We start from the raw sequence: 72089 nt of genomic DNA, 5'->3' as shown, positions 1-72089 counted from the left end.
AAATTGCAGACTTTCTGGAAGGAAAAAAACCCTGTTTGCCAACAGATCTTTAGTTCCACTTTATAGAACAGCTGCCTGTATTTCAGCATGGAATAAGAGAGTGATGTTTTGGTTTTTTTAACAGAAAGGGAAACATGACAAAATGAAGGCAGCTGTTACTTTCCACAACGTGCCAACATTTTTCTTTTTTTATGCCTTTGTGAAGTAATGTATTTGCATTCATAAGCATGGAGAGGTTTTGCATTCCAGAATCTGTTTAGCTCTGGGATAACTTGACACATTCAAATAATACTTTCATTGACTGTCCTTTCAGAGTGACAACCTATGATCAGTGATTTAGGGAGGATTGACCAAATATAAAAGTGGGACCAGCAAAAGAAATGTATAACAGAAATGTAGAAAGAAAGAAAGAAGGAAAGAAAGAAAGAAAGAAAGAAGAAGGAAAGAAAGAAAGAAAGAAAGAAGGAAAGCTTTCTAGTTTTCCTGTAAGATAAGAACCTCTAGGACAGATTTTTTTTCAATTTTGTGAAAATCTTCCGGGGACTTGCAGCATTTTAATTTTAGCTATTTATAAATATATAAATTGATTATGGGGAGTGGGCAAGCAGAAAGATATAATTAATATTGAAAGCATCTTTAGCCCCCCCTCCAAATCCAATGTATTAGCAATTCCATTTTCTGTTTTCTTTGTCAGAAATAAAACTTATTTCTGATCGCACACATCATCTGCTACCTGATCCTTTTAACTGGAGATGCCAGAGGATTGAATCTGGAACTTTCTGCATGCATACCATGAACCATGGTCCCCCTCCTGGTTTTCCTTGCAAGACTTTTGTGCTGCAATTGTGATCTCATTGTGTCATATTAGCGTCATCTGAGGAATGATATTTTCCCGTCAGGAATTAATCTGGCATTCCTCGAAGGCCATCCGAGCAATGTGAGCTTGACTTATTATCAGTGATATTCTTTGTTGGGCCATGTGAAACATGTCCAGATTTGGCAGCAATTCATAACAAACACAGAAGAAAGTATGCCAGTGTTTAAAGCAGTTGCCTGAAGTGTGAGAACTATGTCTGACAGATGGTGGGAGCTATCTCCTATCCGAAGCCGCCTTAATTTGGGAATGTTGAAAAAACAGCTTTATCCTCTTAGGCCTTGCACCCCCTTGACCCTAAAGAGCAAAAAAAGAAGATGCAACAGAATTCAGGAAAAGAAAAGAGAAAGATGATGGACTTCCTGTTTTCCACAAAAGGAAGCACAAACCCAAAAAACTAAAAATATCAGTGACCTAAAATTAACTTTTGGACTTGCAATGTTATCAAATTCTATAAGAGGAAATAAGGATATAAGAAGCAGGCCTTTAAGCTATAAACAAGCTATCAAGAGGGGAAAAAATGAAAGTTTGTGAAAAGACAATGTATCCCCCATAAAATATAAAAGTATTTTGCAAAACTGTGCAAAATAGGAAAATTAGTCCACTCATATTTTCACAGCATTGTGGTATAATTAAATCACATCAAGGAAAGTAAGCTACAAATTGGCTACCAGAAAAACATATCTGTCACACCTCTCCGTTTCCCCCTTTACAGCCAGGGTGGTTCTCCAGATGTTGCTCATCTACAGCTCCTATCATCCCTGGTTATTGGTCATGCTGGCTGAGGCTCATGGGAGCTGGAGTCCAAGAACATCTGGAGGACCACCCCTGCTTTACAGGATGGCTCTCTCTTATGTATTTAGACATTTCATGAGGACATTGAACCCTGACTGTTCCTTTGTGGAAATGTTTGTTCATGTGACATTACTCATATAACCAACACAGCTTCTTTGAGATTTGGAAATTATTTATTGATTTTATTATTATTTGTTGAATTCATATACCACCCTATACCCGGAGGTCTTAGTGCAATTCACAGAATAAAATCAAATATAAAACCACAAAATATATAATCAAACTAAAAGCAACAACCCAATAACCTCCCCCCCCAAGAGACACCACATTTTAAAAGGGCATAGGATGTCAATCAAATCAACTAAAGGCCTGGTTAAAAAGGAACATTTTTGCCTGGCGCCGAAAAGTATAATGAAGTTGCCAGGCGAACTTCCCTGGGGAGAGCATTCCACAGACAGGGAGCCACTGCAGAGAAGGCCCATTTTTGTATTGCCACCCTATGGACCTCTCGAGGGAGAGGCACAGGAAGAAGGGCCTCAGAAGATGATTTCTGGGTTCATAGGGAAAGAGGCGGTCCTTGAGGTATTGCGTTCCTGAGCCATTTAAGGCTTTATAGGTCAAAACCAGCACTTTGAATTGGGCATGGGAGCTAATTGGTAGCCAGTGCAGTTGGACCAGGATTGATGTAATATGCTCCAGTGAGCAACCTGGCTGCTGAATTGTGCACTAGCTGAAGTTTCTGAACCATCTTTAGAGGCAATATGTATAACACATTGCAGTAATCTAACTTTGAGGTTACCAGAGCATAGACAACAGTGGTTAAGCTATCCCTGTCCAGATAGGGGCATAGCTGGGCCCTGAGTTGAAGCTGATGGAAGGCACTCGGGGCCACTAAGGCCACCTGAGCCTCGAGCCACAGCAAAGAATCCAGGAGTACCCCCAAGCTACGAACCTTCTCCTTCAGAGGAAGTGTAACCCCATCAAGAGCAGGTGATCTCCCACCCATCCGGTCTAGGGAACCACCCACTAACAGTACCTCAGTCTTATCTGGATTGAGTTTTAGTTTGTTGGCTCTCATCCAGTCCATTACTGAGGCCAGCACTTCCACTGCCTCACCTGAAGATGTAAAGGAGAAATAGAGCTGAGTGTCATCAGCATACTGCTGACAATGTACTCCAAACCTCCCGATAACCCCACCCAGTAATTTCATGTAGATGTTAAACAATGTGGGGAATAGGATTTAGCCCTGCAGAACTCCACATTGAAGGTTCCACAGGGCTGAAAAGCATTCCCCAAGTGACACCCTGTGGGAACGACCATCCAAGTAGGACTTCAACCACCACAAAGCGGTGCCACCTACCCCGAGTTCGGACAGTCACCATAGCTGTCAACGTTTCCCTTTTCTTGTGAGGAATCCTATTCAGAATAAGGGAATTTCCCTTTAAAAAAGGGAAACGTTGACAGCTATGACAGTTGCTCCAGAAGGAAAACTATGGTTGATTGTATCGAAAGCCACTGAAATTATTGCTTAAGTTCAGGAATATTTGACCCATGTAGCATACTCCACAGAGCCAGCATATTTACTGACGAGGAAAGTTCATGTGAGCCAAAGTGCTGATGCATTTTAAGTGCCAGAAAAGAGCAAAGAAGGAAGTTTAAAGCCCCTTAAAATCAGAGCTTTCTGCTTTGTTTTATTTTGAGCATGAATACTGGGGTTTCCAAATGGATCGTTTATTCACACAAAATTGGGTTATAATCTTGCACGTTCCAGTGTATGGGTCACTAACTCATTCCCTGCAGGTTTCAATTTGCCCACCAGGACCTCCTAGGTTTCCCGTGAAAGACAAAGCAGGAAGAACACCTGGTCTCTCATGCATTGTGGATTTTTGAGCCTGCCTTCAGCTTTAATGTGACTTTATTTTATATAGAGATAGATGAATCATGCCAATTTTGTCGTTTCTCGGTTCCTAATTTTCCCAATCTTAAATTCAGCTTGTCTCATTTCTTCATCAAATTGCAATTTTGTGTTGTGCACAAAGCTAGCCCTACTCAGAGTAAATCTACTGGAGATAATAAGCATCAATCATGTAGGTTCATTAATTTATTTCATTTATTTTGCTGATGTGTTCAGCATAGGCCATCCCATTACTATTAGCTAGCTTCATATCCAGTGTTGCTTAGGAATTCTAAGAAGCTTTATATATGCTGTAAGCCACCCAGAATGGCTGGGGGAACCCAGCCAGATGGGCGGGATATAAAATAATAATAAAATTATTATTATTATTAAGACTTGGCATGTGGTACAGTAGTATCAATGATCTAATCAAAAACTGTTTCAAGATTGAAAACCTGAAACATTGCCCTTTATTGTCTCAGTCTGTGCCACCAAATTTATTTATAAAGTTTTACACTGCTTCCAAGAAATGTCCGCATTTGGGCCTTTGCAAGTCCTCAAAGGACAGAATTCCACAGCTGTGTGGCAGCCATTTCAGATGTCTCTCTATTATTTTTCCCTTTTTCTATGAGTGTTGCAGAAACAGCCTGGTACAAGCAGGCTAATTCTTTATGAGCAAAAGACATTTGATTAGAAAGTTCTAGAGCATATTCTGAAATCTATGCCATTTTTTATTACAGTGGTACCTCGAGTTACAAACACCTCAGGTTACAAATGCTTCAGGTTACAAACTCCGCTAACCTGGAAGAGTTACCTCGAGTTGAGAACTTTGCCCCAGGATGAGATCAGAAATCATGTGCCGGCGGCGCAGCAGCAGCAAGAGGCCCCATTAGCGAAAGCACGCCTCTAGGTAAGAACAGTTTCAGGTTAAGAACGGACCTCCGGAACGAATTAAGTTCGTAACTAGAGGTACCACTGTACTCACTTGTCGCATTATTTCCTAAGGGTTTGGGAAGGAGGGTAAGAGGCAATATCTTGGCTAGCATTTATGCCTTCTGTAGGCTGGGCATTGTTGCAAGAAATCATAGGCTGTATTGTATCTTCTGGGAAAGGAGGAACCGTGGCTTATTGATAATCCGTTCATATTTTATAAAGGCAGATTCTTGGATGATTTCTCTCTTCCCCGACCACTTTTCTTTTGTCCTCTTGGCTGCAGATTATAGCATTTTGAATTGGTTCTGCTTCCTAACCTATTCTTTTTAATTTGACTGCCATAGCGTTTAAATGTTTTTTTAAAGAAATAAATAGGTTCCAAGCAAGAATGTTTGATCTGTTCATGGAGTCAGGACTAGCCCAAGACAGTTTGCTGCCTGGGACAAGGGAGGATCACTTTTCTGCCCCCACAATTCCATGTATTGAAGCTGATCGTATGTAGCATGCTTTTGATCCAGTGTGGTGTAGTGGTTAAGAGCGGTGGACTTGTAATCTGGTGAACTGGGTTTGATTCCCCGCTCCTCCACATGCAGCTGCTGGGTGACCTTGGGCCAGTCACACTTCTCTGAAGTCTCTCAGCCTCACTCACCTCACAGAGTGTTTGTTGTGGGGGAGGAAGAGAAAGGAGAATGTTAGCCGCTTTGAGACTCCTTAGGGTAGTGATAAAGTGGGATATCAAATCCAAACTCTTCTTCTTCTACTAGTGCATTCTTGCCCAACCTGGTGCCCTCCACGTATTTGGAGAACCATTCATCCCATCCCCCTTAACCGTTGGCCATACTGACTGAACCTGATGGGAGATGTAGTCCCAAAGAACAGGTTGAAGAAGGCTGAATCAGTTGAACCTAGAATATGGGAATATAACCACTGATGTATCCATGCCACGTGGACTGCTAATATGAATATGTACCAGTATTAATAGTGTCCGCCATTATGATTTGCACAACTGTATTACAAATGGAAATAAATAAAAACACATTGGCCCAAATCCCAAGAAAGGCATACTAATTTAGTTCCACTGAAATCAATACAACATAATTGGTACTATTATTTAACTTTCCCTAGATTTGGGCCAGCATCAACAACAGTTAGAATCAATATGTACAGTATATAAAACTGACAAAACTGAAATCAAAATGCACAATAATGGTTGTGTATGTGTTTGCAGCAAACAGGAGAAACAGCTTTCCCCTGCCCTAAACAATTATTTGTTTCTTCAGCCCGTTTCCATGGAAAATGAACTTGGTTCCCCACCAAACATTGTTTCCTTCCTGCACTTTATAAAAGAAATTCTTTTTTTGGCTAATGAATAGAAACCTTGTAATGTTCATGAGATTGGGGAAAATAGGAAATTAAGTCACGTCTCTCCTCATACTCAAAGGCCACCGAAGGGTGTGTAGTTTAATGTTTGTGTATGTTAGACATTGCCAAAGAAATATATCATCTGTTCTCTTAGTAAAGTGGAGCTTAAGAAAGTAGGCGTGATTGGAGAGGGAAGGTTTGGCCACCTTGCAGGTTGGAAGAATCCCAAAGGTATGCAGGAAAAAAACCTTCACTGAAATAGTTCTGCCTGCTAAACAAGCCTATGGAAGGTTTGAGCATGCATACTAGACATGTGTGTGGGAATTTAACACTGCAGTAATTAATTTTAGGCCTTATTAGCCACCACACCAAACTGGCCACCCAACCCAGAATGCTTTGTTCTGAGGAAGGATCCCATTGGCCCTTTCTATAGCAAGCCAGTGAGGGAGGAGGGCATTTTGGGGCAATGGGGTAGCAGCCAGGCTGGTCAAGTCAGGAGGGGCAAGTGGTGGGACTGGGGATGCCAACTGGCACAGATCCCAACTTGTGCCACCTGAGGCAATTGCCTCTGTTCCTTAAGAGCAGGGCTGTTCCTGAATCTGAAACCCTTCCTTCTTCTGCAAAAGCCTTGGCTACTCACACAACGGGTATGGGAAGCTTTAGCACAGGAACTAAATGTGGTTGCCAGCTCTGAAGAAAGGGAGAAAGGGGTCTTGCTCATTGCACTTTCGTTGCTGCTGAATGTTCTGAATGTGAACCCATGATCTACCATCTCTGCATAGTAGAAGTCACGCTCTGAACCAAACAGGTACAGTGGTACCTCAGGTTACATATGCTTCAGGTTACATACGCTTCAGGTTACAGACTCCACTAACCCAGAAATAGTGCTTCAGGTTAAGAATTTTGCTTCAGGATGAGAACAGAAATTGTGCTCTGGCAGCACGGCAGCAGCAGGAGGCCCCATTAGCTAAAGTGGTGCTTCAGGTTAAGAAAAGTTTCAGGTTAAGTACGGACCTCCGGAATGAATTAAGTACTTAACCTGAGGTACCACTGTATCTGAAAATAAATAATGTTCCTTTAGAAGTTGCACTGGCAGGATGAAAGGAAGGGTGTTAATAAGTTTTCATAGTAGTGTGGCAATGTTAAAAATGGACTTTTTTCCAGCCAAGATTCAGAAATGAGTTTATCTGATGAATCCCCAACTTGACAGCAAGGCAGTACTTCCCATTTTTACATTAATATCCCATTATGCACAGCACGAATTTCCTGTACATGTTGTACAGTACTCCCCCCCCCCAATTAGCTATTTCTGTTCTCATGAGGCTACTGTTGGTTCCTTCCCAAGATTTAACAGCAAAGGAACAAACAACTCAGTGAGAAATGAACCTAACTAATTTCAGTCAGAGAGCAATTAGTCCTAGTTGTTCTCTGGAGTGAGGACAGAAAGCTGGAACGTGGAATAGGAAGGTTTGCAAGGAGACTGCATGATGCCCATCATGGGTGTTTTAGCTACTAACAAAGGAAGAGTACATTGCATGACTTCTGTAGCTCAGGGCAGCAAGCATATCAATAATAAGCGATATAATGTTACATGTAATATAATATCTACTGCATTTTTGTACATCATTTTCATCAGGTGGAGCTGTATTAAAATGTGGACTGATATCAATTCCCCCCCCCCCCATCTGTTACCCAACACGCATATGGCGTCATAATACCTATTTTACCATGTTGTTCTACTTAGAAAGCACTATAGTCGATGTGGAATATTAAATTAGCCGTTACTTGAGTTTGCTTGCCTTCTCAAGAGTAAAAGGGAAACCTTTCTACTGCAGATGGTACTTGCAGATCTCCTAATGGGAAGATGAAAGAAACATCTGTTGTGTTGGTTTGATCTGCAGTTACTGGTTTTCTTCTTCATTTCAGAAAGTGCCTCTCAAATATTGTTTCATTTTTTGCCAGGTTAACATTTGTCTGTACAAGCGCTAAATTCTTTGATCTATTTTTATTGGGCATACAGGAAAGCATTACCAATCCTACTGGATTAAGTGGCATGTTTCTTCCTGTATAATTTATAGGCCTCAGTATATCAGATAGATGCAGAGGCTACTGAAATATTTTTTAAAAGGATATGAAACTCTAAGCAAGCTCTGACTTTTGTAAAGTCATGATTCTGAAGTTTGCCTTTGAAAGGATAGTGACTGTGCATGTAGCTCCTTATTTTTGCAGCTACTCTTATACGGCATTGTAAAGCTGGTATATTTTAGAATATTCTGAATTCAAAAATTCTGTAGAAATTTTTGTTTTCTGCTGGCTTTACACTGCAAGGTTCCAAGAACAGCTTCATAAAACCTAATGAACTTTATTTATCAATGATGATGTATTTTAATGTAATATTTTGAAAGCTCCATCTACCCATTCTATTAAATAAGCCTTAAATATTTAAATTAATATTGAATTTGTATAATCCTCTTTTAAAGCCATCTAAGTTGCTGGCTATTGCTGCCTCTTGTGGGAGTGAGTCCCATAGTTTAAAAAAGTGCTGCATGAAGAAGTACTTTCTTTTTCTGTCCTGACATTCAGCTTCATTGCATTTTCATGAGAGGTGGAGCGAAGCTTTACTCCATGTCACATATAACTTTGTAAACTTCTATCATGTCACCTCATCGTTGCTTTTTCTCTAAGTTAAAAGGTTCCAAACAAGGCTAGTTACCTCATTTTCCAGTCTTGTCATGATTCATCTTCCGTCAGCTCATTAGCCTTTGCCATGGAACAGACGCTAGATAAGACAATGGGAATGGACATATAAAAACATAAAATAACAGTTGCTCAGATGTTTACAATAAAGCATAACAGAAGTTATGAGTCAATAGCTCCAAGTGTCCAGTCTCATATCACCCTTTGCTCAAGATGCACATCATTTTCTTCCCTCTGTGTATCATGTTTTGCACTGTGTCTACGGTGAGCTTTTTCTTCTTTTAAGAAGCTCATTTCAGCTGATAATACTACCCCAAATTCACATGTTCAGTTTCTTGATGCATTTAGATTCATATTACCTGGAACTGATTTCATTCCACATTTTATGTGAGTCCTATTTTCATTGGTCATGTGTCTTGACATGCTGAATATGTTCAGTGAATGGGATATTGGATGCTTTCCAGAAATTTTGTAAGTAACTGATGACTGAAATGTTGGAGAGCAGAAAACTGTCCTTGGGTCAAAAGGGCAGCTGATGAACAGTACAAAGCAAATCAGAAAACAATGCTGTGGTTGTAGCTTCACCTCTGATTTGCCCCCGTTTAATGGGGAAATGCCTTTAAATGTCTGCAGAAATTCTGTAATTATTTTGTTATTCCTCCTTTCTCTCCACCATGTATGTAAGGGTTTCTGTGGCTCACAATTCCATGCACAGAGCTTTCTTTATAAAAGTGTGGACTATTTTCATACAGAGGTCACATTCCTTATACCATGAGATTTGGGAAGGCTTTTTTCTTTATAACATTCCATATAAAGAATGCGTATTCCACTGCAATGCCTCACATCTAATTTCACTTTATGTAGCTAGACACATCTGTTACACATAACAAGGATTCATAAATCTCAAAACAGACAGAGACAAATGATTGGGGCCAGAACTCACAGGAGATATGTATATTTGTGGGAATCTTTTGGGGGAGAAAAATGTGTATTTCTCATAAATGGGTACTTTAGGTCACTGCATGTGCGTTGACCCATGTTCCTGGGGGAATAGAATCAAAAGAGATTTGTTTGAAAATCCATTTACTTATTAGAAAAACAAGGGATAGTTTTCCTAGAGAAGCCGTGATGATAATTCACTGAGATCTGCTGCATCACAGCTTGGAACCATACTTCTCATCTAGACACTGCTAGCAGGATAGTTCACATAAAAGAAATATATAGAACAACATTTTACAGATTGTGGTATCACTCAGAAACCTGAAGCAGTGACACCACATATAAGAGGTGTATCAGTAAGGGGGGCGGTGGTGGAAATCAAATGTGTTGTCTGCTTTCTGCTTATATACTATATGTGACCAATTTTCTGATAGTTTTCTTTTCATTTAGTATGGATTTTATTTTAGCTAACCTGTTCAATGAAGACTTAATGTACTTTCATTTGTATAATAATGCTAAGAATCTGCTTCGTCAACCAGCCTTTAAACGAAGGGCTCATCCAGACTTCTGCTTGTCCTGTTTCTTTGCCCCAGGAAAACCTGCTCTTTACTGCTGAGTCAGAGCAAATGTCAATTGAGTTTTCCATGGATTGACATTTGCTCCAATTGAGTGCCAAAGAGCAGGTTTTCCTGGGGAAAGTGATAGGGCAAACGAAAAACTGCCCAGGCCCGTGCCTAGAATGGGACAAGCAGAAAACCGCTCAGACCACAGGACATGCAGAAGTGTGCACAAACCCAAAGACTCTAAGCCTATGAATACATACTTGGGAATAAGTACCGCTGAAATTAATTTTTGTAAACATGCATAGGCTGCATGGCTGTAAAATGTAGAATAAATAAGTGATTCTTGTTGTTCCATGCCAGTTAAATAAAGATGAAATGAATGCATGATGAAAGAGGAAATAAATGCATGGAACAACTTAAATCAAGGCTATCCAGAACTCAGTCTACCATACCTTCTCCTTCTGTTTGTTGATGAATCCACAAACCATCTATCACATCTAAGGGCAGTAAATGTGTAATAGTGTTAGGAGCTTTCATGTCCACACTTCTGCTTGCCCTGCTACTTCCCCCTGATGAAGTCTTCTGCTTAGCACTGCATTGACCAAACACCGATTAGGTTTTCCATGAACTGACATTTGCTCTGATTCAGTGGTAAAGAGTGGGTTTTCTTGGGGAAAGCAGCAGCAAGTCAAATAGAGACTTGGATTTGTGCCTAGAAAGAATGGACAAGTGGAAAATGTCTCAGGTCCATGATTTCTAGCCACGGGGTCAAGGGGGAAGTGTGGACAAGCCCTCCATTTATGTAAGTGAAGAGCCTAGAGCTTGCTGATAAGAAGATTGGCGGTTTGAATCCCCACGATTCATTGCTCGGTCCCTGCTCCTGCCAACCTAGCAGTTGAAAGCACGTCAAAGTGCAAGTAGATAAATAAGTACCGCTCCGGCGGAAAGGTAAACAGTGTTTCCGTGCGCTGCTCAGGTTCGCCAGAAGCGGCTTAGTCATGCTGGCCACATGACCTGGAAGCTGTACGCCAGTTCCCTCCACCAGTAAAGCGAGATGAGCACCACAACCCCAGAGTCAGTCATGACTGGACCTAATGGTCAGGGGTCCCTTTACTTTTACCTATCCCAACTTTAACAGTTATGATTAAGAAGCATCAGAAATGATTCCACCACCCAATCCACATTCTCGACAAGCGTGTAGAAGGGAGATCAGGAAAAAGGGTGGGACAAGAATCTGAGGAGAATGCGGAAGGTATGTTCCTCATCAAGGCTGTCAAGCAATATCACAAAGTGCAAAAGTTGTAGATTTGTGATACCAGAAAATCCCAGAAGAACAAATTTTGTGATAGAAGTTTGGTTTAGCATTTCTGTTTCCAAAAAAGAATAAGGAATACAACGTGCAGAGAGGGGAATCAAAGAAGAAAATAATTTGTGCAGATTTTGAGCCACATGCATGCGCAATGTGTGAGAAGCGAATGATTTCCCAGCTGCCCCTCTCCCCATATCTCTTTCTTTGTCAAGGTCTGAGTGTAAGGGTTACAGTGGGACAACAATAAAATGCCAGGAAACTGGGAAACGGATGTGGTCAATATAAATCAATTTTCCATTGCCACTCCATATTTACAATCAGGCCATTTCAATGCTTGCTTAGAGCACTGAGGCCCTGGGGGGCTATTGCTGTCAGTAGCCATAGACAATATATTGGGCAAGGTGGACAAACAATGTGAGTCAGAATAAGGCAGCTTCCTATGTCTAAACCAGATGAAACCTTCTCCAGCATCTGTGCATCTGTAACAGGCACCTAACTGGATAGTGTCCACAGCGCCATGAATTAAAAATGAAATTTTGATTTCTCCAGGCCCCTTCAGCAATGCACAACAGTTTGGGGCATATTAAACAGGATATTTATTGGTGTTTAAGCACCATAATGGATGATTGCACCTCTGCGTATGTGCTCATTTAGCTCTTATTAAGGAGGAATCTCCCAATGAGGCTGGAGTGTTAACAAACCTAGTCCCCTCTCTGCAGCCTCAACATGATTTGCTTGTGTAACAAAAATCCTGATGCAGGGAAAGGCAAGACAAATGGAGCTGCAAAAGGAACTTTGTGCAACTCCTATAAAAGTTTAGCTTGTAAGTTTCCAAACAGATGCTGCATAATAAAGGACCATTTGTAAAAAGATTGTTTTTTTTAATTCTTCCCTGATTGCATTATGGATATACCTTTGCAGAGAGAGCAGGCTGCTGAGAAGTTATAGGCCCCATGAGTCACTTAGAAAAACAGTAACTTAAAAACAAACAAAGAAACACCTGTGCTTTTTGGGTGGCATCTTTCTGACCTCCCCTGTTCTACTTCTATTTGCAGTAACACCTGGAATCTGTCTTCAGTGTTTTTCTAGAACAATAGCACTCTTCCATTTATTTCTGGTTGTCCTGGTCATCAGGCTGAGAGCTGTTTTCATTCCCCATCCCATTACTGAAACAGATACTTTCAAGCTTGGGACAGGCAAACCCCTGGGCTAGACTCCCCCCCCCACTATTCTGCATTTTTGTCTGATCATAACTCTTGCAACATTTTTAGTTAGTCGGGAGGGATGGTCCCCACTGCCCCTGTTCCTTCCACCTCTTATGCAAAGATCATTTTGTCCTTTTTTTGCAGTTCTGAGAAAGATCTAAAGTTCTGACCTAAAACATTGTCATGGACTGGCTGGGTGCGGAGGAGTGGTGGGAACCCCAAAGGGAATCCCCAGGAGAAGAAGGTTCAAAGCCAGGGGAGTGGCGGTGCAACAGCAATGAGTGGTCAGAGGGAGAAGAAGCAACAGACTGGGAGAATGAGGTATTAGAAGCTGAAGAGGTAACAGGGTTTAGTGAGCAGGAAGAGGTTGTGGCAGAGTGCAGTTCAGACTTCGAGGCTGAAGCGGAGGCTGGAGAGGAGGTTAGCCAAGAGGCAGAGTTGAGATAGGCTCCAGGAAGTCTCCCCCTCCTTCTGCAACCAGCTTCCCTACTCCTGGTCTCCTAGAAATGAAAAAAGCAGAGCAGAGAATGACTGTGTGCATACGCAGTTTGCGACTGCTTGGGAAGGACCCTGGAGAGGAACCTTAGAGAGTGGTGGGAAGGCGGGGACCTTCAGTCCTCACAACTGCCATATTGGAGCAAGACCTACTGGGAAGAGTTGCTGGGATCACTAGGCCTGCGGTGTTTTGGTTTCTTTGAATAAAGAGTTGACTGCACTGGCACCGTCCAGCTCTTGACAAACACATGTTACGCACGTTGAAAAAGCAATGGATAATTAGCTGAAGAAAACCCCCCACATTGGTTGCTAGCCTTGATGGCTAAGTTCTGTCTCCACTGTCGGTGGCTGGATGCCTCTGAATACCAGATGCAGAGAATCAAAGGTAGGTGAGTACTGTTGTGCTCACTGCTTGCAGGTTTCCTATGGGGATCTAGTTGGACACTGTGAAAATGGGATTTAGCTTGACTCTTTATATGCTGTTGAGCCTGACTGCTGCCATTCCTGCCAAGTAGCCTCCAGCCTGGATTAGTGCAATGCACTGTATGTGGGGCTGCCCTTGAGGCTGGTCAGGAAGCTGCAGCTAGTGCAAAGTTCAGTGGCTTGACTGCTTACTGGGACAGGATAACACCATCATGTTTTGCTGCTATAACTTCAAGGTGCTGGTTCCAGTTTATAAAGCCCTACACAGTTTGTGACCAGAATACCTGAAAGATCATCTCACTCCTTATATAGCCAATTGATTATATACCCAGCTGACCCTGAAAAAGGCGTGTACAAGTTGTGCATGCACTGGTTCTGTTCAGACCTTCAAATATACTCTGAAAACCAGCAATTTGGTAAAGTAAGACAGAAAAAAATGAATGTCAGTCAATATAATCTGGAGCTGATATTTATTTCCTGCACTGTATGATCATTGGTTTAATTTAATTTGTATGTTTTCATTTTCTGAAGTGAACACTTTTCTGTGCTCGGTTCTTAATGTGGAGAATTCTTGAAACTGAATCAGAAATAAACCGGATCCTGCAATTATTAAGAGGAAGACCCAAGTGGGTAACATGCTTGCTGTGGATTTTTCCAATGTTAAACAGGAAACGTCACTCTGCAGGTCTTATGCAGGAAAGGGAAAAAAGTGCAATGCCCATGCAGGCTGCTTTCCAACTCTCTATTTCCAAATAAAAATAGACACAGTCTGTAATGCTTAGAAAGATTACCAGGCTACGAGGCTAAAAAGTTGCTGATGTATGAAAGCTAAGGAAAAGAAAATAGCACTTATCTTCACAATCACATTCCTTCAAAGGAAATATTACGGCTATCATGATGCCTCATACTAGTGTGTTGCCCAAAATAGCTCTGGCAATAAGAAGCTGCATCAGTGTCACTTTTTCCCTTGAGCTTTTTGAATGCATTGTTTGCCACATAAAGCAAAGGAACTTAGAATGTAAACTCTGACAAATACAGTGTTGCTAGCTATTCATTCAGACCCATCCTTTTAAACGCCTGGTAGGAGTTTTTAAGTTTTGACTGTTTCTTATCAGAACTGGAATGCAGGTGAGTATGGGAGGAAATGAGAGAGAAGGCAAAGTGAAGCTTTGGCAGGGAGTTTGGCAGACAGGGTGCTGCTATACAAAGGCCCCGTTCCCTGTTGCATGTCGAGGCCCCGTGACCACCCTGTTCCCTGAGGGGATAAATAACTAGACAGTGCACAATAGGTTGGTGTTATGGGTTTAAATAAGGCCACAGCTTTATTGGTTACAGATGTGTAGGTTTTGGCCATAAGCAATGAGGAAAGCAATGCCAAATATCACTCTAGCCCACCTGCTGGCAGTGTCACTAAGGGAGAAGCCAATTGACAGGGAATGCCCTATGACCTACGTCAAATTGAGGCGTCCCCCAAATGGTTCCCGTTGGAAGAGTGGAATGGCCCTAGCCCCCGTCTGGGCGTTGGACAGGAGCCACTCCTTCTGGATCTTTTTAACAGGATACCCTTATGTGTGGAGGAGCTGGCGGAGGCTACAACCTCCCCTCCATTCAAGATCTAAGCTTACCTAATGCCTACCCACCAAGATGAGGCCGAATGGCCTGGCAGGTCACCTATTATCTTGGCCCTGGGTGCGTGGCCAAGTGCCCCCATTGGGCAGTTGATCCTGCGCTCAGAGGAATACCCACAAAGCCCTGCCGCTCAAAGAAATACCTACAAAGCCCTGCCACCATCGGTCAATTGGGCTGCAGGGAACGATCCAGCCTGCCAGACATTGGTTCACGAGTGTGGTCCCACGGCCCACCAGCAAAGCTACGTGCCCCAGAAGGGTAAATGGATGTACCACCACCTGGCTGCAGTAGATGGGCAGATTCTGTATGAAAAACAGCCATTATTATTATTAATTTATTACGTATTCAATTTATATATTGCCCTTTATCCGAAGATCCCAGGACAGTGTACAACATCAAAAACAATTTACATAGAATAATAAAAACAATAACAAAGCAATCATAGAAAAATAAAATCATAATAACACTCCCCCCACTGTAAAAGACCATCGATTGTTTAATGGCTGAAGGCCTGGGGAAAGAGGAATGTTTCCTCCTAGGACCTATAGGCATGTAATGATGGCCCCAGGCGAGCCTCTCTGGGGAAGGCATTCCAAAAATGGGGAGCCACTACAGAAATTGATAACAAAAATTTGTACATTAGTGAAAACCTGCATGAAAAAAATGTGTTCATTGGGAGAAATTTGTACTAAAATGCTGAAGAATTTTCATCTGGGTTATATTTATTTATTTTTTATATTTTAAAAAATTGCAAATTGTTGCATATATGTGGAGGCTTCAATTTAAGATTGAAACTGAGAAACTAAGAGAACAAAAATTTACAGATTCTTCCATCGGTAGCTGCGACCCAAGAGAGGGCCTTTTATGATGTGCTGCCCCTCTCATTGAATGGTCTCCTCTAGGAGGATTTGCCTAGTTTCTGGGGATATGACTGTTGGATCTTTCTATCATGAGGCTTTTTTTTTTTTTTTACTTGTCTCTGCTTTTAAATCAGCTCAGTTTATTATCATTTTATCTGTTTGTTTGTTTCTTGGCTGCCCTTATAGGATTCATACTTAAGGTGGGGTATAAATTTTTCAATCAAAAACTAAATAACTGGGCCTCTGTTTTTCCCGCATGCCCACATAGATTTCATGAACTGCAAGCTCAAAGAATAAACAGACCTACCATTTGATACAGTCTACCATTTCAGACACAAGGGATAGCTTGTTTGAAAGGACTCCAGCTTCAAAATCTCCCTGTGTATGCAAAACTAGCATGACAAGAGAGAAAAAAGACTTAATTGTCAGAAGCATGGCTAAGGAAGAAAGGAGCTTGCAACTGAAGGATGGAAGCTGTTAGGGTTGCCATTTATTTTTTCTGGAAGGGTTCCTGTGTCTTTAACAGAGATATAACAACCAGTGCTTGCCCTGCTTCTGCTAAATGCAAAACCTTCAGAAAAAAATATCAGCTATTCCCCAGTTTGCATGTAATGTTGAACAACAGTTATAAATAAACTATGGTTTAATATCAGTGAAAAGTGTGCCGGTGCACATTGCTTTAAAGCTGGCTTTCTCCCTGCTCATCCCATTACCCCATGAGGAAGAAACAAACCACAAGTAGTAGCTCACATATAAAGCTAAGCCAGTTTGTTTCCTCAAGTCTGGCTGAGGGAAGTATGGGAAGAGCAAACCAAACACTTTATAGCAGCATGCACTATCACACTACTCATTTGAATTAAACCACATAATATTTTTAACAATGGTTTAATGTTACATGCCTAGAAAAGAGGAGACAGGAGATATGGGAGCCATCTTCAAATATCTAAAGGACTGTCCCATGGAAAATGGAGCAAGCTTGTTTTCTCCTGCTCTACTTCAAGTTACAAGAAAGGAGATTCAAACTAAACACCAGGAAGAACTTTCTGATGATAGTTCTTGGGAGATTGTGGACTCTCCTTCCTTGGAGGTTTGTAAGCAGAGGCTGGATGGCCATCTGTCATAGATGCTTTAGTTGAGATTCCTGCATTTCAGGCAGATGACCCTCATAGTCCTTTCCAACTCTACAATCTGATTATTTAAACCTGTCAGGAAGAAGATGCTGCTGAGATTCTCCTGCTACCAATGAGCAAAATATTATGAATCAAAGGAAGCACAAAAAGGCCTTCATTCAATCTGGCTGTCTCATGCATCTGAGACAAGTTTCTAGAGATGGGTCATGAGTGTTTTCTCAGCTGACAGAAATTGTGAGCAAATGGGAAGGAAGACTACCAATTCTGCTTCTTTATTTATTTGTACTGATCAGCTTTGCCTGCCTGTGTGTCATCATAGCACCTTGGAAATTATCTCAAGAAATTATCTCAAGAAAGCTTCAGCTGTCTGAACCTCCCATACACGTAAGTTATCTACAGAAGTTATGCTCCATGTTCTCTCAGCATCAGAGGTATGGCAGTGGTAGGACAGGGCATTTTCATTAGCAGCAAGGGATGGATTCTTTGAAAATCATGAGGCCAAGCTTATCCACACAGATTTTTAAGATTTCCATCTTGGTTCTTAATCTTAGCAAGAAATGAGTTATGCTAAAAATACGATTCTCCCGTATGATATACATTATTATTATTATTATTATTATTATTATTATTATTATTATTATTATTATTATTATTATTATTATCTGATAATACCATATGCATATACACTCCAGGTTTCCTAAAATAGCCAGCGCATAAGCAGCTGCATACAGTACTGTATTTAACTTCATTAATTTTGCTGAAGAAATATTAATAAGTTGAAAGAGGGCTTTAACATTAAAAATGTACATGGTTTCTTATTCATAACATTTTAGGGTTAATATCGAGGATAGGAAAACACTAGTAGACAAAAACTACAAAAACTTAGCCACTATAGGTGTGGTATTTCAATCTCCATTATGTACTTACTGTTGCCACATCCCCTGTTCTAGTTTTCTGCTGGAGCTTGTCAACATTTTTTTTTTGACGGAACATCTGGGTCCACTCTTTGCCATGAATGGCTTCCTGTGTGCAAATTTCTGCTATGGGACACTGGGATTTATTTATCCAGAAACACATCTTTGAAGCCCCATTTTGTCCTCACACTGAAGTAGACTTTCCAGATGTCCAGGTCTAAAGCAGACAGTTTGTGCTGGGTCTGTCTCACTTTTCTTCACTAACAACCATTGGACGATTCCTCACTTCAAATCTGTCTTCTTTTTAGGCTTCTTTTTAGAATTAGGCAATCTAACTGCACACTAATACAGGACAAAATGGACTGGAAGAACATCTATGGTTTTATTTTTTTTAAAGTATGTTTTATTTATTGAAATATTATATCCCCCTTTGATCCTAAATGGCACCCCAAGACAGCTAATAAGACTCCTTGAGTCCCTGTCAGGGAAAAAGGTGGGGTAGAAATAAATCTATAATAATACTAATACTAACAGCACCTTGAACTTGGTCCAGTAGTGATGACTGTTTAATGAGTATTCATTCTAATTATTTTTCTGGGGAGGATAGATGCTGCTGCAATGCAAGTGCTGACCCATTTTTCAGTGCATTTCCATCTCACTTTTCTTATTGCAAAAAGTCCAATCTCAGGAAAGTAAGTTTGTTGGCAAGAGCTCCAAATCAGCTTTCACTGTGCAACCTGAATTTGCTAGTCTGTGACTGAATACATCCTGAAAACAGCTACAGTCTGGAAGCACCCTAAGGTGTTTGGGGGCAGAGATTGAGCATTAAAAAGCTGGCAGAGTTTCTCCTGGACATTTTGTGCTGAAACTGCAAAGCCATTTATACACACTACATGAATTTCTCTGCTCTTTCAGTCGCCTCCATCTGCCATGAAGAGAGGTTGCGCAGGAGCCTGCAGTGAGTGCAGATGGCAAGGAGGGATGGCTGCATGGGAGGTTAAACTCTTCCTCCTCCTTAGAACCAATCCTGGCTACTGTGTAAATCAGGGGTGGAAGACCTGGGGCTCTCTAGCTATTGTGGGGCTCCAGCTCCCATCACTCTGACCCACCAGGGGGTGACAAAACGGCATACTGCAGGGGACGGAACTTACCATGGGGCCTGGCCTGCAGCCATGCACCTCAACTGGGAGTGACGCGGTGGCTTGGGGCCCCACGCTGCCCCAAATGGCGGCATGGGGCTTGTGTCCGCCAGGTGGACCCCATGGGCAGCTCACCGTGGCAGCCCCCTGGGCAGATTGCTGCAGTGCCCCCATGGGTGGATCGCCCTGCCCCCGCCACTCCTGGTACTGGAGCAGCTCGCTACGCCCCTGTGACCCACTGGCGATATTGTCTGGGGCTGTTGCGAGCCAGAATCCAATCTGGAAGGCCACAAGTTCTCTTTCCTATGTGTAAATTTTTCTGCACTCACAAGGTTAGTTTCTGGTGTCAGGAGAGATAAAGCAGCCTCTGTTAGTCTCTGCTTAACCGGACCTAGTCTTCATGATTACCAGGAACAATGTGCCAATTCCAACTTTCAGGAAAACTACTGTTTATCCACCCCCCCTCCCGTGCATGTTTACTCAGAACTAAATATTGTTACAAAAGTCTGGGTGCCTGCCCCTCTTTCAGCAGAGTGGTGGCAAAAGCCCGTGGGGTCCCAGGCACCCACACTTTGTGTCCCTTTGGAGAATGGAAGAGACTGCAGAGACTGTTGTGGCTTTTACAACTTCAGTCTGCATGGAGGGAGTCTGGATTTTACAGCATAGTCCTTTCCAGAGGTGCTGGTGCCCACAGCAGCACAGGCAACCTTCTGCCAGTCTGCCCAAGATGGATCTCAGCTCTTCTTCCAGCAATCCTCCCCCCCCCACAGCAGTTACCTTGACAACCTTCCAAATCTCCAGTCTCTGTTCACACCTGGGGCAAGATGGAAGGAGTTCACTTATATTGTAAATGTTCCTCTATTGTTCTTTTGATAGCCGTAGCTCAGCCAGGTTGTTTTGCATAAGCTAGACCAAGAATTCCTCTGCAACTTGCATTCTTCCTTCATATCACAAATAACCCAGATCCTAGCATTTATTAATTTATAAGGTTTAGGGGGGTTATAAATCTATAACACCAGTCAGTAGGGCTTACTCCCAGGTAAGTGTAAAGAGGAATGCAGCCTTAGCATGGTTTGTGGTGGCATGCCAAGAATCTAATTCAGTCCATGATGGTGGAGTCAACTGATTGGCTTTGCATCTGCTGGGACTGCATAATGCACTGAAGTGGTCAGAAGATCTTTCCAGCTGCGTTATTCCTCTACTTGTGGAGTCTGGTGGCTTCTTATATAACGATTCTCAAGCCGGTTTTGTAACTGTCTTTGCCCTAAAAAAAAGAAGAAGAAAAAGCTCTGTGAAGTAAATTAAAAACATTACTGTTCCCCTTAAAAATTACTGGGTCTGGGATCTAGAAGCCTGACCAACTTTCATGACTGGTCATCTCTACTGTTGCACACATGAAAACAAGTCCTTTGATAAATGAACCCAGCATGTTCAAACTGTGTAAGAAATGAAGCAATGAAAGGAGTGCAGAACAGACGTTCTAAATTATTACCTACATTTAAAAGATACAAATCTTTAGGGAAGCATCTGGCTTTTCCACTCTTGGTTCACTTCTGCTTCATTGCTACACAGGAGGATGACAGCTTGAAATAAAAGTTCCGCTTTAGTAAAAATATAAACATTATTTTTATGGGGAAGATTACATGCAGAGATGCTTGGGTATATGCTTTGTGATGACTGGGGAAAATGTATTGGGTGGGGTTATGCATAAAATACATTGCATTATAAAATTAGGTTGCTATATAGTGCTTAACAGAAGTCCTGGTTTTTCACATCATGTGAATAATGGATCTTTTGCAGTGCATCACTTACAATGTGATTTAATAGGGTCTAGTTACTTCTGTGCCATAAATGTCAGTGTACCAGTCTCGCTTCCAGTACAGTCCAACACATGTTTACTTGGAAATAATTCTCTAGTAAGCATGTTTATGATTGTAGTCTGAAGCCCTTTACTGTAACCGTGGCTGTACGATATTAGTGCATGTTGTTTAATAATTATTACAGGAAATAAAGTAACACTCATTTTCCTCAACATGATTGGCAAATCTTTAATTTGCAGCTCCCTAAGTGCAGAATTGGAAAAGTATCGGCTCTGCTTGGCAGGAAATCTACAACAGCTGAGCTGTGGTAGTCCCATAGAGACACCACAGCTGAAAGAAATTTTAATTTAGGCCATATATCTCGGTCTACCTTCTATGAAGTTTGCTGCCATCTAGTGTTGCAAATATTGGTTAGTTGCTTCTACCAATTGCACAGACGGGTGCTGTGGATTAAACCACAGAGCCTAGGACTTGCCGATCAGAAGGTCGGTGGTTTGAATCCCCATGACGAGGTGAGCTCCCGTTGCTCAGTCCCTGCTCCTGCCAACCTAGCAGTTCGAAAGCACGTCAAAGTGCAAGTAGATAAATAGGGACCGCTCCGGCGGGAAGGTAAACGGCATTTCCGTGTGCTGCTCTGGTTCACCAGAAGCGGCTTAGTCATGCTAGCCACATGACCCGGAAAAACTGTCTGCGGACAAACACCGGCTCCCTTGGCCTATAGAGCGAGATGAGCGTGCAACCCCAGAATCGGTCACGACTGGACCTAATGCTCAGGGGTCCCTTTACCTTTTATGTAATTGTACCTACATACCTACGTACCTATGCATCTTAGTATAAAAGCAAATATGGAAGATGCTGTCAGTGGTGAAAGAGAGACTCATTAAAAAACAGACCTAGAGCACCTTTACCATACGGCTTTTTGAAGTGGAGGAAGAGTTTGTTTTTCCAGTTGGCTTAATTGCAGGATGGTGTGAGGCTTCTTTCAAAGCTGCTGCTGTTCTATGAACTAAGGAGGAGACATTTTTGGTGCAGGCACCCCAATAATGGAATCTCCTTTCCAGCAAGGCTTGCCTGCTGGTGTGCATGCTAATGCCTTTCTTTTCATTAAAGACTTTCTGATTTTTATTTTCCCAGACCATTTAAAACCATGTTTAGTCCTGGATAATAAAGATTTCTAGTGGGGGCTTATACAATGTTCCTAGAATTATTTTGTGCTGCATGGGCTGGTTTTTAGGTGGATATTGTATCGATTTCAGGTTTTAACCTCATTTTGATATTAACCTCCCCTGGCAGCTGCAAGACATACATGCATGCAAGAGATGACACTTTCCTCTTCGAAGCACCTCAATGCTGGGAAAAGTGGCAACATCTGAAACATTTCTACGACTCATACAGTTATTTAAAATGCAGAAACAAAGATGGCAACAACCCCATCAACATGCTGTTTTAAGTTGTTAGCTGCCTTCTTGATCCCTTGGAATGGGGGTGAACTAAAAAGTATCTCTCTCTCTCTCTCTCTCTCTCTCTCTCTCTCTCACACACACACACACACACACAGCAGACTAGGAATGTAGAAGGAATGATGTTTTAGATTAGAACATAGCTGTGCACAGATCCAGCTTGCAGTTCTATCATGTGACGCAGCATCTCTAGAGATACTCCTGCCAGTGGTAGAGACTGGGATATGAAAGCTAGGAGCTAAACAGCCCCTTAAACCTAGGTTATGGGCACAATAACGGAATGTCTAGGCACACATTTTTTTTTTTTAATAGCAAGAATACAAAGCTGAAAATGAATGAACTGCAGCTAAAATATTATGTTCATTTTCCCCGTGGTCTAGTCTTTTCCCTGCCCACCCCCCTAATATTCTTCAGAGGGTCTCTTCTCCAGTCTTCAGAGAGTAGCTGGAAGTGGGGAGGCAGAAAAAGGCCCTCCTTTCCTTCCACTCTGCAGGTTTAACCTGAAATCTCAGGTGCAGTAGTGTGCCCAGAACTCAGAAACTGCCTGCACTAATGAAATTTCTTGTCGCAAAATGTGCCTAGAACAATGGGAGTTTTGAACACTACCTCCTGCACCTTTAATAGTCCTGTAGCATAAGAAGTTTAGCATAGGTTCTGGTGCATTCTGAGTAACAGAGCAGTCCGATGGAGTTAGGGGGGCAGAGTGAAGTGGCAGGTGATTCTCCTACTTTCAAAGCCCAACAGGCTCATGCTAGATGGGTTAAGAACTGGGGTTGTTTTCCTCATCTTTTTTATTTCCTTAGTGTTGGTTTTGGGTCAAGGGGAGATCTAGGTTGCTGTACCTGAAGAGCTTTGGATCCAGCAGATCCTAGGCCACCTATGCCCTTGTCCTGCAGCAGCACTAATATTTGGGGAGCTACTACCAACAGGAGATTTATGCCTGTGGATCTGTTTGCAGTTGGACTGGTCCAGAGGTGCCTTCACTCTAGTGGAATGTCTCTCTGCTGGCAGAGGGGCATTTCTGCTCCCATCCTAATCCCCTTTACCAAGCAGGTCTGTGCATCTGTATTGTTTCGGAAGTCGTCTTCTTCTTTTGACCCATTTAAAAATGGAACAGATTTGAAAATGTAGTGACTAACACTGCCCTATTTTGCAGGTGCTGAATAATGCCCTGCTTCCCTGGATGAAAGCAGCTGTGTGGAAGAAAAATAGGCATTTTTTAAAAAAAAATTCAGACACTATGCTGCCCGAACTTCAGATGCAATGCTGGCAAAGTTAAGTATTTTTAAAGTCCAATTGATTTCAGTGGGCACCTGAGGAGCCTTGAGTGGAAATGGAGACTAGCTTGAAGAGCACTGAATATGGAACGATAAAGCCATCATCACCCATGGTGTTCTCAGCACACTTCTTTCTCTGTACACGAATGATATCAACCCAGGCTATTGAAGTACCCCATTTCCTGTTCTGCATCTTATTAAAAGGACTTTCCCCTTTACTTTCTGTTCCTGCATCATGATGAGCCTGAAGCATTCAAAGAACATCTGAGTGGGGAGTTAGATCACAACTGCTAGCTACACTTCCTGCATGCTGGCATGCATTCCTGCATGACAATGAGGACCCTGAGCAACCCATCCATTGGCTGTATGCTTGGCAGAAGTGTGATGATACATGTATACAGATGTACATGCTGAGACCTCCTTTGGGATTGATCAGGGTTGCTGCAGAGGCAGATTTAAGGGAGCATGACCAGTTCAGCTGCACAGAGCATGGAACCTTGGGGGATGACACAGGAGACCTCACAACTATGCTTTGGAACAGGGGTCAGCAAACTTTTTCATGCAGAGGACCGGTCCACTGTCCCTTAGATCTTGTGGGGGGCCAGACTATATTTCGGGGGTGGGGGGAGGAATGAACAAATTCCTATGCCCCACAAATAACCCAGAGATGCATTTTAAATAAAAGGACACATTCTACTCATGTAAAAGCATGCTGATTCCTGGACCATCCGCAGGCCGGATTTAGAAGGCGATTGGGCTGCATCCAGCCCCCGGGCCTTAGTTTGCCTACCCATGCTTTAGAATGACAGGGGGCACAGAATTTGGACGTCACACAGGGTGCTGCTGAAATTTGAGACCCCAAGGTCTGCCACTGGTTGCTGATTGCACAGAGGAGCTCTGTGCAGGGTCTCTTCACATTTCTGCTAAATGTGTAATTGGCAGTGGTGTGACTGATGGGTGCATTGATATTTGATAATGTGGCACATCCATGTCGACCTTGTTCTTCCCACATTCATTTGGGAATGTATGACAAGGGCCATGTAATGTGAGCATCTGGATTAGAGAAGAAAATAGGGAATGGTGGTTTTGACAGCAGCACAGAAGTCAGAGTGGGACTTGTAGATAGGGTGCTTCCAGATGGATGTTTATTGTGCAATTGGTGCTGCTCAGGAAAGCAAGTGTTTTGCAGTGTTCACACATCTATTTGGAACATCTAAATTACCGGTGCTCCCCCCCCCGAAAAATAGGTTCCAGCACTCACCATAAATTTGTTACAGTAAGTGCCACACTTTTTAACAACCACAAAATGGTGCCAGTACTGCATACCCTTGAGTACCTCTTGAAAAAAGCACTGTTAATTACCTGTATGCAACACTAAGCCCTTATCTAGAACCACCCATATATAGCTTTTTTATGCAGCGTAGTTCCTTTTCTCACTGTTATGTCCCATATTTCACGCTGGCCTAGTTTGGCAACTCCACATGTTCTGGTTTCTGAAGCTGTTTTCACCCTGGAGCTCTTTTGAGGCACTGCATTCCCACAATTAGCTCGAAGTGGAATTAAAATGGTGGTCCTATACAATCACTTAATGGAGCATAATGGTCAAACTGCACCAGTAATATTTGGTTGTAAGTGCCATTCACCAAAGATTCTTGGCAATGCTAATTAAGTTTTTCTTTCTTGTAGGTTAAGACTTTTCATTGATAAGTCACAATCCTAGCAATGTCTACTCAGAAGTAATTCCCAGTGAACTGAATGAAGTGTCTAGTAATGATTGCTCCTTGGGTAGACTTTTAATTGCCTGATGTCAATTCTGTTGAGATAATGTGGAAAAGTTTCATCAAACTGATAGTGGCCTTGTTTCAAAGAGGTCTGTAACACATTTTCTCATGCCCCGTCCTTGATTTCTTTGTTGCAAGGAAACCAGAAGATTTGGCACTCTGCAATCCAGATGAAAAGGTTTTGCTGGAAGCACAGCAAATTGTTGTGAAGGTCTTTGCGTTTCCATGCCGTATTTCTTCGCAGTGCAAAATGGTGTCTTTTCTCTCAATGTTCATGGATAATGGAAGCCACAGCCCGTAGCTGCAACCACTAGAGGGCGATGCAGCACTGAAGAATGACAGCGTCGAGAAAACATCCCAGAAAATAGCAAATATTTGGCATAATAAAGATTGGGGGGGGGGGATGCGCCCCATTAACAAACAAGGGCAATTCATCACCATTCATTTTAAGCAATGTTTCAGCTTCCATTTTAAAGCTTTTACGTAGCTTGAGTAGGTGTGAGTAACTATGAAAGCATTCTGGCTTCTTTTCAAATTGGAATTCATACAATTTCTTTTTGTCAAGCGTTTTCATTTTATTTGAACGCTTTTCCTTCTATGCAGAAAACCCAAAAAACAAACCCACACAGAAACAGGCTTGGGGGAGGATATTATTGAAGTAAACACCTGCTAAGTTCCACCCACCTTACCACTGAGAGCTGAGAATGGGAGGCTGCAGCTTAGATTTATAGTCACAGCATGTTTCTCTGTCTCTGTGTCCATGACGAGGGACCCAATTTATACCTATCTTTCTTTAGCCTGTGCAATGTTTTGATTTTTTTTTTAAAGCACAATCAGATTCCATTGTATTTCTGCCTCCCCCCGTATCTTCTCTCCTAAGGCTTTCTTCCTTTATGAGAAAATCTATAACACACCTTTAAAATCTTACCTAGTCTTGGGACATCGCTCAGTCTAAATAATGAAGTTAGCAGGTCAAACTGAAAACACTATCAGGCTTACACACTTCTTTGCACAAAGCAGATGTCCAAATGACACCCCCTGCTCTTGGGTCCCCCCCCTTTAAATGAAACCTAAAGATGGAGAATGAAGACAGGAAAATGGCCACCCTGTGAAATTTACTGTTCAAAACAAATGCTTCTGGACCTTGGCATAGGGAGGGTGATTTCTAGGCCTAGTTACACCAAAGAATTAACCCTTGAATTAAATGGTGTTGACGAAAAGGAGTTTTACACAGTGTAATATGTATTCTTGTGACCTTGCTTTTCTATGCCTATAACAAATAATGGAGCACGTTACAGCTTTTCCTTGTCTTCTTCCTCTTCAGTCTCAGCAGGTTTTTTTTATTGTTTTCTCTCTTCTGAACTGAGTTCGAGACTTCCATCATTCCTTATGCAACATGACCGGTGCTTTGCTCTTTTCCTTCCTGTTGGTTCATAATACTCTGTTTAAAAGCAAGAGTGAGCCTAGACTCTGAGATGAGTGAATGGGTGACTGAATGTCATTCTCCCGATCAAACAATCATGGCTGCATCTTCTATGCCACATAGAGTAGATCTTGCACCACCTTTTGCAGGGTTAACTTATGCCTTGTACTTACCGTATTTTTCGCTCTATAACACGCACCCGACCATAACATGCACGTAGTTTTTAGAGGAGGAAAATCTGTAGGCATGCCACCCGTAGGCATTCCCTCCATAACACGCACAGACATTTCCCCTTACTTTCTAGGAGGAAAAAAGTGAGTGTTATGGTGCAAAAAATACGGTAGTTTGGTTCTGCCATTTTAGTTTTCTGTCCCAAGTTCCTACCCCTGTGCTCAGTGCCAGATTTACATACAAGCTAAACAAGCTATAGCTTAGGGCCCCACTCTCTTGGGCCCCCCAAAAAAATTTAAAGGGAAAAAAAACCTGGATGTACATTTCCAAAATACAAGATAGAAAACAAATACAATAAAACCTACATACAGCAACAGTGTTTTGTGTTGTGTAGGCTCCTATGATATAAGTAATGCCCCCCCCCCCAGCTAGCCTGCTTTCTAAAATACCACATATTACCTTCAGTAGCTTAGGGCCTCATCCAACCTAAATCCGGCCCTGCCTGTGCTTCAAGGCAACCCCAGAGCCCTCCTTATACCACAAGCCCCAACCCAGAATTTGTGTTGAACCGTCCACTCTCCTCGTTATTCCTTGGCTTCTCAGCTCCCTCTCTTTTCCTTCTTAGTCTGAGTGATTTCAAAGCCTGAAGATGCTCTTGTCACATGGCAAGGAGCTGCCATTGCTATGGCTTTCCTGTCATAGTTCTCACTTCAAATTAGCATCTCCCTCCAATATGAGCCACTTATCCATGATGTGTGTTCTCACAAGAGGACCAGCTCTTTAGAGATGGCTGATGGCCACGTTGCTTTGTAAAGCATAAAACAACACAGTCCTGCATGAAGGGACAGCTACCAGGGGGACTGAATCGCCTATTATTCCAGAGAAGCAGGAGCACTTCCACTTTTGTCAAGAGGAAATGCTCAAGGGCACTGGAATGTAGCCTGCAGATTAGAACAATCCACATAACTACATGGGATCATCTGGCAATCTGAGTTCGCAAATATGCTCCTGCAGGTAATATGGATCACTGCATATTGCATAGTCTCTGTGTTCTGCCTGCAATGATCTCATGCATAAATCGGCACTGCTGACAGAGGGATCATGGGCTTAGCAGGCCTGTGCAATTCATTTCATTGGCAAAGTAATGATGGCCGAGGAAGAAACTGTGACCCACACAATTTCAGGTGCACTTCAGCCACAGGCTTAGAAAAGCAGGTAAGGCGTTCCTGTGCAGATACTGCCTAAGATGCCCCTCTTGGCTCTTGGCTTGTTATATTTGGCATGCTGTGCTTTTGCCTAGTATAAAGGTTTGTTTAATAAAGGATAACAAAATATAATGTGGTTACTGGTGGCAAAGATCCATGCTCCACTTCTCTGGCCTGGAATTAGCAGCTACCTACTAATATGCACTGTGACTGGCAATAATCCAGGAGAGGAAACAAAATAAATTGAACCAGTGTGCATGGAATGTGCTCAGACTTGTTAAATAACTCATCCAAATGAAATGTGATGTTTTGCCAGGGAATCAGATACAAGTATGGAGATTCGATGTGTGTGTGTGTGTGTGTGTGTGTAACACAGAGAGAGAAATGCGAATATAAGAACCAAACATACCATTTATTTACTGGTGGTCCAACCAAGGTGTATGATTTGTGCAAGGGCTTCTGTTTGCCCTATGGAGCTTCCTATCATTTTTGCTTCCATGTGCTTCCCCAGTCTTTTCCCTGTGAAAGAATCAGGGCAAGGAGAAAACCACTTGGACCTCTGCCTAGAAAGCATGTGTCAAGTGGAAAACTGCTCTGACCTGTGATTTCTAGGTATGGGGCAAATGGAAGTGTGGAAGAACCCTTAGTTCTGAAGGAAGGCAAGGAAAACCAACATTATTTTTCATAGTCAATAAAGGGGACTCTAAAAAGCTCAGCAAATAGTTCTTTGTATGAAGTAGATACCTATTGTTTGCAAATGAAAACCAGATCCTGATTTATTGTAACTCAGGGTGATACTTCAATAGGAAAGTTCAGTTTGAGAACAATAACCAAAGCTATTGTCCCTTTTAAAAGCTATACATACATTTAAGGACTTTCAAAAAATTTATAAGGATGCAATGCAGCCAACTGATGCAACTAGTTTCACAAGCTGCCCTGTCCTGTTTACATCAGTGGAACCCAGAAGGGGTATACACACACACATGACTGGGTTACCTCCATATGATTAGCATAATAAATATAATAACATTTTCTCTTCTCCTGATACTACTGCATAATATCAGCACACTTCCGGGATGCTTCTGCATACATAACATTTGGGAGACATCTCTATACTCTTCATTATATTATCTATATGGCAACAGGAAAACATATAGAGGCATTCTGGGTGATTACTCACAGTTACATGGTAGGAGCAACGCAGCTGTAGATGCAAACTATATTATGCAAAATAATCCATACATGAGAAGAACTCTATAAACTAGAGCTTTGCACTGGATTCAGTTGAGAACTGAATTCCAAGCCAAATCAGGGTCATTTGGTGGGATCCAGGTGTCCTTCAAGTTGTGTTGACACAACCTCAGATGGATTGAGTGGCCCAGTGCCATCCTGGGTTGCCAGCAATTAGGAGAAACTGGGAAAGAGCGTGGCTGTGTTATGTACTGAAGTTCTCACCCTGGGCCAGCAGGGGGATACTGTAGATAGTTTTCACTCAGGTCCACATATGCAAATAAAGGATTGAAAGTGACGTTCAGTGATTGGATAGTTACAGAAAGTGTTACAGTTGTGTTGTAGTAGAGCTCTATATAAGCAGGCTGGCTGAACCCTTCAGTTCAGTTCAGTTCTGGCCTGTGAATAAACAAGAGCTGTTTGAAGAATCGCTGTGTTGTCTGATATGTTCACCCACAACTTAACAGGCTGCATCTTCATGGGAGAAGGTGGGAGGTGACTTTCCCAGCAAGGCCTCTCCTCCTCTCTGCCCCTTGAATCAACACCAGGCAGTACAGTATTAGATTCTCCAGTGTAACAGGTGTTAAGCAGGGTGATCCGATCATGAGCAGTGCCAGTCACTTCTCCCTTGAAAGCGGCTTCTTTTGTGTACAAGGAAGCAGCTCATGAAGGAGCAGCAAGGTGCAGGATCTGATCCCCTGGCTTAAAACCCCCTCCTGTCCATATTTTCAAACCTAATTTTAACTGTATGCTAAACTCAGCTTAAAAAACACCCAACTCTTAAAAAACCCTTAGCCCCTCCCCTGAAATGCTGCAGGGATGAATCCAGCTGGGTCAGGGGCTTGCTGGGTGGCACAGGGCACATCAGCCCAATCCTTGGGCCACGTCTTGGGGCCACAGGGCAGATCACGGGGTCCATGAACAGCCCTTATATAAATGCTCTAATTATGGCAAAAGTTTCAGAAAGAAAACACATTTGATAATGCATCAGAGAACCCGCCCAGGAGAGAAGACATATAACTAACCAGGCCTTGGGAAAAGCTTCAGTCATAGTTCACTGCTTACAGAACATAAAAGCGTAGACACAAGAGAGAAACTGTATAATTTTGTAGTGTGTGTGAAAGGCATCCGTTGTCATACTGAAGTTCTCTGACCACAAAAAATCCACATAGGAATGAAAGCGTAAGAATGTAGGGTAGACTGGGGAATGAAAGCTCTGTGAAGGATTGTGTAGGGGAAATTCCCTTAGTATAAGGATTCAAGTTGTCATTTCTTTTTGGTGCTACAGAAAGCCATTTCTGAGTATTTTAATATACAAGGGCAAAAAGCATTAGAAGTAAAGGAGTTGCTCTACCACTGAGCTATGCCGCTTCTCTAAAAATTCTGGTAGCTGGCCTTTGTTGGCCTGTATGAAGTCCGCCTCACAAATGATGATTCAAGCTGTAATTGTTCACAACCTGCTTTGTTTTCTTCTGCTCCTTTCCCCTGCTCCTCCCCCAAACAGCCACTCCACGTCCATCCTGTAAGGATTCAAGAAAAGGCACCCTATTGGTCTCTTGGGTTTACACATGACTGTGCCATGGAAGCAGCCTTTAGTGCTCTGTTTGCCCCCTTCTAACTTTATAAAACAAGCAGAACCACGTGAGAGAGCAAATTTAGACATGGGGAGAAATGTGATGCTAAACTTAGCTCATTACTGAAACAATATGCAAACTGAAACACAGCCACTCTTATCTAATTTTTGCAGTTCAGTGCAGTTCTCCAGACAAGTAATGTGTACAGAAATGTACATACTAAAGCCTAAATATGAATGCTTATATTAGTGAGATGAACACACAAATATGCCTTATCTTAGGGGAAATGGCATTCTGAAAATGTATATATTAGGCACAATTGCATATAAAAATGTGTGTAGCAGGAGGAATGTGTACGCCAATTCTGATGAATTTTCATGAGGACTTTTAGAAAACAAAATCGCAAACTGATTTTGAAAGGCATGGTTGGAAAAAATGAGAAACTGGGAGGAACCAGAATTGACCTATTTATCCTATCCATCTTGATTTGCTTGCAGAAAGCTTAAGGTTAGGTTAATGAGCATTTGTTTTGATTTGTTTGTAGGTTGGTTATAGGGCAATGAGCATTTATTCTGATTTGCTTATGGGGTTTTATTTATATGTCTTTATGTTAGCTATATTTTAGTGTATATCCCTATCAAAGCTGTTTTTTAAAATGGGTTTATTGTTCTAGGGTGACAGAATATAAATCCACTTCAACTGTGCAAACCTTTACGGTATACGCTCGAATCCTTCCTGCAAAACAGCAATAGTCTATAAGCAACCCATATGACATTGTGCCTCATTAGCCGTTTGACACATCCATCTGGAAATTACCGTATTTTTTGCACCATAACACTCACTTTTTTCCTCCTAGAAAGTAAGGGGAAATGTCTGTGCGTGTTATGGAGCGAATGCCTGCAGGTGGCGGGGAGGGGGATCTGCTGCAGTCGTGAGCAGAGGATCCATGGTTCCCCTTCCTTCCCTCCTCCGTGGCTCGCTTTGAAACAGCAAAGCGGGAGAGGAGCCGCTTACGCAGGTGTAAGCGACTCCTGTCTGGTTGGCTGCTTTAAACTGTGCTCTCTGTCCCTCTCTCCTCCCCGCTCAGCTCGCTAAATAGCAGCAAAACTTTTCAGCTCTCTAAGCCGGGGAGGAGGGAGAGAAGCAGAGCCTGCTTGTTTTAAAGGAGCAAAGCGGGAGAGGAGAGGAGCCTTCTCCCCTTATACCCCTCTTCTGCATTATTAGCAGCATCCTTCTCCACCCACCCCACGCATGCTCCTTGTCCCTTGAGTGCTTTTCCTTCCCTCCCCACTTAAAACGTGGTTACAAAGCACGGATCCACATGGATCCTCAGGATTTTTGCATTTGGCTACCCCAAACTCACTGTCAGATCACATGTCTGTGGCCACAGCATGAACCACAAAAATCATACATCCACTGTTTTGTTTAGAATATTTTTTTTCTTGTTTTCCTCCTCTAAAAACTACGTGCGTGTTATGGTCAGGTGCGTGTTATAGAGCGAAAAATACGGTATATATGGGTTGCATGTTGGTAACCATTTTACATGTAGATATGTGGTCTTCAACAATAAGAATGATAGCTTTCCAATGCCTTGATCTCGGCTTTCTCTTATTCAATTGGACACAGCGATAGTTCTCTTGGGGATACATGCTGTACTAGTGCTAAACAAGAAAGGCATATTCCGAAGCAAAGGGGAATCCAAGAGGCATCCTGAAAGCTCTGGGACTGAAGTGCTTTGAAGACCTGCCTGCTTGTGAGCTGCGCTGGCTTATATAACTCATTCAAAACTTTTGGGAAAGCTGCCCTAGAACACACAATGGATGCCCGTTTCAACCCTTCCTGTTGAGAAGGTATGCATAAATGTGCACAGGGTAGCTTAAAGAGAATGTTATTGCTTCAAATAATAGAAAGGGGTGATTTGATTATGCATCAGTGTTACTCGGCAGGGTGGATGTATTATTCACTTGCTGTTGCTAGGTTACCAGCCTTATTTACAGATAGAAGTTTCCAGAGAAGGGAAATTTGAGAAGCTTCAAGGACAGAAGGCAAGCGGGAGGGAAGAGGCACCAGCAAATCAAAGCTTGTTAGCCTAGAGTGAATGTTAAACACCTTTCTACAAAGAGGCCTAGAATAAAAAAGAGAAGAGTGGGTGAGATAATATGAAAAAGCGTGTCAGTAAACTGTCCTTCTTGACCAGCAGTTCTGATTTCAAAGGATGCTGTTGGCTAAGGAAGATAGAGAGGAAATTAAGTGTGGGTGTCCATTTATAGAATCATCGAATTATAGAGTTGGAAGGGACCCTGAGGGATCATCTAGGCCAATTCCCTGCAATGCAGGAATCTCAACTAGATCATACATGACAGATGGCCATCCAACCTCTGCTTAAAAACCTCCAAGGAAAGAGAGTCAACCACCTCTCGTGGGAGTCTGTTCCACTGTCAAGCAGCTTTTATTGACAGAAAGTTCTTCCTGATGTTTAGTCAGAATCTTCTTTCTTGCAACTTGAATGCATTGGTTTGGGTCCTAGCCTCTGGAGTAGGAGAAAGAAGAAGCACACAGGTTTAAATTAGATTATGTAGGCACATGAGAAGAAGCAAAGACCACAGAGTAGCTTTAAAAAGAGCATGTACAGCCAGATGCTATGGCAAAAGGGCTCAGGTGGGCTAGTGACCTTGGAAATACATTGTTGTCTGGGAGGCAGTTGATGTAGACCTCTTGTACACATGAGGAATAGGATACATGCAGTATGTGGAGAAGCTGCATCACGTGACGTGCTACAGCCATTGACGTGCAGAAAATGAAACTAAATTGTGCTATAGTGGTTGAAGTGGGGTGGGAAATAATTTGGGACCTGAAACACATCAGAAAAGGCTAGCAGTTCTGGCCTCCAAACATAATCAGTGTCAATGAACAAGTGTCTCTTGGTACAAACAGAATCGCATAATTTGCACCAGTTTTTGTTCAGGAAAAGAGTATAAAACAAATCCCTCAGTACATTTGCTTTATTATTTTTTTAGCTGTTTCAAAAGCAGCTTAGAAGCCAATCAGTGACTCATCACTTGTAGGTGGTAGCTTTATGAGTAGCTAAATGCAGCCAGCAATTGTTCTCAAACTGGATTTCTATCTGAAATCTAGATTCCTATTTGGTATAGCAATGCCAAAGCATTTTCTTATAGCAGTAGCATGAACACTACATAAGTTGAGCCCCGAAGGTAAAGTTAGTTAAATTTCTGATATAATTTAAGCTGATGGCATCAAATTGTAATAGGTGTTTCTTCCAATTCAGACACACATCAGAAAGAAGGCAAATGTAATTTCGATTATTTTCTGATTCTGTGAAAAGGAATGTTAAATATAACAATAAAATGTTGCAGTGATGAGTGGTCCCGTTCAGGATTCCAGTTGGCCAGCCATATGGTTTTTCAGGACACTCCATTCCATTGTCCCTTCCCCTGGGTTCTGAGGCCACAGAGTGATTAGCGCCTTGGGATAAATGATCATGTACACAAGTCTTTAAGCGATCATGAAGTTGAGGGTGGGCATGGCTTAGACATAGGTCACATGCTTTGCCTGTGAGAGATCCTAGAGTCAATGACTAGCATCACTGCTTAAAGTACAGCGGCAGCAGGATCTGAAGAAAAGCCATTGCTAGTTAGTGTTGACTTTCATAGGCTAGTTCGGGTGTAACCAATGTGACACCTTCCAGTTGGACTACAACTCTCTTCAACTCCAGCCTGTAGGGCTAATAATCAGGTATGATGTCTGTTGTAGTCTAAAACTACTGGAGAGTATCACGGGCACTGTCCAAATATACAATGGTTCTAAGTTGATGCAAGGCAGCCCCTTATATTCAATAACATCTCTGGCAAAATAATATTGTTGGATGTATGTAGCCATCTTTGATAATTAATGATTATTGAGCAGAGGTCTTAGTGCTCGCACTCACTCACTCACTCATGAAGTAAAAAAAAGAAAATTTAATGACAGACTCAATTGAAATTCTTTTGTTCCGTTTCTATTTTTATAAAAGCTACAAGAGATTAGGTTAGAATTTCCTTGTATAACAGTGATTGCCATGGTAACTAAACAAATTTAAAGCCTTAGGTGCTCCCCACTCTCAAGTCTTTCCTTTATATTGAATATAAGGATCTCAGGTTTTGTCCTCCTGCCCCCCAAGTCAATACACTGATGTGTATTGTTATACAGAACCCTATGAAGAAACCTGTTGAGTTCTCAACACCGCGTGGAGCCTGTTTTTAGTAATTAAGGCACAATACACAACACACTTACCAAAGCCAAGTTTTTGCTATTAACTTCTATTTGCTATATTCTATTCTATTTGCAGTAATTTGCTCACACCTTCCATTTTTTTTAACATTTCCTGGGAGTTCAAGAATAACTTGTGAGAAGGTAAGTGAGACAACTACATCTTTTATCTCGGTCTTCTTATTCCTCCTGTAATTTTTCAGAATTAAAGTCCAGTACTAGGCACACTTACTTTGCCGTGGGACCTGTTTTTAACACGGTAGTCTTGGAACTGATACAGCTAGGTAATGAACCTCATCATTCAGCATCAAAGGGAGCTCCTGCTACATCCTGATATGGAGCCACTGTAGATACAGGATTTCTATTCAAGGTAAAATCGGGAGCTCAGCACCACCATTCAGCACCATTCCTAGAAGCTCTCACTAAACATTTACCCCTATGAATATTTTGCAAAACCCACAGACTTGACTACCTGCTGATCAAACTCTCCGTGGTCAACTCACCTTTTGAGACATATCAACAACACAGGGTTGTAGCCAACTGAATTCTCTGAATTCTCCCATTGCAATTAATAGAACTAAGTTAGTGATGTGCATTAATTTTAATGGATCTGCTCTGAGTATGATTAACATTGGATGTAATCCATAATTATCAGAGGAGCCTTGCTGGATCTGAACAAAGGTTTTTATTCATTAAAGGTTTTAAAGCAGAGGTTGGATGGCCATCAGTCATGCATACTTTAGTTGAGATTCCTGTAACCTCACTTTTTGCAGTGAGGGCATCACCAGAAGGCCCTCAAAACTGGATCTCAGTGTCCAGCACTGGTGGAGCCAATTCAGTGCTCCTGCTGGTGTGTTTCCACCACCTCTAACCTCTCAGGCATCTTGTAGCACCTCTCTTCCTCATGGTAAGCAACTGCAACCCACCTGCTAAGAACCTAACATAGTGGCTCTGCCCTTCACAGCCCGCCACTTCTGCATTTCAGTGACACCTCAAATTCTTTTTGCCCCTTGCACTGTGGGTGTCACACTGAAGTTGCAATTATGCTGGTGCACTAATGGTGCCCAGGAATGACATAAATCCACTCTGCTGGTATATCTTTGGACTCAGTAGCACTGGGGACTTATTTTATCTTTGTCCAGGGTGCTTAAGTCAAAAGTTGGATTGTACTGTTATTTTTTAAAAAAATATTAGTAACAATGGTTTGGGTACTTGCAAGGTAACCTGTTTTTATGTCAAGATATATTAGTTTCCCCCCCTTTGGTTATATTTCAGTGTGAATTTTTGAGTCAGATACTGTTATATTATAAAAAGCTTTTCCTATCTCTTCCACTGTTAAATGTTTTATACTGTAATGTATTATAACACAACACTTAATAAATTTTGACTTGGCACCCCACAGGGCAGACACTATTTCAGCCTGACTTCAGCACTTCATGATTCTTTCTGCAGAGATTGGGGATTTGTATTCCCCTCAAATTCTGCAGAGATCCCCAGTCTTTTATATACCGTATTTTTCGCCCTATAGGATGCACCGTCCCATAAGGCACACCTAGTTTTTTGGGGGGGAAATAAAGGGGAAAAAAATTATCCCCCCCCCAGGCACGGGGCTGGGGCGGGGGAAGCCCGAGCTTGAAGGGGAAAAAGTGCGTCCTATGGGGCGAAAAATACGGTATACAGATGCACTCATTCTGGATACTTTTGAACTGCATGGACCTTGGATTAGACCACAGCCTCCTAAGATTGATTCCTGAATTAGCTTGTTGCTCCTTAGATTCTCAAGGCTGATTTTCTATCATATCCATTCATCAAACCCATAGGAAATAATGTATCCTGGAGATGAATTTCAGAGATTTGCTTCAAGAGGCAACTCCCTCATATCTACCAGCTGATAAGTATTTTATGCATGTGTCAGGAAATGGTCCGAATGGGAGAATTGGGAAGTGTATCCTCAGTCAGATCAGTTTCTCTCCAAAGCGGAGGAGAGGGGGAAGATTCGCACCCCTTCTCCCCAGCAGTTTCAGTAGGAGAGAGAGAGGAGAATGCTGCACAGCCTCCATAGGAGTTACCTAGCTACAAGATAGTGGAAGAAGAGGGGGAAAGGAGGGAACAGTCTCCCTAGAGAGCCTGGGCAACCCCTCTCCCCTTGGGCTCATAGGTCTCTCCGTATTAGAGAACAGAGAATGCAGAGGGGTTGAAATTCCCATTGGTGCCCAGGATGTTGCTGGGGATGGAGGGGGAACTCTCTTTGTGGAGAGATATGGATTCTTGCCTTGCTGAATAACTGAATAAAAAGGACTATAAAAGACAAACTGCTTGTGATTCTTGACTATGAAGTTACCAGAGGAGGAGAGGCCTCTCCACGCCTGACAGTATGCTGATTTGGTAGATGGCATGGCGTCAGCAATGAAGCGACCTAGGGGTAAATCAAATAGGCAAGATCAGTTACACAAAAATATTATCTGGCCTCTGCAGAAAGACATTAATCATGCTAGAGGTTTTCCAGTTCTGCCCCATGGGTGCCTGTGATACTCAGGTGAAAACCTTTGATTCCAACCTGGAAGTAACCCAGTTCCACCATATTATCGCTTTTTACCACACTTTAATCTTAAAATAATACTTGAAGCAGCTTACAATACGGCTTAAAATACACAACAAAAATACAAACACTAAAATTGCATATTAAATATGATAATATCCAGAACAATAATAATATATTCCACCTGCCCTTCTGGCTATCCCCAGTCTCTGAGATTCTGACTTAGATCCTGCCTAAGTCCATTCCAGAATGCTGTCCTCCCTATGGTATCCACTCAAAGGTCTGCAGCCCTAAGCAGCAGCCCTTCGTAACTGTAGTCTACCCTGGCCACTCTGGACACTGCCTGGCCCAACTGTTAATCTGAATCCCTCCACCAGCACCTTCTCCACCTCTCTATATCAGACATTTGGAATCAGTGTGGTAGTTCAACATCATTTCTGAAGTGCGAAACTCCTTTGTTGAGTGTGGGCTCAACAACATGCCAGAATGGCATATCTTCCAACATGACATGGCCCAAATCTGGGATTCCATTTTTTGGGTCCACACTCTCATGTGAGTCATGTGACTCGTATGAGATCATACCCCCCCCCCAAAGTGCTATTTCCAGGAATAGTGGCCCAAAACATGTTTTGGGACACCATGCCTGAAAAAAAGTATAAGGTTGTGGAGGCCATTTTGGCCATTGTCCTCTTGTGAGAAAAAAGGGATGTCCCATGTTTATTGGGGCAGTTGATGGGTATGTAAATGGGTTGGCGACATCACAGCAAGGCCAGACTGTTTCCATTTACAGACAGATGATGCGAGTAAATCGCTACTGGATCTCATCCACAGTTGCCTGCAGCAAAATGTTTGCCCATGGACTGTTCACTTCTCTCATAAAAAAATAAGAAGTACTGTCCACTCTTGAATGTCTTTTCTTCTAGTTTTTTTTTAATAAAGTTATTCAGTGTGCTAGTTTGAAGCAACAATTAGATGCAAGTAGGCTACTTTTCCGTTACAGAAGTAGGGCAGCTTGAGGTGCTTGTGGTACCAAGTCACAAGAAAAAAGGGTGTTTAGATCGCGTGCAAAATATTTTATGGTTTATGTAAATCTGCTGTGTGCAATGGTCTGAACAAAAATTCTGTAAGAGATGCCTTTCTGGACACTTTATAATTTAAAAATCGATGACAAGATACACTGAAAGGATGAGAAGATTATATATATTTATTTACAGCTGGTATCTGTTTGTTTGTATTGGGATTTATTTATTTATTTCAACATAGCATTCTTTAGTCAGTTTTTATTTAACTCAGCTAAGAAGGAGCCATGCATCCACTTTCAACTTAAATAATAGTGACGTGCTACTCTGTATCTCCTTTTGCTCAAACATTAGCTTCACACCCACATTGATTCAGAGCCAGATATTGGGTGGGGTGGTTGATCCTCAAGTCAGCTTGGGGCAGACTGGCCTGATCCGGAGGTGGGACAGTTTGTGCCAAGCCCAATCCTTCACTATCCTACTCCTCAGGCTCTTCAGATGTGTGTAGTGCTATTTCCTGTCTTTCTCCCATTCCTTTATTAACCTTGGATAAGATCAGGTTTGAGCAGCACAAAGGAGTGAGGATGGAGGGATGGGGAGTACCCATTTTACCATTTCATCTCTACAAGAGTAGATCCTGACATACAGCAGTTAACAGCATGAGCATGGTTAGACTCAAGGGTCCTCATGTATTCTTTGTCAAATGGAAGCTTAGTGCTGAGTAGAGGAGGTCCACAAGATATAGGGCAAGTTCATAAGGGGGGGGGGTGCAGTTTCCAAGACTTGACAACAAACATGTCAGATTATTAATCTTTTCAGAGTTTTATGGGGTGATTGCTCACTTATGACAATCTATTAGCCTATTTGCCATTTTGCATGGCAAAATTTAACACACTTTAACATCCATCCCTCTTGCTAAATATGGAGTTGTGCTGCACTTATTGTGTGGTGTGTGGGTCAATTACACAAACTAGCTCATTGTGTGGTGGATTCTGGTCTGGTGAAATTATACACATGCCTCATACAATAAGGTGAGCTCAACTCCATATTTTAAAAGTGGGATCAAAAGGTCTGACATATTTTAAATAACCGCTGACCTTCTGATCAGCAAGCCCAAGAGGCTCAGTGGTTTAGAGACAGCACCACCCCTTTCCCTTGCCCAGACACTTAATACTCTATGGGAACTGCTCCAATCCATTGGTGGTTTCCTTGTAGTCCACACTGAAGAATAGGAATCTATACAAATTTCAGAGTCCAAAGTTCAATGGAAATGTTGCACAAAATTCTCTCTCTCTTTTTTCGAAGTTCTGCTTCTTGTTTTTTGTTTAAAGTTGTGCAACTGGTCTTTCATTGGGGAGCCTAAAACAGGATTCTTGGAAATGTGCAAGTACTATTTATAAAGGTGGTGCCTATCACAGATTCATTCTGGGTTGGACTGGATCAGAAAGCAAGACAATTCCAGTTCTACATAATGGTATTCTACAATAATCTGGAAATTGAATTAAATTAGAGGTTCCAGGCAGCACTAAATAAAAAAGAGTTGCATCATCCAACAATGGCTTGTGACAATAATTCTTCAATAACATGAATTCACAGTGAAGTCTTTTTCAGTAATGGTTTTCTGCACTCATAATTAAATGTTTTATTGCTTCCAGGTCAACATATTAAGGAGCAATTCATTAATAATCCCCTAGCCACACTAAACTGGAAACAATGCAATGTACAGAGCATGTGAAGAGAAAGCTTTTCATTTAAGGCACTGCGGCCCTTAAAAGCCTCAGTAACAGTTTATCCATTCATATTGAATAGACTGGCACTGTTAATGCAAATATTAGGTCCCTCCTCCCTTTTTAAAGACCTTTATCATTTTTACATGGAAGTAGAACACAAAACAGTGGAATGCAATGACTGGATTTGGCAATGGTGTGATTTGAGGTCTCTTTTAAAAAGTTAATGAATGATGGTCAATTCAGAGAAAGGGGCATATGTGGAAGCAACCCTAGAATTAAATTAGATGAGATATTTTTATTAAAAACAGGGCACTTAGTCACTGTACAAGCTCTTTGAAGTCTACTGGCAGGTAGAATAAAAGCTAGCAGTTTAGGACACCTTGACCTCGTTTATGCTGACGCTTTCAGAAATTGCATTAAGAGGCTGCCAAATGCTTTAAGATGGTACTCTGGGACAGCTTTAGGCATGCACTTACAATGGAAAGAGTGTACAGTTTTTCATTCACATGGTTCTTTCTTTTTAAGTTTTCAATTTAGCCCTGTCCCTAAACAGAAGAAAATAAACCCTAATTTTGGTATATTTTCATATTTTTGTATTCTTTCAAACTTAAAGCAATAAACAGCACCAATAAAGAGCAGCAGAAGCAACAGCAGCAGCAGCAACAACAACAACAACATTCATGGATGGTTTATTATCAACTTTTTACATAAAATGTCACCACAATTTTTAATTTTCTTTCACAAAAAGAGCAACAGCTGCACAGTGAGTACTCTCAGCACATCTACAGGTATGCATATTACTCATATGCAGGACAATATGTTTGTTGTCTATCACAGCCAATGAGAGAAAGTTTTGGGATGAACAAAATAAGGTAATATATATATATTTGTTCATACAAGGATGTGGTATGTTGTCAGCAAAGTCCTTGACATTGTGCTTTTAAATATCATACCCAAGAGAAGAACTGTTTTGCCACTTTATTCCCATAAGAGACACCACGAACTTGTTAAAAGAGAGAACTATTTGATTTAGTAATTCTGTAGAGATTCAATTTATGGAGTCACTAATTTCTTCCTCTGTTGCTAATTGTTTCCTGATATTTTCTAAGTTCCCTTATTGTTCCTATCTAATCATTATTCCTTTATTGATCCCCCCCAATATTTTTAGTTTCCTCTCTCCCCCATGATAAATACATATTGCCTGCCAAACTGTTTGCTGAACCAATTCTGTCCTTCACCTTTCTGCTAATATCTTGATCCTAAGTATGATATACCCAAAGGTAGCTGTGCTTGCCCCAATGAAATCAGTGGTACAATGAAAGGGCAATATTAGGTTGACTGCAGCAATGGAACAAAGCTATAAGAAACTGAGTTGGATTTTGTGCTTGATGGTCACACTGGGTGACATTCAACTAGGTTTTACTCAGAGTAGACCCACTGAAATGAATAAACATGACTTAGTTAGAATCATTAATTCCAATGGCTCCACTCTGAGCAATACTGAGTTGACAATCACCCACTGTGTCTATAAGTAGAACGCTTGTCAAATTCATTATTCACTTCAACTTATCATATAAAATGTGTACAATACATATAGTATTTACTTACTTGGCCTTCCTTGACTAATACTGTTTTCAATGGTTTATCAGCTTCTGCTTATGAGTGTGATACAGGAAACCTCTAACCCTTAACTTAAAGTGTTTTCCTATTTTATTTCTGACTAGGGATGGATAAATATGTCCCTTTTGTTTTATCTAAATTCCTATTTTTTCCAGTTTTATTAATTTCCCACATTTCCGTTTGCATCATAGTTTTATAAAGTCATCATTTTAGTGCACATTTATCAAATATACATGCATTTGTATGTCATTTCCCCATAATTCCTTTTTTGAATGCTCTTTTCATTAATATATGCATTTGTACCTGTAATATACACATTTTTGTAAACAGGTTTAGTAAAGGTAAAGGTAAAGGGACCCTGACCATTAGGTCCAGTTGCAGATGACTCTGGGGTTGTGGCGCTCATCTCGCTTTAGTGGCCAAGGGAGCCGGCGTACAGCTTCCGGGTCATGTGGCCACCATGACTAAGCTGTTTCTGGCGAACCAGAGCAGCGCATGGAAACGCCATTTACCTTCCCGCCCGAGTGGTACCTATTTATCTACTTGCACTTTGACGTGCTTTCGAACTGCTAGGTGGGCAGGAGCTGGGACCGAGCAATGGGAGCTCACCCCGTCGCGGGGATTCGAACCGCGACCTTCTGATCAGCAAGCCCTAGGCTCAGTGGTTTAACACTACCTGCGTCCCCTACACAAGTTTGGTACACAAACAAAATACCTGTGCTTCTGTTTGCATAGTTTTTGAGGAGCTACAGATGACGAAGGTTCACATTAACATACAAACTAAACTCACTGCCCCACTTTTTGTTTTTGACCTTTTCAAAACCATACATAAACATCAATCCTTAGTATTGTAATATCACTGGGACCTGATTATATTTAGATGAAAGGATATTTCTTTCCAAAATGTCTTTGTGGCAGATGGTGCTTTCCCATCTGTGGTATTTGAACCCTAGTTCCTGTATTCCATGAACCACCTACTGCCATCTGCTCCTTCCACCAAGTACCATTATTAATTTGCTCCATTGTCTTTCCAGAGAAAGCCAGTAGAAGGCAATTTGCTTCTTCCAAATTTACTAGGGATCTCCCACTTCAGAGCTGCTTGATCTCCACTTTTACTCGGGCCTCTTCCAAATCATCAACCAATTTTGGCATTTTGTCTATTAGCATGGAGTCTGTTACATTGTCCCCCAAGACAAACAGATGCCAACCTTCATACAGATTACAGGTGACAATATGTTGGTCATATCTAACAGTTCAGCTGCACTGGCACAAGGGACTTCTCTGCTTGCAACAGAATTTCCTCTCCCTCTCCTCTGCTTTCCTCTCCAGTCCCCTCAAAATTAGTTCAAGACTCTTGCTGCCACAACTGGACACAACTCAGTACTCATAAGTTGTCTCTATTGAAATGACCTTATATAAACTCTTGTATCTTTAATTCGTTACTTTATATGAATACAATTAAATTCCAGAAATGGGAGGGGGGTGTTTGGGGGAGAGGAGGGGATAGCTCTTGATTTAAAGGTTGACCTAGCAATGGCTTCCCCTGTCTTTCAATACAGTTCCTCCATGGTTTCCCATCCTGTACTTCATTGGCATATCACTCTAGATAAAGACAGGGTACCATTTTGGCTGGTGAAAGCCAGATCAACTGATGTTTGTTTGTTTGTTTGCTTCCTAGATAGCTGTAATGCTTTATTCTGTTCTAAGCCTTCAGGATGTGCATTTTATTATCTATTGAATTTATATCCCACCCTTCCTCCCATTGGAGGAAGGAGTTCCCAGGATTTGAACATATGACAAATAATTATATATTTTTACTTCTCTCATTCAAGCAGTAAACCTGAATTCATAGTTCAGCTAGTAATTCAGAAGGCCCCTGACCTTTGATTAATGAAAATTCCCTTGTATTCAAAAAGGGTTGTTTTATACACTTATCTACTAAATTAAGTATAACCTACATAAAAAGTGACCTTGCAAGTTACTTCACAGCTATTTTTATGCATTGCTGCAATATATTTGCATACTACAGCAGGGCTAGTAAGTAATCTTCTCCTAATGTAAATTAGAAGTTGGCTAGGCTTATCAAACAAGACACAGCAAATTAACAAAAATCATTTTGCCACAGCACATAATTACCTCCAGGGAGCCTGTCTGAAGTTCTAAAATCAAGGCAGAGAACACAATGGAGTTTTACAGCAGATTTGGAATAGACTTTTCTGAATGCCTTGATGCCAACTTAGTAGAATTATTTAGTAAATTAAAAGAATATGTGGTAGATGTTTCATATTCATTTCAGACAATGGCCTGATTCAGCTAATATTCTTCCTTACTTTGTCCCTATTTATGATTTAGGAGGTTTATCATGCTTTCCTGCCTGGCCTATTTAGCACATCTGTTCCATCTCCACCCCCACATGTTGGAATGTCTGCACATGGGCATAATGTTTGAAGAGCATTCAGTGTATCTAAGCACCAAACAATATGATTGATTCCTAATTTTTATATATATATAAAATCTTCAAGAGCGGACATTTGAACCGTATATCTCAATTAGAGCTAGACTGGTGACTGTGAGTGGCCGCCGAGACCATATAACACCAGTCTTGAAAGACCTTCATTGGCTCCCAGTACATTTCTGAGCACAATTCCAAGTGTTGGTGCTGACCTTAAAAACCCTAAATGGCCTCGGCTCAGTATACCTGAAGGAGTGGCTCCACCCCCATCGTTCAGGGCTGAGCGCCTTCTGACTGTTCCCGTAACTGTGAGAAGTGAGGTTACAGAGAACCAGGCAGAGGGCCTTCTCGGCAGTGGCGCCCACCCTGTGGAATGCCGTCCCATCAGATGTCAAGGAAATAAACAACTACCTGACTTTTAGAAGACATCTGAAGGCAGCCCTGTTTAGAGAAGTTTTTAATGTTTGATGTTTTATCATGTTTTTAATATTCTGCTGGGAGCTGCCCAGAGTGGCTGGGGAAATTAATAATAGTAATAATAATAATAATAATAATAATAATAATAATAATAATTTTGCCTTGCTTGGGCTTTGCCTTAAACTAGCCTGTTTAACATTGTTAGAACAATATTAGATTGTTCATTCTAAAACATCACAGGACATACTTGAAATTTTAATCGTATTTTCATCAAACTGTTGCTGGCTGCTCTGCGGCACCCTCTGGTTTCACATTTTAATAATGCGTTAAGAACATTGTAAGCAATGCAATCATTTGTTCCTCTGTGTAACCGCAACCGTTCCTTAACTCTTTCCTAGAGTTAAAAACACAAGTGTAGATCCACCCTTAGTGTCTTGTTTTCAACAATAGCGAGATCACAGATGCCTCTAAAGATACTGTAACCGTGCTAAACTTTATCCCTCTTCAGAAATGACACCCACACATTCAAATGCATAAACAGGACGTGGGGCTGCACCCGTTACCCTGACTTCTGGTACCCATGCCTCCATCTGTAGCAGGGATGGCTTTGTATATACAGCTGGCTGCAGAAAGACTTCCATGCCACCCTGGACCCCAGTAATGCAGGGGTCTCCTGCTTGGTAACTACAACTGCACATGCAATCTTCACATGTATGTGCTCAGGCTTCCTTGCTACAGCTGTGTATGTGTGGATGCCAGGCAGTAGGGCTAGCTGGTTTGGCCCCGTTCCTCGCTCAAAGAGTTGATTTAATGTGTGGGCATCATTTCTGAAGTGGGCTAGAATTTCCATCTCAGGCACTCCAAGTCTGCTGTATACATATTATAGATCTGTATAGCACCATCAATGTGCACAGCAGTTTAGCATATGGGGGGGGGGGATGTCCTCTTAAGAATCTTGTAATCATCAATAGCAAGGGTGAAGAAAAGGTGGCATCATATACAAGTTCTGGAAGAGCATTTTGACAACCATTTATTTAAGTGTCATCTGCATTAATCATCATCCTCCTCATTATATGTCCACACTGAGTGGCATTACTGTTATCAGCTCAAATTAGAAATTCTTCAGCTGGTTATTTGGGACTGAAAATAAGCAGCTAAATTTTCCCTTTTACAGAAAACCTGTGTTTCCCAGTGCTGGCACAGGCTGAAAGAAGGCTGGCTGGACTTCACTCACCAGTCAGTTACATCCACACTTTCCAAAGAGTTGAAAGCCAGAGAGTTTCAGTGTGGGAGACAGTTTAGTACTGAAACTGATGATGAGAACCATTGGGAGAGTCAAATGAACACTGAAAAATTAATACTTCTTTCTCTCCCACACAAACAGAAAGGCTATTCATTTACATGGGGACCAGATTATGTTTGTGAAGAGAGTTTTCTGATTACGGATCTGACTTGAGCTTAATACCATCTGACTAACACATCACTGATATGTAAATGTAAAAAAAATTGAAACTGTGCTTTTGCCTTCACAAAGCTTATTGTGAATATTCAAAACTTGTTACATCATTCCTAGATGTTTTCTTCAATGGCTTAATCCCAGCCAGTCATAAAATATGGTTTATTGTGAATACCCAGCCCAGGTTTTAATATTATCATGATCTGGAATAATAAAAAGGTGTGCATTTCTGACCATATATGGAGGGCTACCAGAGTGAGTCCACATGTCTGCATGAGAGGGAAAGGTGCTATTTGAAAAAGAGTGGCTTCCATTGAAACTAGAAGCATTGCATTTCCTTTCCTTTTTTAAAAAAATTGTACTTCTCTAAAAATGTTTCCATTTCTCCATTGCTATGTTGAATGGATCATTACATTTATGAATTCTCACATGAGAATCCAAGATTAGCAGGTATTTTATGCATCTTGGCTATGAGTCCTGGAAGACCTGCTCCCTGCCTTGCTAGCCTTTCCCCGGCTGGCTGACTGACTCCAGCTACAAAAGCTGAGGCTGCTGAACAGACTCTTGGGTGGGGGCATAGTTTAGGGTTTGATAGATAGATAGATTTTATAATTTATTTAGAAATGGCTTGATTTGCTTGTGTGCTTTTTGATGTGTTTTATTTATAGTTTATGACTACTTTTGTCATGTTTGTGACTATGTAAATATTTTTATGTTGTAAGCTGCCTTGAGGATAGTTGTAACTGTGGAAAACTGACATACAAATCAAATTATGATGGTGATGACGATTCTGGGATTCCTGGAGGCCTTGTTGCCTGAACAGCAGTAGCTCATGCTGTAGAGCGTGTTGTGGTGTCTTTGTGCCTTGCAGATCATGTTTTGTGTGTCTGGTGGAGTCTGGTGACGACATAGATGTGGAAAAGCACCTTCCATGTCGGGCTACTAAGGAGTGGGGGTGGGTGGAATGTGGTTGGCACAGTGATTAGTGACTGCTGGGAGTCAAGAGTTGGCATGGCTGCTGGGGAAATGGCTGTCAAGAATGATCCATTTAATTGTGTGTGTGTGCTGCTAGTATTATCTCCTCAGCTTCTGTGTATAGGAGCATATAGGATCCCAATTAAGCCTGCTGCTAGTGCCTTGACTACAGAACCCAATAATGCAGTGCATTCCTGAATAAAAATGTGTACATGGCTATATCCAAGACCTAAATAGAAACTAAATTATGCAGAAGTATGCATGGAAATGGGTGAACTTTAATTCAGCCGGAGGGTTTTCTGTGGTGATGTATTGCTTGGACCAAGAATCTGGAGGCAATGATGAAATCCTCAAGTGTATTTTGCATCTCCTTACATCACCCTGATGTACTAGGGCCATGGGAAGACAAGCTCACACCTTCGTATTTTTGAAATATTTGAAGCTTGTACTGATTCTTTTAAGGGGGCCACTGGGGCTTCTTTCCTTACTCATATAAATAGAATGACAATATAAACCCCAACACTGGATATAATTTGAAAGTGCAGAGTTTAAGTATGCATTATAAGTCTGCTTGTTAAAATCCAGGCTTTGCCAGGCAAGTGAATAAATCAGTGCTAATAAAAGGAGAAAAGGTCTTGCAGCTTCTATAACAAGCTGATACAGTCACCTTTCCCACTCCAAGGAGGAAAACAGCAGGTTCCTTTTCTTTCAGCCTCAGGCAGAAGAATGGAAGGGCTCGTCTGGTAACTCCTGAGGGAAAGAGAAATGTTAAATAAGTTCCTCCCACACTGTTTTCAGAAGAATGCATGGCTTCTGACTCCTGACCCATCTATCGCCCTGATATCCAGCCCTGAGAGGAAAAGAAAGGTGCCATATTTGACTAGCTTGGCAAAACAGGGAAGGAAATGGTGAAATATAACCGTTGATCAAATTCTATCTTGTCTCAGGCCTATTTTCATATTCCCGTAGGATACTGTCAAGTCATGCTGCCAATGCAGAACTGTTCTCTACAGAGCATTTGTGAGTACTTTGTCTGGGCTGGTTTAAAATAGCTTGAACGACAGTTTCAGCAGTTGCAAAGCATATTCTTGGGATTTTTTCTTTCTCTTCAGTATTTTGCCTACCCTTTCTCTACCCCCAGCTCAGGTTTAACTGATTCCTTTTGGATTTATTCAGTGCTTTTTTTTCTTAAAAAAAATGTTTAGGGGTACTCTCATTTCGATTCAAGAAAATTACCATTTTACAGTTCAAATCAGGAAAAATACAGTAAATGGACAAAATGGACAAAAGATTCACAAAATGTTTAGGGGTATGCATCCCCCTGCGTCCTCCCAGAAAAAAGCACTGGATTTATTTATTTGATTCCATTTATGAATTGCACCCCATAAAAATATCACGAAGCAATTTTCATATGCCTATGTTAAACCTTAAATGCTTAAAGGTTGCAGTTGCCACAATGTGTCCTTTTGGACACAGTTGGACCTGCTTCTGAGTGGAAAATGCAAATGATTGTGCCGTTAAAAGCTGCAACATCCACAATAAAGATTATACAAAAGAAACATTGTACAGAATAGACCACAGCAGAGAGAAATTTGCCCTTCAGACACAAGGCATTTGGCCTCACCAAAATAAATGTAACTTAAAATCAGGTACTGTACTGTACTTTAAGATTAGAACAAGCTCCAAGTAGTTTTATGCAGTAACCAAGTGGCCCCACTTGGATCTCCCCCATCTGGGGTTGGGATTTCTCCAAGATGTCATTTCTGACTATTAAAGAGCTAACATCATCTTCATCAGAAGGAATTTCCAGGAAAGAGGCTACTTCACAGGTGTGCCTCCTGCTTTTTGGGGAGGCTTATTGGAAGACCTTAAAGGGGGGGACGGGGACAAAATGAATACTTTAGGAAAATTACACCAACAACTGCAGAGCAGCCAAGCTGGGAAGGAGTAGGGTATGTGTGGCCCAAGGAGTTGGGGTACAAATGCTCTTGTGCCCCTGCCCCCATGTACAGTGGTACCTCGGGTTAAGAACTTAATCTGTTCTGGTGGTCTGTTCTTAACCTGAAACTGTCTTAACCTGAGGTACCACTTTAACAAATTGGGCCTCCTGCTGCCACCACGCAATTCCTGTTCTCATCCTGAAGCAAAGTTCTTAACCTGAGGTATTATTTCTGGGTTAGTGGAGTCTGTAACCTGAAGTGTCTGTAACCTGAAGCGTCTGTAACCCGAGGTACCACTGTATTTGGACAAGAGACTACAGAGAGCATTACAGTCCAAAGTATGCAGCCGTAAATCAGATGAGCAGGGGTTTGGGGGTACAGAAGTTCATTACTAGGAAATCAGTGCTCTGAAGATGTGGTAAACCCACATCTTCAGTGGGGGTTGAAAGAACTATGTGGGGTTGAATTCAGTGGGGTTGAAAGAACTATGTGATTGGCCATTTCACACATATCTTGAATAGTGTAGGATTACTATGTTTGATCAGAAAATTGAGTCTGGGTCTGTAGATGCCACTCTGTTCTCACCTCTCCTGCACCCAGGCCCCACCATCCTCAATCCACTAGAATTTTGTGACATTTGCTCATATTTTTTCTCAGTCTTCTTGTAATCTATTCCTGCCCAGGAGGAAAGATTAATTGAAACAAATCCTGATATGGGCTCTTCTCAAAGTACTCTGAGTACATTTTCAGTGTTGTGGCTCCACTTAATTCTTATACCAACACTAGCATTAAAATGATAATAGAGAATTGATGTTGATGCAATTTTAATTTAAGAATTGTAGACTTTTAGAATATAGCAAAAAGATGCTGCTGCTTTTAATTTATTACCCATCTTGAGGTTACAACAGTTTAAAACACAACATTAAAATGATGGTGCAATAATACACAGAACAAGGACAATTCAGAGTTAAATGATGGGGTCTTGTTGTTATATATCTTGGGAGCTGGCTTCAAAAGCATACAGGGAAAAGGTTCTAGTGGTCACCTGTCCAGAAGATGGACTTCATTGGGATGAATGGACTGCAGCCGACATGTTTACAGTATTCTGCAAGAAAGGAGGATCATGGCAAAGACTAAAATGGAATCATTGAAAAGTACACTTTAATTTTTAAAACATAGTTCATGTTTAAGTGAAGAGGAATAAAAAGCACATTTTACTTTGAAAAGTGTAGCTCAGGTTTAGGTGAAGGAGAGGATTAAAATATTTATCATTAAAGCACTTTGATGTATAAAAGGATGGATGGAAGGCAACCTAAATGGGACGATTGCATGGTAGGATGGGACACACAAAGTAGCTGGGATTGTGAGTGGGTGGTCTGGGTCTGGTGGATATGAATTTAAAGGGAAGTAATAACAGAGCCTAGGACTTGCCAATCAGAAGGTCGGCAGTTTGAATCCCCACAACGGGGTGAGCTCCCATTGCTCAGTCCCAGCTCCTGCCAACCTAGCAGTTTGAAAGCATGTCAAATTGCAAGTAGACAAATAGGTACTGCTCCGGTGGGAAGGTAAACAGCGTTTCCATGCGCTGCTCTGGTTCGCCAGAAGTGGCTTAGTCATGCTGGCCACATGATGTGGAAGCTGTATTCCCGCTCCCTCGGCCAATAAAGCGAGATAAGCGCCGCAACCCCAGAGCTGGTCACAACTGGACCTAATGGTCAGAGGTCCCTTTACCTTTAATAACGAGGAATGTTATTTCAGCATCTGTTCAGGTACTCAGGCCACATGGGCACTACACATTTAAGAGTGGTTTAACAGCCATTCCCTCTTCTTAGTGGGGTTGGTGGTAGATGGGTGGGATCCAAAGATGTCCCAGAACTTACATGAATTTTGGACAAATTTTTGATCTAAGGGGGTTCATTTGAAAAGCTAGATAATGGGTGCATTCAGATGTAAGGAATATTTGGTTGGTTTTTACTGATTATAACACTAACCCTTCTGTTCTGTTTTCTAATGTTCCTTTCACACTCCATTAGTCCCCCCTCACCAATTATCTATATCCAGAAGACATATGCATATTTAGATATTAAACTGGAGGATGACATCAGCCATTGTTAGTTACTTGGCAGGCCACACCTTGTTAAGCTTTGGCCCTATATTGGTTTGTGGCTTACTTGGTCATCATCTTTTAGATTATCAAACATCATGAAGGAATGTAGGTCTGAAGAATATGTTTCCATATGAATAGCATTTTCCATGAATCAAACAATTAAACCCCGCCCCCCCCCGAGAGAGAGAGGGGGAAATGATACAACACAATACAAAACCACTATAGAAAACTATAACATCTCAAAACAGCAAAAACATAGCAACATATTTGGGAGGCATCTTAAAAGGCCCTTTCCTCTTCACCTTCTTTCTTACCAAGGCACATCCTGACTCACAGTATGAAACAGTTAGCCCACTAACACATGCACATCACCCCAATTTCTGTCTTCCAGCTACACAAATCATACAACATCCTATCTTCTACTCAACTGATTCTACTTCTGCATCCACAAACACATCACTCACCCACCCAATCACTGCAATATCTCACACTCCACGCTCCATCACACTCAAACTGCTATCACTAACCACTTCTTCCACCCTACTATTTTATTTTATTTTATTTTATTTTATTTTATTTTATTTTATTTTATTAAGTACCAGGAGACAATGAAACCATTCACTGGACAGAACCATATAAAATATCAGAACAAATTCCCGCCCGTCAATCACATAGATGTACTGCTATCGTGGCCAGTAATCTTGCTCTCACTCAGGTTGCTAATTTCCACCCAGGACTCTCACTCAAGGATGGGTAGAACTGCACTCGTTCCTCTCACCAGTGAGTACCCTTAGACATTTCAGCCCACAGGATAGACACTCACAGAATATATGTTTGTGCCTACACTGAATGTTACAATGTACCTACCAAGGATTGTGGCTCCTTCTGTTATCCAAATTTTCAACAGCTCATACTGCTTCTGCTGAATACAAGATCCCAAGAGAACTCTGTCTCTGGTTGTTTCACTCTTTTTCAGACCTGCATGATTCATGGGGAAAGTTCCATAAAAAGCACACTGAAGGACTTTTTAATGAGAGCTTTTTTCCATCCTACATACACCGACATCTTTTTATTATTGCATGAGCCTAAGCATCCAAATTTAGCTCTTTGGAATTAAAGATAATCTTAGAGCAATATGTTCCACTGTGGTTCCATCTCAAATCGCCTGACAATGTGAATTTTATACTGGCACCTTGACATGAAATATTGCTTGATGTTACGGTGCTGGGTCCGATTCAGTGCTCTAATCAAAGCTGAAACGAATAGAGTTTTTTTTCCAGTTCACAAATACAATTTTAGGAAATAGTTGGAGATTGTATCCCATTGTGACTTTGCACCATATTTTCACCCATTCCAACTGCAGCCCTCTATGTTGTATCACATGTTGTTCCAGAGGGCCCCCCTTAAAATAAGATTTTGGGTGGGGAGGTGCAGGGGGTTGCATTGGGTAGGAGAGATCAGAGCAAATCAGAACCTCTGCCCTGCATTTGCAAGTGAAAGTGCTTCTGTTAGTTCAAAGACACCATGGGCTACAACTTTGGGTTTGTAATAATTTCATCTGAAGAAGTAGTTTTGTTGGAGAGTTGCAGTCAAACCTAACAGAGCCCGGCTCTGGCCGGGGAGGGCCGGGTACAAATAAAATATTGTTATTATAATTATCATCATCATTAGATAAGGAGGAAGTAAGGCTTGTTTCCTGTTCTCTCACTTGCTGCATGTGATGGCGGCAGACATGCCGCAACATATCTCCTTGCCTCAGACATAAGTCTGAAGCTTCTTTTGCTGAATTTCTACCCAGTAACTTATACCTGCATTTCTTATTGTTACTACATAGGATAATGCATGACTGTGGCCTCAGGTTGAGTAAGTAAAGCATTTTTGAACGTACTTCAGAGTGTGGTCTGTTTCCTTGCATTAGAGGAGAAGTGGGGAGCCAGCTGCCTCAAACAGCTGGAATGTATTAAAAGAAGGTTTCATAACCTATTCCTTTGTTTTTTTATCTGCCTAACAATGGGGTTTAAACTCTGCTCTTTACATGCTAGTCCTGTGGTTTTAAAAGAGGCAGCCGTTTTGTTCTTTTGTTAGTTAAACCCCCCCCCCCAGGTCTGTAGAGGATTAAATATGACTGATATATCTTCACACCAATGCACATCATATTTTAACTCTAATGCTTTGTCACTTTGCTCTGTTTTTCCTTTAATTTAGTGGGTTTTTAAAAATCCATTTAGTCATTTTGAAATGCATTGACCAAGGCAGGTCACAATATATTAAAAGACCAAATTTCATTCCAACATAATACGGTCCATAAAACCACAGTCTAAAAATATTACAAACAACATTATAACAGCAGAATAAACATCAGCAGAATAAAAGGGCATGAATATAAAAAGGCAGCAAAAAATTAAAAGCAACAGCTATTGAATACAGAGCATTCAAAAGCAGTTTGAAACAACAACAAAAAGACTTCAAAGACCAGCCTAATGTCATCAAGTCAGCACAGGGCTAGGGCTCTATGTACCTGCTTGCTTTTCCTATTTCATCTCATTATGCTACTCTACTTTCTTTCTTTCCCTCTGGCATGAGTTTAAAATTGAAAACAACAACTGTCAGACTCTTTCTTAAAAGTGTTATTTGTCCAATGAACACGGCATGAAAATATGAACAGAACCAAATTTCTCCTCCATCCCCGGAAGGGAGAGAACAAGAAGCTAAAAGCACCTTGCAGGTTTAAGTATCTTTGGGAATCTAATGCAGGATAGCGGTTCTGCTACATGTTCTGCTACACATGTTCTGCTACACTTGTCTCAATTGACAGTCAATGTGTATATTTCTAAATAAAATATATATTACAAGAAATGCCGCCAATTTCTCACTGTGCTCTCCCCTAAGGAAACCAAGCCCTGGTTATTCTGCCTCCGGAACTTCTTCTTGCTCAGGAAAACAGATAAGACATAACAAGATTGCACTCTATTAACTGCTGTTGATTAACTCCTTCCATCCTTGGAAAGACTTTTCCTTTTCTTTCAGGAGATGTGATGTCTCATGATTAGGACTACCACAAGCTAACCAATCCAAGAGTGGCTAACCAGCAGTTCATTACTGTTCCAACATTTATTTTCTGCTCAAAACTGCTGAAGAAATCCTCCTTGCATTGAGAAAAGTGTGTGAGAGAAACTCTTTAAGACTCCTTAAATAAAATTAAGGCTTCTTATATGTGAAAGCCCCACATATCCTCTGCACATGAATGTGCATGTGGCTCCATGATTACATTGCGAGACAAAGGTGTTAGCATTTTCTGGAAGAGACATAGTTGCTCACAATGTAAGTGGCTGAGCTCCGCATTGCAAGTGGTTCAAAATATTGAAGGCGGTGCTGAGATCATTTAATGTGAATTTGCTGTGCTTGGCCTTATCTCCATGACAACCATTACATATGCTTTGGCTCATAATCATTGATTAAGATGAAGTGGGCAGGTGCTCACATCCGGCTTGACTCAAAAACTGGGCTGGAAAGGGTCAGGCATGAACTGGTCTTTCAGTCTTTACAGGATAGTCACTCACTTTGAAAACTGCAGCTTTTAATTTTAATTTTTTTAAAAAAGCTTATATGATTAGATTAGAATTGAAATTTGAAATGGAGACATCCTGGGCTCAGTCTTGTACTCTTTGCTTTGCAGATAATAAAACTGTGTACTCAAATGTGCTCATCCTGACAGGGGAAATTAAACTCCAGCCATCTGGAGGACAACGTGGAATATAAAACTCTCAGCATGAGGCCAAAGAAACCTCATAAACTGATAGATTATATTGGGGATGATTTCCTATTGCTGTGTAATATCTGCTGTTTTATTTTAAGGCTTGTAGAAAGCAAAATGGCACTTTTACCTTTCTTAATAATAAAGGGTGGAGGTCTACCATAAAATGAGAAACTTGGCCTGCACAGCTGTTGAAATTATTTGGGAGGTACCTATGGCCAACTGAGGAGTGGCGGTAATTTCTGAAATGCAAAGTGAGAAAGCAGCTGTGTGTTGATACCTCTTCTCTGTGTGTAATAAAAAGAAAGCTTATTTGTTGTTTACACTTCATCTCTCTGGCTGTGAATCTTCTGGGGGAATGCCTGTACTGGTCTCTGAAGTGGATGACAAATATAATTGAGAAGAAAAGTGACAAAACCATGAGCAGCACAGAAGAGGATCCAACACCCAAGGCAGCTTGCAGATGGAGCTTACAAGGGCCTTTTGGGTCTCGCCAAAACCGCTCACAGGAATACTGTGAAACTCTCAAGCTGAGCGATGAGACACCTTGTACTCAGTACATTATTAGACATTTCATCAGGGGACTGACCTTCCTGTGAAAAATACAGCTTTGACTGGAGAAAGCATTTGAGTAAATAATACTTTCTCCATAGCTATTAATTTAGAAGTTGTATATGGAGAATATCATGCAATTTTTAGAGGAGACTCCATGATGTCTCATCCCCTCTTCCCATCTCCTCTTCTCCTGATATGATAAGGAGAAAGTAAGGCATGTTTCCTGTTCTCTCTCTTGCTGCATGTGATGGTGGCAGACATGCCACAACATATCTTCTTGCCTCAGACATAAGTCTGAAGCTGCTTTTGCTGAATTTCTACCCAGTAACTTATACCTGCATTTCTTAAGGATCAAGATAGCCTGACTATGCTATTATAGGCAGAAAGGTATATGCAAGCAACTGTTGCATTTTTGGGGGTGTAGGGGCATTATGTGACCAAGGCTCATTAGTATATTGCAAGGTGAATTATAGGACCTTGACAAAAGATGATCTAGGAGGCAGAGCCTAAATGTCCTTAACTGACTTTGAATTCAGTTGCATTTATTTCCATGAAGGATGTAGCAGTTAGAACTCAGAAATCTGTGTTATGTAAATAAATCTATGGTTCCAGTTACAGATGGGTAGCCGTGTTGGTCTGCCATAGTCAAAATAAAAAAATTCCTTCCTGTAGCACCTTAAAGACCAACTAAGTTAGTTCTTGGTATAAGCTTTCGTGTGCATGCACACTTCTTCAGATACACTGAAACAGAAGTTGCCAGATCCTTCTATATATAGAGAAGGTGGGGAGGGGTATTAATAAGAAGGGTGGTGGGAATCGGAGATTGGCAGATAGCTGAGATGAGCCTGATGAGCCTGTTGACGACTCTTAACGACTGTAGTAGGTCTTACAGGAAAAGGCAAGGGGTGAGAAGGTGAGAAGTGGCCACTTCTCACCTTCTCACCCCTTGCCTTTTCCTGTAAGACCTACTACAGTCGTTAAGAGTCGTCAACAGGCTCATCAGGCTCATCTCAGCTATCTGCCAATCTCCGATTCCCACCACCCTTCTTAGTAATACCCCTCCCCACCTTCTCTATATATAGAAGGATCTGGCAACTTCTGTTTCAGTGTATCTGAAGAAGTGTGCATGCACACGAAAGCTTATACCAAGAACTAACTTAGTTGGTCTTTAAGGTGCTACAGGAAGGAATTTAAATAAATCTAATTCATGTATAATCCCTGATCTTCTGTGTCATCATAACATCCCTGCATTTTCAGTATTCCTTGGGTTTAAATTATTCCTGAGAAATGCTCATTCAATCTACTACTATAAGCTCCAGAGAAGACAGTTTGACAAATGCCCATGGAAAACGTCCTTCAATGAGAAGGCATACCTAGCATTCAACCAATAGATATGCAGCTGATATTTGCACCCAATCAAAGTAGGTAGTCCCACCTATATGAGATAGAAGGGCTTTGGCATTTCTAGGTATAGAAGAAAAAGAATCAAGATTACCTATGGGTCTTTCTATCCAGCAATCCCACACTAAAAACCACATGCCTGTATGAAGCTCCACATGAGGGACATTGCCTTTTGCCAAACCTTAGTTCCTCTACATGTGGATACATCTCTTAAAGAATTTTGTGCTATTGATTCACAGACTGGTCTTAGGCTAATCATAGCATCCATTGGCTATAAAATGAGATCAATATCCACAAAGATATAAATACAACATTGTGTTTATTATATGTGTATTATATGCATCTGTCTTGCCATGTAATGTGTGGCTTGCTTCACTGCTTTTCTTATCTGAAAACATCTACTAGCATGGACTTTTAGTTCATGCTTTTTACTTGTGGTAATTATTGCAGTCTCATGAGTAGTGGACAAATTCAGGCAGACAATGATATGGGTTAGAAAAAATGGCCACAACCTTATCGATTCCAGATCTAGGTGGATTTTGGCTCAGGCATTGGATACATATCAGTTCCAACCTCCGGGTTGAAATTTTTAGGGTTGTACTAAGTGTTAAGTTGTGGGTTGACATAGCAGCCGGCACAGCGATTTCTTCAAGTAGCTCTTTTATTCTGGTAAGCTGGAAATAAACTGACAGCGAACAGCTCAGCCGGCCTGTATTTATAGTCAGCCGGCTGTCAACATTGTAACCATAACAGCTCAGAGTTCCCGCCTAAAATAACGGACGCGGACCTGAGTGAAAACTATCTACAGACCTGAGTGAAAACTATATACAGTATCCCCCTGTTGGCCCAGGGTGAAACTACACTACATAACACCCCTCCCCACCGAGATAAGGCGTTAGTTACAATCGTAATGGTTTCCTTATATACAGCACTACGCGTAATGGTTCAATTAGGCACAAAAGCATATCGGTTACATTTCCCCTACTTAGACCAACAGTGATACCTGTCCAACAACATAGTCCTTTAAATAAGTTGGGCGCTTGGAAACTCTGCCAGACCGCCGGGGACTGGTAGCCAAGTCCGGAGGGCCACACAGTTCTCGCTGAGGCTGTGGTGCGACCTTAGGTGGCGTTGGAACCAACTCCCCTGGATCCGCTGCTGTGGGTGGAGCCTCCGCAAGAGGAGTGGTCTGAGTCTGTTCTGAAACGGCTTGGTTCGGCTCCACGCTGGCAGTTTGCGAGGGAGGTGTAGGTGGGGCCTCGCCATCTGTATGTGTCTCTTCCGGAGCCGCAAGCGCAGTTGGGGGCACCTCGGTAGTGTCCAAGTCCCCAACCCTGCGCCTAAGCTGGTCTATGTGCCGTCGCCAGTGTTAAGTTGTGGGTTGACATAGCAGCCGGCACAGCGATTTCTTCAAGTAGCTCTTTTATTCTGGTAAGCTGGAAATAAACTGACAGCGAACAGCTCAGCCGGCCTGTATTTATAGTCAGCCGGCTGTCAACATTGTAACCATAACAGCTCAGAGTTCCCGCCTAAAATAACGGACGCGGACCTGAGTGAAAACTATCTACAGACCTGAGTGAAAACTATATACAGTATCCCCCTGTTGGCCCAGGGTGAAACTACACTACATAACACTAAGGATTATGGTCTCCACAATATGTCAATCTACCATAAAGGCCATCCTCAGGCCACTCCTGGAAACTCTACGGCCCATCAACCCCACACTTGGCTTCTGGGCAGAAACATCCACTGATATCCCTCTAACAAGGTACACTGAATCCACTGTTGACTAGGAATCCACCCATTGCCTTAACTGCCAAAAGCTGTGACAGTTTGCTGTGGGGAAACTGGGTGTTTGCAAATGGGGCCAATCTGTTTGCAGGTAAATTCCTTTGCAGCCCTGAATTGGTAACCATAGCCCCATCAACACATCTGTCAGTTTTCTCTATTTTCATCGATGAGATGCTGGTGGTTACATACAAGGTAAAAAAAAGAAGGTAAAGGACCCCTGGATGGTTACGTCCAGTCAAAGGCAGCCATGGGATGCGGCACTCATCTCATTTTCAGGCTGAGGGAGCCAGCGCTTGTCCACAGACAGCTTTCCGGGTCATGTGGCCAGCATGACTAAACTGCTTCTGGCACAACAGAGCACTATGATGGAAGCCAGAGAGCACGAAAATGCAGTTTACCTTCCCGCTGCAGTGGTACCTATTTATCCACTTGCACTGGTGTTCTTTCGAATTGCTAGGTTGGCAGGAGCTGGGACAGAGCAACAGGAGCTCACCCCATTGCGGGGATTTGAACCGCCGAACTTCTGATCAGCAAGCACAAGAGGCTCAGTGGTTTAGACCACTGCGCCACCCGCGTCCATACAAAGAAACATGAATCAGGCTGCATGGGCGTGAAATCTAGCCTGTATTATATATCTAACAGACGGGGGGAAACAAATTATGATTGGTCAAATGCGCTGCAAGAACCTTTAAACCACTTACTCTGTTGTAACTATAGTAACAATGAGGCCATTTAGAAATCGAAGAAGCAGAACAATATTTGCAGTGTTGCTAACTTGTACGTTTATTTCAAACCTCAATCGTCTAGGCACTTTTCACAGTCTAAAAATGGTAATGCTTACAACAAAATTAGAAACAGACGGAGTTGGTTTATATTAAGGGAAACCATTGGTCCATCTAGGACAAGGCAGAAATCTTTCACAGACCTACCTGGAGACAGCTGGGATTGAAACCTTCCACTGATAGAACATACTCTATGGCCCTCTCTAAAGTGGAAAATATTACATTCAAAACAGGAACAGGGAGATTCTGCATTGTATACTGAAGTTAAAGCAACTGGGAAACATAATTTCAAGAATTCCCTCACGGTTTTGAAAAATAACATTTTAAAATATGTATACATATCCATTATTCTGAAAGACAGGTGAGGGATGATCGAAACTCCCTGCACATTTTGGGGCTGGTAATCTAGCATTTAGTCCTGAGAATGTCAGAAGAGGATGTCAATGTTGTTTTTATACCTGACATTTGGAATGGGCCCCTTGGCTGAAGAGCTTTCTGCTCTGTAACAAGCCCACAGCCTTTTCTGCTACATCAAAGCCCTTTATGAGATCAGGGAATCTGTGAGTGGAAAACGCTTAGAAACAAGCATCACGATAACCGGATAAAGTGCTCTGCAAGATAGATAGCTTGTAAGGAGAGCTATTATTATTTCATTTGTCTTGTCGTTCGATGGGCCAAAGCACTCCAGTGTTCCTATGATGCTCGGCACTATTTGGCAAACTGCATAGGTGGTGGCGGGGGAGGGGGCAAAGTGGTGCACCGGTTAGAGTGTTTGGCCAGTAGTGGGGAGACCCAGCTTCTGATCCCTACTCATTTATTTATTTTAGTATTTATATGCCACGTAAAAGTATCAAGGCCATGAATCTCAATGGGTGACCTAGGGTCAAGCACTTGCTCTCAGCCTAACCTCTCTAAAAGGGTTGCTGCGAGGATCAGTGGGGAGGGAAACAACCACGTATGACGTTAAAAATAATTCAGTTATGTTCAAAGCAAGAGGAAGAGCAAGCAAGTAGCAGGTCCCTTGTGTGGAGAAGATGGAGAAATGCTTTTGTGTGACAAAGAGAAGATGGAACTGTTCGACGCCTATTTGGCCTCCATCTCCACCCGAAAGGAAAGCAGTGCCCATAGCTTGGTAAAGAGGAGAAGGGGTAATATGATAAGCATCTTCAAATATCCAAAGGATTGTCACATGGAGGATGGAGCAAGCTTGTTTTCTCCTGCTCCAGGGTCTAGAATCTGAAGCAATGGATTCAAGTTACAAGAAATGAGTTTCTGGCTTGACACCAGGAAGAACTTTCTGACAGTAAGAACTGTTCAGCAGTAGAATGGACTCCCTTGGGAAGTGGTGGGCTCTCCTTCCTTAGACGTTTTAAAAAAGAGGTTGGATGGCAATCTGTCATGTATGATCTAGTTGAGGTGCCTGCATTGCAGGGGGTTGGACTAGATGACTGCTGGGTTCCTTCCAACTCTACAGTTCTATGATTCTAAGAAGGAAACAAAGATTTATGACACTCCACACTTTTTGGAATGTAGGTTTCTTCTTCAAGAGAAACCTTTTTTTACTTTTGAAAAATAAGCACATGCTCCAAATTGCCTTAACAACAGGATACACCCCTTAATGTAAAAAGAAATAAGCGGATGTCAATGAAAAGCTGTTGCCATAGTAACGAGTTGCACAGTCTAAGGGCAACAGTCAGGTTTAATCTATCAAAACGCTTCCTGACAAAAACATAAGAAAATCCATATAATATCCGGGAGAGAGGGGAAGGGGGGGTTAATTATTATTTTTCCTAAGATGCACTACACACCTAATTCAGCTACATTCTCCATTCTGGGCATCTGATAAGATGGGTTCTAGTCCACAATAGCTCTTACCATGATAACATTTATTATTCTTTCTGTTTCATGGTTGTTTTTGCTGCAACAGACTAACAAGTCTATCCCTCTGGAAATGGTTGCAGTCTTAACATTAAAAAATCTGTTGGGAACATTGTTCATAGGGGAAGTTCTACAATGATTTATAGGAAATGGCTGTCTACTCCTCAGAAGGCGAAAACAGGAAATACAATTTTTTTCTTTCATTTGGAAAGAAAAGGGTTAAAAACCCCCACCTTTCACATAGTAGGACCATTGGCCCACCCATGTCAGTACAGTCCACACCAGGAACAGGCAACACGGAACCTACAATATGTTATTGGAATCCCAACTCACCTTAGTCCCAACCAGCATGTCCAATGGTCAGGGATGACAGGAGTTGTAGTTCAACAACATCTGGAGGGCACCACATTGACCATCCCTATTCTGTACCAAGGATAGCTCATGAAACACTGGCTTCCTTCCTTTAGATCCTTAGGCAAGTTCTTCCAAACACAGTGGTTTTAACTGAATGGCTCATGCAATTCATCACTGGTGGGGAAACATTCCTACAGACATGGTCAGCAATCAGAGGCTATGGAAAGTGTAGTCTCACAACATCTGAAAGGACATAGGCCCCTAACTACTATCATACATATGATAAGTACTACAATGAGGGAGGAAACTGGAGCTCATCCAAAGTGTCATGTCATTAGGAAAGCTTATTAAAACATATTCAGATGTTTCAAGTCTCATGTGGGACTCCATTTATTAGTCTATTATGTTCTTTATACAATATGCCTAAGAAGTGATATTTTACTATCTAGATATTAATTTGACACCTAACAGTTATATATGAAACACATTATAATTGTTAATAGGTTATCATTATAATTGTTAATTGGTTATCATCAGCAGTTAAGACAGAGAACTGAGCTGGCCAATACTCCATAGAGTCTGACATGCAACATTTAACACCAGCCCCGTCCCAGTGTGCATTCAAGGCCTGCATTTTTTTTTTTTACCCTTTGCTTCTTGCAATGTCTCCCCTGAGGATTAATTAAATACAGAATTCACAAGTGTGCTATCTAAAGGAATGGCGTTTCCATATATTTTACAATCTCCAAGTTGCAGGATGCTTGCAATTTCAACTCAACACATTCTGTAATAATGGGCAGCTGATATGAAACAGGACATTGCAATAGTATGTAATATATGTTCATCTGTGAAAGGCTCACCTATAACCTTGTCTCTGTGTTTATAAACACAAGAGAAAATGAAAATAAAAATATCCACTTAAAGAAATAGTTTAGGATGTTTAATTCTTCTTCTTACTATTATAGCTATAAAGGCAACCTTCCTGTTGGCTCAGGGGCTGTGCTCCAGGTCATTGTGCACTTGTGTGAAATTGCATGTAATCGAACACCCATTGTAAAAGCCAGCAAAAACCCCATTCCGCCCCTGCCCTGCCCCTGCTCCATCCCCGTTCTGCCCTTCTAGTGATGTTTCAGTGACATCTTTATGATGTTTCTGGGTCACTTCTGGGTTTAGCACTTATCAGACGTGTCTAAACCAGGAGTTACTTGCAATCATCATCATCATCATCATCATCATCATCATCATCATCATCATCACTCCCTTTCCTCCTAAAGAAGCCCAATGTTGTCAGTTTAGTACAGGCATAGGCAAATTCGGCCCTCCAGATGTTTTGGGACTACAGTTCCCATCATCCCTGACCACTGGTCCTTTTAGCTAGGGATGATGGGAGTTGTGGTCCCAAAACATCTGCAGGGCTGAGTTTGCCTATGCCTGGTTTAGTACACTGCTGTTTTTAATGAAAATATATTTAAGTTGATATCCTAATGGAAACCCTTTTTAGTTTCTATTCCTATAATACAGAAAAGATGTTTGACCCAACAGATGGATTTGGGTGAAATTATGCCTTGACTGCAGATAGAACAAGAAATCCTTTAGCAACATGAGATGCACACACATCACATGACAGCACACGCACAAACATGTTCATAGTTTGTGTTTAAACATTAAATACAATTTCAATTCACCATCTGTCTTTGATGCAGCTTGCTTATTAAAATACTTAAATAAACTGCATTCAAGGTCTTGTAAACATTCCTTGACCTAGATTTGTGATGCTTTCTGAAATTTTGTTTCTCTGGATACTTTGGCACATCTGCTTTGGGAGGAAAGTGGGATCTACAGTCGTACCTTGGGAGTTGAACAGAATTCCCTTCCAGAAGTATGTTTGACTTCCAAAATGTTTGGAAACCAAAGTGCGGCTTCTGATTGGCTGAAGGAAGCTCCTGCAGCCAATCAGAAGCTGTGGAAGCCCTATCGGACATTCAGGTTCCAAAGAATGTTTGCAAACCAGAACAATCACTTCCAAGTTTGTGGCATTTGGGAGCCAAAATGCCAGAATACCAAGGTGTTTGGGATCCAAGGTACGACTGTACTTTGGGGGGGGGGGGGTGGAGGGGAGAGTGGGTTTCTGCCTGGAAACCTTATTTGCTGTGAAACATTTAATAGTTCATTTCAGGCATCACCCAGTCTCAGTATACATTGTCTCAGTATTTCTTGCTCATACCTAACTTCTCTGCAGTTCAGGGTTGGCTCTGGGTTTGAGGGGTACCTTGGCAAAGGCAGAGATGGATTTAGGGCAGTGTGACTGGTTCTCCTGAACTGGGCACCGAGCCTGGGGGGGGGTGTTGCCACAGGTCATTGCAACAACGACATAGTGAACTGAGCAGACTGGAAGGTGAGAGGTGGGGGTGCCAAATTTTGGCTTCACACAGGGTGCCACCGAAGTCCACCCCTGGCAAAAGGAGCCTTCCCCTAATCAGTGGGTCTCCCCCTGTGGAGTGGCATGAGCCGTGGTGAGATTACCTTGGAGGCATGAGAGGACCGGAACAGTTCTTTGATCTGTTTCCAAGCTAATGCCAGTCTAGGACATTGTGAGAAAGGGATATGAAGACTCCCTGATCTAGCCAGCTTGCACTGGTTGGTGGGGTGGGGGGACAGGTGTCAGTGGTGGGCCCACCTGGATACTGGAATCCCAGCAGCCACTGGAAGAGTGAGAACATGGTAATGGTGGACCATATTCATTGTTAAAGTCTTACCCATGCTTGCTTGTTTGTGAATGGGGTTGGCACATGAAAAGAATGTGTCTTGTATAGTCACAATCTGGCCCTTGGTCAAATAATACAGAAGCTTTTATTTTAAATACTTTTATAGTTATGCAAGCAGGAAGAAATAGATAGTTCAGTTTAGCAATTTATGATTGTATAAATAAATCCTAGACAGGAAAAAACAACAACCCACCATAATATTTTCAGCATGAACCAATGTTCAGGAAAACAACCCATTAGGATTTCGTCTACATTTTCCGCCCTGTAGGGATAACTAAAAAGGACACCAAGATGCAATGCCAGCTCACTTCTAAAGAATTGTTGCAAAATGCAAAATAGCCTAAGCACCTAATATGTCAGAATAAATCCATTTTCATTGCCGGCACATCAGTGTTTCTAACAGAGACTTCATTTTGATGGGCATTTCAGATTTTGACTGGCAACGTTGAAAGCAGCATTAGAAATATATATATAAAAAATGAAAGCAGATGTCCGGATGCCTTTTGAGGTTTCAGAATTTGTTTTTCTATGTGCGCATTTTCATGCCCTGCAAAATGTTTGTGTAGCTAATGAGCAAATAGCATTTCCACCAGAAACGTGTGCGTGTAGAGCTTCCAGGCAAATTTTTACACTATGAAATATCAACTAGGTTAAGTCAGGGGAAGCTGCCTGGAGTTGTGCTCTGCAGATTGCACCTTAATCTTGTTAGCCTAGGTGTGTGATGGGAGAAGAATGAGGAAAGGTTTTATTTTCTAAACAAATATTTATTTTCCTTTGTACTATTCTAAGTGCTCTCAATCTTTCTGCATGAACCACAGTTACATGCAATTTCCCCATCCTTTGGCCGCCATCTCATCACAGGTTTCCCCACTAACCACTGGAGGCTGGTGCCTCAGGGTGAAATGGGCTCTGCCCCACCAACCTCAGCCTGCCATCAGCCAGCCTTCACCCACCAGCCTTCTTGTAACCAATCAGGGAGTGGCTTTCTCTGTTTTTGGCTCTGGCTCCACCTACTGCTGGCCACCAGCACACACGGCAGCCAATGAAGTTAGGCTAGGGAGAGTGACAGTAATTGGCCCAAGATCAGCCAATGGCTGAGTGGGGATTTTAACCTGGGTCTCCTCATGTCAGGGACCGTGCTGAGGAGGGCTGCACTGAGGAGGAATGGTGGGAGCCTCCCCCTCCCCCTGCTCCTGAATCTTCCCAGGAGCAGGAGGACAGTATAGATTTGGAACAGCGGTTTGCAGAGGGACATAGTTCAGAAGGCAGAAGCTGGGAAATACTGGAAGGGAAACAGCTATGAGAAGAAACACTGGAAGAGAGAGGATTAACAGATTCACAGTCCCTGGACAGCATTCCTCTGTTCAGCCCAAGGTGAAGAAGAACTCAGGAAGTGTCAGAACAGAAAGCACAGAGGGTACAAGCTCATTTTACAAGACGTAGGAGCGACGTAGATTAATAGGGACGGAAGGGGGTGTGATCCTTAATTGGGAGCACCACCATTCTGATTAGATGCTTTCTTTTGTCCTTTGCTGTGTTTAATAAAGAAACTAACTGGTAAGAATTTCTTTCGTTTGATCTGCTCATTTACGGCCAGGGGGGTGGAAGCTCATTCCCCAAAGCCTGACACCTCACTCTTAGTCCCAAACTCTAACCACACCACCACACTGGCTGTTCCATTTCCAGTTATCACAAGCAAACATTTTCTTTTGGTGTGATCTGTCTTCATTTGGGAGGGGTTTTGCTTTTTGTCCCCTAATAATAAGATTCCTGTCAGGTTCTGTATGCAAGCATTCAGCTACGCCATTTTCTCTGCTTTGTCTTAGCTGTAGCTTTTTATAAATGCTTCTATTTGTTTAGGTTTTCTGCACTGGCTGTCAGTTCAGCTATAGCTGAAATCATTAAATCCCCATCTAATTATAGTGTTGCCATTCAGACAGCCCATGCTCAGAGTCTGTCAATGTTTGTGTTAGAAATCCCCAGTCTTGGGGCTTTATTGCAAAATACTTTGTGAGGCATATCAGGGGAGGGGGGAGGGTATGCTTTTTAGAGAGGAAAGAAAACAACACATTGTAATCATTGCAGATGTGATTTTATTCCTTACTCAGGAGGACTGTGACTGTGATGGAGGCTATAGCTCCTCAGCTTTATCCCCACCACTACCCATTGCATACAAATATATTTCTTCAGCGCTTTCACTGTATCTCAGCATTTAACATGGTGGGTATACTTTAATGACATATGAGACATTTCCGCTGAGGTTCCAGGTAGTAAAATTATGGATGTAGTTTGTATGTTCATCAACAGCTAACCATTGTTATAGGATTCTAGGGATTATTGAAAAATAGTAAAATGAACAATTCACCAAGTCCATATAGAATCCCCTGAGGGTTATGAAAGAATTTTTAAAATTGCTGATCTTCCAACAAAAAGATATAGTTGCTCCCCCAGCAGAATGAAGACACATGACAACCACTAAATCTCAGAGAACCTACACAAGTAGACAAGGTTCCCAACTTCAAAAGTTATGTCTCCTGCTTATGAGCAATAGGGATAAGGATGAGAATAGCAGAGTTGATGCATTTATTCTGTTGCGCGTCGAGGTCCCCAAGACACCCCAAATAAAAACACAATGACACTTAATTTTTGTTTAAGGTTTTTGGCATAATTTTGGCCACAACTTTATTCAAATTACAGCAATGTGAGTGGTTGCTTAGGCATTGGTAGCACTAACTGACCCCGCACGGGGACAGCTCTGACATTCGCACCCCCCACGAAGTCAGCAAGGGTAAGTCACCTGTGGAGAGAGACGGGACTGGGAACCATGCCTCACCTCTCCCCAGAATGCTCCCAGGGCTTGCGTGGCCCTAGCCCCTTGCTAGGGGCTTTCGGACAAAAGCATGGGGAGCTCCTGGGTTCCTTTAACGGAAAACCCTTGAAGCAGCAGCAGCATTTTGGAGAGGCAGGCACAGCCAAATCCATACCCCTCCACCAACCAATTCCCAAACCAATGCCTAACTGCAACCTTACAAGTTGTGATGATTTGCTACGCAGTAGGCAAAAACCAAATGGCACCAGCCAATCAGCCAAATGGACAAAATTCCTACTGGGCCCCTGCCCCAAAGCAGAGAACCCCATGACAGGCATAGCAAGATCAAGCAAACAGCCTAACATTAGGGAAGGGAGGGCAGGTGATCCGAAGCACGCAGCGAAGAGAGGAAGTTTGTCGCTGCGTGCCTTGTATTTAACAAATAGGGCTGTCAATCACTAAATGGCAACATATACATTTCCCCAGTAACAGCCTGCCCCTGCTTAAAAGAAGGCCAAACCTTTTGCCTAGCAACAATGAGGTGTCTCGCCAGCCCCCACCGCAACATGTGCTCTCCATGAGGGAGAACACGCTTTCTGCAATAGATAAACGAGGGTGGTCTCCTTGAGATTAACCTCTGCATCTAAAAGAAACTGATATATTGCAAGGGGCAATGCTGATGGCCATTCAGCAGTGCAAATCAAATGTTTTAAATATTTTCTATTCATTATGTGCAGGAACACTGCGGTGTCTTTAATGAAAATGAAATGAACGGGTGGGGGGATTGTTGTGTCTATGAGTAGAGCAGTGACTGACAATTTACATAACTTCATGTTTGTATATCTGGCTAATTTAGTGAGAATGTAACATAACTCATTGTCTTAAACTGAAATTGGATTGAGAAATGATTTATTATTTCAAAATGAAACTCCAGCTACGAAGCTAATTACATATGTCAGAATCAAATACCTGCCCTTCACTCAATTTATCTTCTGTGTAGGGATAGGCAAATTTATCCATTTTGGTTCCTCATTTTTCCCAATCTTAAATTCAGTTTGTCCCGTTTCCACATCAGCTTGCAAACACGTTTTAACTCATTGTGAAAATATGTACACAGTTTAATGCAGTTCTAATATATGTATTTTCGCAAGCAATTTCCCCTAAAATACAGCATTTTTCTCTAAAGTATACATTTATGTGCATGCTTTCCCCTCATATGTGCATTTTTGTACCGCTTTCTTTGGTTAGAGATGCCACCATGCTGATTTTAGTAAAACTCCATGACCTAGCATGAATTTGAACCCTGGTCTACCACTAGTAGGGAGACATAAGACCGGCACCTGAGGCCTCTTGTGGAAAGCTACTTGGTGTACAGACAGAAGGCTGAAATGGTTGTCTTTTCCTCCATGTTTCAACATAGCTCCAGGCACCCAAGGAAATCTTTGGTCCCTGGCCTGGGTATAAATACTTCTAGGTCAGGCCTGTTTCTCTGCCAGGATGACAGCCAGATTTGAGCCTTGCTTATTTTTTTCCTAAGTAGCTATATTCTTCTGGGTTTCTACCTATTTCCTTTCCCTTTTTTGTCTGTCTGCCTTGTATGTTCTGTCATGGACTTCCAAGCTCTGCACCTTTCATTCTTCAAGCATTCTGGACCTTGGATTTCCCATACACAATTCCTGACACCCTAGTGGGTCTTCTGTGTCAGCCAAAAAAATGCAAAAAGTACATAGACACCTCACACACACAGTCAGGTGACATTTGATCACTAGCAAGCCTACCATGAAAAAGCTGCAAAATATGTCAGAACCCAACACAATGATCTATCCTTTACAGGAGGTCAAAAGATCTATATTCCTGCTTAATTTCTAACCATGACCCTGTTCCCCTTTGGGTAACTGAATTTATTTGTGTGACTTGTTCAAGTGGGAGAAAGTACGCTTGCTTCACTTTTCAATTTGCTGTTGCTTGATATTCTAATTGAGTCATCTTTTGTGGTCAAAGCCTCTGAGACCCCCTTCTTAATTGTTCCCTCCCCCTGTCCTCCAGATAGCATTATAATGGTACAAAGGAAAGTGATCCCTGCCTTTAATAGCCCTACTTTCATTTGCTTTTCTTTGGAGAAATGTTCTGAGTAATGTAAGCTGCTCTTATTACCAGTATCCTTTGTGTACATGCTCATACTGTTTCTCTAAAAGAAAGAAAACAGTACTACATTCACTTCCAAGTGACAAGATTCTTCCTATAGGGAAGCTTTTAAAGACTGTTTAGGGATGCTTTTAAACACTGATGTTTTAATGTATTTTTAATCTTTTATTGGAAGCCGCCCAGAGTGGCTGGGGAAACCCAGCCAGATGGGTGGGGTATAAATAATAAATTATTAAATTATTATTACTATAGCGTGTTACTCAGTGGGGCTTCAGACCTGTTTTAAAATTTCACTTATCTAAGCAACTTTATTATGAATACAGACCATTTTGCAAACTGGATGCGTTTGAACTACATACAGGGAATAAAGCAAGTCTTATGATGCTGAGGTAGTTTAAAAAACTCTATGCAACCATTTTGAACCATGCATTTCTACCTCCCCAAAATTCTAAACTCTGGTGTGATTGGCTTTTTTGTCTAAAGCAGATGCCTCATTTACACCCTAGAATGCCACACTGTCAGATTGTGATATTTACACACGTTTTATACCCTTGGCATGAATGTTAACAATCCCACCAACATAAAAAGACTTACAAATATTTTGAATGTCTCACAACTCTGCCGGGCTGCTTTGTTTGTTTCCTGTTGACTACACAGTCCACACAGGCTGGTTTGTTTCCAAGACAGGAAGCAAGCTGGCCTCTTGCTACAGCTGGAGCTAAAGCTCTATTCTCTCCTTCCCCGAAAGCAAATTAAAGCCCTGTCCGGCTGGCAGCGAGGAGATGAACTTCAAGCCCTCATAAGCTTACTACGCTGCTTACTGCAGTTCTGTCTTTATATTTTATACACCATCAGTTCATCCTGCACTTTCTTTGGTATAGAAGCCTTTATTCTTTTCAAAATAAGTCCTTGAATTAATCCTTGTTCTTGGCTGAGGTTGTGCTCTTAGTTTCAAGAGGTAGAGAGACATCACTGAAACTTGTGTTTTTTGCTCAGACATGAGAGTCTCGGAGCTCCTAAGGCTCACCTCAAATATTTTTTAATCTTTGCAGGAGGATTTAACTCCTTTCCCCGCTTGCCATTAGAAAGAGTAAGGCTGTTGCCTTGGGCGACAGATGCTGAGGGACAGGGCAGCAGTACCCACAACCAGTCAGCACATATTGATTTGTATTTATTTGCTTCAATAATTTATATCCCATCTGTCACCATCAAGGATAGACCTGGAGTGGCTCATTTTTTATATTTTAAAAGAATCAGATAAAAATATCAAAATACAATGCCAGGTACAATAGCAAACCTAAAGAATACAACAATATTGCATCTTTCTAATCTGGATTTATTGACTTGGAATAAATGCAGTCCACAATAACCAAGGCAGAGAAGAAATACATATGCATACACTGAAATAATATGTGTGTGTGTGAGAGAGAGAGAGAGAGAGGGGGGGGGGTATGTGTGTGTGTAAATTTACTTTTCCAAAATTCTAATTGCAAGCAAAAAGTACAGGCACATGGCTTCAGAGAACTGAAGACAATTTTTAAAAAGGGACCACTGCTTATGGTATATTTGTTCTTCCACTAGTAAGCAAGCCTATCAGAAGTGTTTTTGTATCATTTAATCACCAAAGTGCAATCAACATAATAAGCGCTGCCCCTCTTAAACTTCTTTCAGGTATCTTAAAAATTGTATATTTACAGGTATAGTGCTGTTTTCTTCTTTAAGCTTACAATTCCAACATCTATAAATATAATAGTTGTGCTCAGGCATTTGCTTGAACCAGCAAAGAGTTAAAGAACAGGGTGTGCACAGACACTCTATTTTCCAGTGTCCCTGAACTTAGAGACAGCTCTTCAGATCTTCACACAATTAGTGCAAAGGTCTGAAGAGGGATTTTAAGTGCATTCAATTGAATGCACTTAGAAACTCATCCTGCATTTGGAAACCTTGTAATTGGATTCCTACTCACAGAGAGGTTTCTAAGCGTGTTCAATTGTATGCTCTTACAAACCCTCTTCTGACTTGGTGCTAATTGCCAAGTGGCCTGAAGAGCAGTCAGGAGATGTTGAGAAAGGGGCCTGTGTGTGTCCCCTTTCGGTATTCAGCAGGGAGCGGGTGGCGCTGTGGTCTAAACCACTGGGCCTCTTGGGCTTGCTGATTGGATGGTCGGTGGTTTGAATCCGAGCGATGGCGTGAGCTCCTGATGCTCTGTCCCAGCTCCTGCTAACCTAGCAG

The 72089-nt window shown here is 41.8% G+C and overlaps 1 long non-coding RNA gene across 1 annotated transcript; it reads left to right on the top strand.

The window, feature by feature from the left end:
* The first annotated feature begins 17115 nt into the window (after window positions 1-17115).
* On the top strand, window positions 17116-55702 carry LOC309540452. The gene is made up of 4 exons (XR_014223301.1): window positions 17116-17492; window positions 32729-32952; window positions 35448-35512; window positions 54513-55702. It is a non-coding gene; the product is annotated as an uncharacterized lncRNA (long non-coding RNA).
* Window positions 55703-72089: the final 16387 nt, after the last annotated feature.

This window comes from Podarcis vaucheri (genome assembly GCF_965113315.1).
Source record: "Podarcis vaucheri genome assembly, chromosome: 9".
NCBI lineage: Eukaryota > Metazoa > Chordata > Lepidosauria > Squamata > Lacertidae > Podarcis > Podarcis vaucheri.
The sequence above is the reverse complement of the archived record's forward strand: the minus strand, read 5'-3'. Positions and strand labels throughout refer to the sequence as shown.